Source organism: Myxocyprinus asiaticus, chromosome 5 (genome assembly GCF_019703515.2).
Source record: "Myxocyprinus asiaticus isolate MX2 ecotype Aquarium Trade chromosome 5, UBuf_Myxa_2, whole genome shotgun sequence".
NCBI lineage: Eukaryota > Metazoa > Chordata > Actinopteri > Cypriniformes > Catostomidae > Myxocyprinus > Myxocyprinus asiaticus.
Window position 1 is genome coordinate 7,822,541 of NC_059348.1, and position 72,089 is coordinate 7,894,629.

General features: G+C 42.3%; 1 protein-coding gene and 1 pseudogene across 2 annotated transcripts in view; both read left to right on the top strand.

Moving 5' to 3' along the window:
* Positions 1 to 1,132, top strand: part of LOC127440870 (zinc finger protein 239-like) — a 10,280-nt gene extending 9,148 nt beyond the window's left edge. The window contains exon 2 of one of the 2 annotated variants that reach the window (XM_051697913.1): positions 1 to 1,131. This exon is cut by the window's left edge and continues 1,204 nt beyond it. The gene's annotated coding sequence lies outside the window, so the exon portion shown is untranslated. The other variant, XM_051697914.1, reaches the window with a different exon arrangement.
* A 3,591-nt stretch (positions 1,133 to 4,723) lies between these two features.
* Positions 4,724 to 56,031, top strand: LOC127440555 (NACHT, LRR and PYD domains-containing protein 3-like; annotated as a pseudogene).
* The last annotated feature ends 16,058 nt before the right edge of the window (positions 56,032 to 72,089 follow it).

Sequence of the window (72,089 nt, forward strand, 5' to 3'; positions counted from 1 at the left end):
TGCAGCACCACTGGCTCCTAAACAGAAACATTTAGTAACCAAATAGATTCTAGTTGTCAAATTACAAAATTGCTCAATTTAGATTTAGCCAAAGAAATTAAAGGCAACTGATAATGATATATACAGTATTTACATTGTAAAATATATATATATATATATATATATATATATATATATATATATATATATTTGTAAAGAGAAAATACTGTATAATTTAACATTCATTTCACATTTTAATGTAATGAATGAATTTACACTACAGTACATTTTTTTCAGCAAATAATGCTAATTGAAATAAAAATATTTTACTATTTTTACTTATTAACCCTTGTGCTTTGTTCCTCATTGGCTACCACTCCTTGTGTTCCTGGGTCAAAATGAGCGACCCATTTAAATGGTATATGAATCTCACATAATCCATATATTATCATTAAATTGTCAAGTCAGGTCATTTTTATTTGAATAGTGCTATTCACAACACACATTATTTCAAAGCAGCTTTACAGAAAATCATGCATTAACAGAAAATGAAATGGGGTCCATCCTAAATCCAAGGTTCAGGCATTGGCATATGAAGTATCCAACGTTTTACAGTTGGAGTTGGCATCAGTTGGCACTGGCTGTAGTTTGTCATCACTCATCGACACGTAGCAGTGGAGTTCGACACCAAGCAGGAACGGAGCTGGATCTGGCCGGCTCTGGGATGTGAATCCCGAGGTTGAGACATGGAAAGAAACAGAATAATATTAGCATAGATGCCATTACATTTTTTGCAGCATTATAGATCACGATAGATGTTTCTGGTTAAGGCAGACCTAACTAAAGCAGCCTAATTGTGAGTTGATGGATAAATTAGGTGTATGCCTGGCTAAATAGATGAGTCTTTAGTCTATACTTAAACTGTGTGAGTGTGTTTGTGTCCTTAACAGTGTGAGGAGTTAATAATATTAAGGAGAGGTTCTGAGATTACAGGGAACACCTCTTTTAAGAGCTTAGTTGGTATTGGATCTAGCATACTGTACATGTTGTGGCTTTTGTTGTTTGTGACAAATTATGAAACACTATTCATAATTTTCCTCACAAACAACTTCAATCCTATATTGCATAAGCCTTCTCACGTTCTGTCTGTCATTTATTTTCACCACTTCTGGTGCTTTAAGTGGAAGGACTAGGTTTTTAGAATTATAATCAATCATTATAAACATCTAAATCACATTATATGTTTGATAATATATAATCCGTCCTCCAGTGCATCTGCTGTGAAGTGTAAGGTGACATTTTTCTAATTGCAGTGCATTAAAGAACTCGCGCTGGGGGATTAGTCAGTACAGGAGAAACTTCCAGGACTATTGGATTTATGGTTGCCCTGGATTTTGTTTCTTTTTTTTATTTTGAAGCAAATTTTGTTTGCTTCAGTGCCCTATGGACTGTCTTGGCTCCACTACCTAAGATATTTACACTCTTTTAGGAGATTAGTGATTATGTTTTGATTTTTGTTCATTTTTGCATTGTTTCAAAAAAAGAGTCTTTTTACGAGTCTTGCAAACCTAACAACACAACTTGCATATATTTCATATAGGGAGGACCGGCACTGTCTGAGTAACACGGAACATAAGAATTTAAGAAAAAGTGGATTTACCAAAATTTGCTTTTCTTCATATCACTCTGGTCACAGACGAGGGGGCGTTATTTTGATTTCTCATAAGGTTATCTTTGAAAATATTTGCAGACATTCAAATAAAGAGGGCATGGTTATTTTGTTTTTCTCCACTATTTATTTGAATAGGGAAAAAGTGGCATTCACCAGCCACTGTGGATGGTGGTCAAAAAAGCTAGTTTCAGACCCTGCTGAATATACTTGTGAAATCTTTTATCAAAAACGTTATAATATTTTTCATCAGAAATTGAGGGCTCGTCTAATAGCAAAAATCATCTACAGTATAAGGTAATGGAAATTTCATCTATGTCTCATCTATGTCTTTTGCTTATTTTTCTTACAATTGCAGTTTCTTTGATGTATTTTATTTTTTATGTATCTTTCGCATTTGCCAGGTGATTTTCTTTTAGTGAGGGAGGAATTATGGTAGTGATGGCATCAAAATTGTACTTGATTCATTTACGATTGTGCCCACATTGGAATAATTAAAAAAATGTTGCAAAGATGATTTGTTATTAATAGCAGATTTTTTTCTTTATAGCCATGCCAGGATATGAAGTGAAGAGGGAGGTTAAGGAGTTACTATATGCAGAATTAGTGGGACAATAGATATTAAGAGAACAGAGAGTGGTTGTGTGTGTTGCAACCCATTCTGCAGTATCCAAGGGTTCTAGGGCTTTGGAGACAGAACTCAAACCCGAGGAACCGATTGGCATAGATCCCGTTAACCAACCTACAATTAAAAAACAGTTGATGGCAATTCAACTGTAAGAGCTGGAAATTGATTTAAGCTGACAACAATACCAGGGTCAGCTGCTGCACATCTGAGCGGTTGAGCTCAAAGTGCAAAAGCTATCCGGTTAAAAAAGTTGGAGCTTGGGCTGAAGCATGGTCAGCCTCCAAATCCTCCTCCTCCAGTTTCCTGAGGAACTGCAACACCTGTGTTGGTGCCTGACAGTGTCTTCTCTCCCAACTCTGTTCCTGCAGCCCTTGGAATTTGATGTGAGTAGGCAAACTGCTTTATACCATTGTTTAGGGAAAGTCGATACACATTTTCCTGTTTTAGAGCATATTGCTGCCACACTACAGTGTCCAAAAGGTATCTGGCCTTTGCTTTTGTGATGCAAAGTCGTTGGGGATAGCCTATGAAGTGATTTCAGCACTATCGGAGTAGAGTTTGGATTATGATCAGGTAAAAATTTCTGCATTGCAAGCCAACAAGCACGATCCTGAAGCGTATCAACAAAAGATATTTGAAACATATGAAAATCACCAATATTTGTTGAGTTTTCTCATGAGAAAACTTCTTTTGAAAAGTGGTGGGTGGCCAGAAAAGTTATAACTTATGAGCAACTGAAAAATGTAATGTTGTTGGAAGAATTCAAGAATTGCGTTTCAAAGAAAATTGTGCTTTATTTGATTGAGCAAAAAGTTTTATCGCACTCTGATGCCACTGTCTTTGTTGATGAGTTTGTGCTTATATGCAAAGTTGCTTTTCCATCCCCTTGGCACAGTATTGGTGAAGGCAGTCACAGCTGTAAAGCCTCTTCATCTGTAAGTAAAAACAAACAGACTTCTGATTCCTCCACAGATTCACATGAATCCTTTTATTGCCATAAATTGGGACATCTTACTGCGTTCAAATGCAAGAATCTGAGAAAAACACTTTATAATTGCTTGTTGCCTTTGTGCACACACACACATACACACACACTCTGATATTATACTTGCTATTGATCCTGTCTTTTAGTGTGCTGTCACTTTGACTGAACCCAAACAAATTTATATTTTGAGGGACAAAGGGGCAACATAGTCGTTCATTCTGGCCGATGTTCTTCCGTTTTCTTAGTCTAGCTTTGGTTCAGATGTTTTAGTTCAGGGTATTGAATTTGGTGTAGTAAAGGTCCATTTACACATACTTGCACTCTAGTCTTGCAACTGGATTCATCAAAATAGCTGTTCAGACTCAGTAACCAATGAAAGGAATTTCCCGTATCCTAAGAAATGATTTGGCAGGAAGTAAAGTTTCCCAACTTCCTGTAGTCACCAATGTGTACTGTGTTAAAAACTCGTGCTGTGACTCGAGTATAAGCTAGGAAATTCGAAAATGTGTCACAGTCCTGTCATTCTGTCAGGTTGGGTTTTTGTCTGACGGGACCGTGACATCATCGTTCCCTGTCTGTCTTGTGTTTTGTGTACGTTCTTTGTTTGAGCGCATGAGTCCGGTTGTGAGTTACCGCCGTGCACTCGTCGGTCTTGTTTCATGTCCAGAGCATGGTGTCTGGATCCTGACTTCCTGTAATGGTTCGGTTTCAGTCTGTATCAGTATCCAGACACTCATGCTCCATGTTCTGTTTGTTTTGTTCTAATTGTGTTGACATTTCTGCATCATGTGTTTCAGGTGCTGTTGGCACGCAGAATCAGCGTTTCCATGGGAACACTGATTGTTTACATGGAAACGCTGATCATGCCAACTTTCAGCTGGCGAGCGGCACCTGTCCTTCTTTGTTCCTGCTTATTTTAATCCCCTCATGTGTCGTGTCCTTGGCTAGATTGTTGAATGTAGTCTGTAATAATTGTTGTATGTTATCATTATAGATTGTTGTTTGACGTGAAGTAACTTACCTCACTCTTTCTGCCTAGTTGGTCCTGTCCTGTGTATCTGTTTGGTTGCCCTGTCCCTGCCCGTGTCAGGAGTGTGGTTGCCTTTCAGTTTGCTGTATGCTTGTTCTCTGCGCTCACAAATCGATTCCTCGTCTCTGCCCGTGTGTCGGGAGAGTGATTGCCTTCCAGTCTGCTGGGCATTGTTCTCTGCACCTCACTATGCTTCAATGGGGGATCCCTACGAATCTGCTCCTGACTTCCAAAATGCACACACTCGCCTACAAATACACTATGCGTGCATGCATCCTCAAACTCCTTCCTGCAACTGCAGCCGGTGCAGGGATCATCAGTTTTTGCCAGCACAGTGGAAGTGAAAATTTATTGTTAATAAATTCTCTGAACTGTTCCTCTGTTCTTGGGTCTCATTGTCTCACTCTTGCTCTCTGACAGAACAATCCAGCCATGATTGACCCAGCAGAGGAATCTACTCTTCGCGCCACCCTGTCTCAGCAGGCAGCTTTATTAAGACGTCAGCAGGATCAAATCTCCGCTAATAACTGGGCTCTGGAGATTATGGCATCGCAGCTTGCTGAGCTCACCTCTGGCATCCAACAACTCCACCAGTTTCCTGATACCTGCCTCACCCAGAAAGCGCCCTCAGCAGCTCCGGTGATTCCCCAAGTTTCTGCACGCTCCAAGCCCTGCCCCAATCCTCCAGCCCCATTCTCAGATGAGGCGGACTGTTGTTGCACCTTCCTTGCACAATGTACCTTGTACTTTTCATTGCAGCTCTCTTCTTTCCTGTTGGAGACAATAAAGTTGGCATATATCATCACGGTCCTCACCGGAAGGGTCACTGATTGGGGAACCAACATGTGAGTCAAAGGATGTCCCTGCATATTCGATCCGGCCCTGCTGCAGTGTGGGTCAGCCAGTCATGCTGTTTCCACATTGGTGGATTCCGGCCCCCAAGGGAATGTTATGGACGTTGACGTGGCTTCCAAGTGGCAAGTTCCGATGGTCCAGTTGGACGAACCTATTACCGCCTGGAGGAGGCGGAGGAGCCGGGCAACTGCTCTTCAGTCGCTAACAGCGTCCATGGCCACAGAGGCTGTTCCCCTGTCAGAGCCCCTGTATGGGGCTCCATACAGGTTAAGAACATCATGAGGGTGAGTAAATGATGAAAGATTTTTTTTTTTTGTTTTTTTTTTTTGGGTGAACTATCCCTTTAAGAGCATGAAATACCTGCTGCACCTTTAAATATTGTTTGTCTCTTTTCAGACTCCTCCTCCTCAGGTGACAGGTGAAACTATTAAAACAGGATCCATTTTGTGACAAGGGCAGAAAATTACATGAGGAGAGAAAAATACAATAAGTATCACAGTTTGTGCTCCACTGAATCTCTGAATTGTCTGAAACATTAAATGAATTCGTTGTGAAGTATTTTGAAGGTGATATTCTAGTCAGTAAAGAGGAAGTGAACATCAACAGCTCTAGACTGGTGAGTACTGATCTACTGCAAAACAAAACTCACAAGACAGCATTAATTAATCTTTAAAATTATCAGCTACAGTAAGACATCTAACAGCAGTTAGTATTTAAGTATACTGAAGTATGAATCACAGCAGCACAAACAGATACTGAGACTTTATCTGCTTTTATCTGAATAGTGAGTATGTGTGTTCAGTTCCTTTGGCTCTAGAAGGATATTACTTTTATTACTCTATCATTTTTATGATCAAACTTACTGCTTTTTCCTCTTGCCTGTAAACTTTGTTTTATTTTCTTCTGATTTTTTTTCTTTGTCTTTATGCTGGTGTTTGACACATCTGTAAAGCTGACAGTCTGTAATTTAATCTCCTAGTCATTGATTCATTTCTCATTCACTTTGTGCATTGATTTGCATGTAAATTTAAACCTTCAGTTGCAGCAGGTTAAAAGTCTTTCCAGCGTTGGTGGCATTCAGATCAGATTGGTTTGTAATGGTCATGTGCTCAAACACATCTTCATTAAATAAGTGTGACAATTTCACAAAATCACCAAAAATAAAATGTTTACTGTGTGTAACTACCATATTTTTCCTTTTAAAATGAATACATTAAAATATTTGTATCATTATTTTTTATATAAATATTCATAATGCAACATGTTACCTTTCATAAAAGTTGTAAAGTGTGCAAGAATTAGTCTAGTTCAGCTGGTAAACAGTATTTCAGAAGACTCATGTTAGGACTGTGTGCGCAACTTTGGATAAACTACAGGAATATCAAACAGTGTGCTTCCTTTTTCCCTGTTCTGAACAAAGAATATTCTCAAAATTGAAAGAATCCTGTTAAACTATGTTCATCTTTAATGTAAAATTAGATATAGTCTGTTTCTGATCACCATGAATGAAAAGAATAAAATCTCTCTTATTATTACTCTGAAACACTGAACAAGAATAGAGAAGAGAGAAATATAGAGAAGAGTGACTCTGAGAAACTGATGAGAGGAAAAGAGTGTTTGACTCTGTGAGAGTTTGTAGTTTCTGAAACTGTTTCATTGCTGTTGTGTTTTAGTTTGACTCATGGAGAATCTCCTGAATCCAGCTGTGTGTCCATGAAGAGTGATCAGTCCTCCACTTCAGTTCAGCAGAGTGTTGTGCTGATGTGAGGTGAGGACAGTCTCATGGTTTATCAGTCTGTATTCTCTGAGCTGCTGATGTGCACATATTCACCTGTACTCTCAGTGTGCTGTACTTTATACTACTGACAAATACACACATTCACACATGTGTTTACTGCTGTGTGTTTAGTGTTTAAATATCTATTTACAAGATATTTCAATGTTTCATGAATTAAAGTAATCTGAACTGAAGCATATTGATTCTGTTTTCCAGATTACCCAGCATGCTCTGAGAGAGAGAGAAGGACGATGATGGTCAGATCAGAGTCAGAGATGGGCTTCTGAAGATCACACTGCACGTCCTGAGGAAGATGAAGCAGACAGACCTCGCTAACACACTACACACCAGTAAGAGCTCGCAGTCATGTGACCATTACATCACTTTATTTACTGAAACAGTTTATTTACTGATTATTTGTGAAAACATATTTAAAGTTTAATGATAATCAGCAGCAAATACTCATGAAGGCTTTTGTGTTCATCTTATGATGATCAGAAGACATAATCTCTACAAAATATTTAGAAAAATGATTACACCCTATTAACATTTTAGCATAAAATAAATTCAGTAAGACTTCATACGTGTTATTAATATTCACTTGTGCTGTTGTATTCCTGCGGATTGAATCCAGTGGAATTATTAACTTCCAGCCCTCTACGGTCATGTTGGAGAAAGAATTGCCATTGGCTAGTAATTTGTAGTTTTTACTCACCAGACTTTTGATGACATGTAAGAATAATGCAACTGAAAAAGATATTAAGCAAACCGAGAAAAGGGCCCTCTTCATATATATGACTTCAAGCAATATAGTATGAAATATTGTACATTTTATTTTACTTTATTTTTCACCTTATCATTTTAATCACACTTTAGCTTTTTACATTTTTTTAAATTTCACATTCTATCAATTTATATTATGTCATGAAGTTGCATTTTTAATAATGATACAAGCTGTTATTTTTAACTAAATATTCACAACGTTGTTTACTAATAATAATAATAATGAGGGTTGACACAATTATGCAAATAATTGCAATTATGACAATTTCTAACATAAATGACATATTCTCTTCCTTTGCACAACAGAAATTTCTCCTTTGTATGTGAAAAAACACAAATCCAGACTAAGGGAAAAATTCCAGCAAATTAATGAAGGATCCTCAAATCAAGGACCCTCAACACTTGTGAATGAGATCTACACAGAGCTGTACATCACAGAGGGAGGGAGTGGAGAGGTCAATAATGAACATGAGGTGAGACAGATTGAGACAACATCCAGGAGACCAGAGACACAGGAAACACCAATCAAATGCAATGACATCTTTAAAACCTTACCTGGACAAGACAAACCCATCAGAACTGTGCTGACTAAAGGAGTTGCTGGAATTGGAAAAACAGTCTCTGTGCAGAAGTTCATTCTGGACTGGGCTGAAGGAAAAGCAAATCAGGATGTTAACTTCATATTTCCACTTCCTTGCAGAGAGCTCAATTTGATAAAGCTGAAAAATATCATTCTGATGGATCTTCTTCATCAGTTTTTCACAGATACAAAAGAACTGAGATCAACAGACTTTGATGAATATAAAGTAATTTTCATTTTTGATGGTCTGGATGAGTGTCGACTTCCTCTAGATTTCCAGAACAATGATATTTTGTGTAATGTGACAGAATCAGCCTCAGTGGATGTGCTGCTGACCAACCTCATCAAGGGGAATCTGCTTCCTTCTGCTCTGATCTGGATAACCTCTCGACAGCAGCAGCCATTCAGATTCCTCCTGAGTGTGTTGATCAGCTCGCAGATGTACGAGGATTCAATGACCTTCAGAAGGACGAGTATTTCAGGAAGAGAATAAATGATGAGAGTCTGGCCAATAGAATAATCGCACATGAAATCATCCAGAAGCCTGTATATCATGTGTCATATACCAGTCTTCTGTTGGATTTCAGCCACTGTTCTAGAGAGACTGTTGGGTGAAGCAGAGAGTGCAGAGATCCCCAAGACTCTCACTCAAATGTTCCCACACTTCCTGATCTTTCAGACCAAACTGAAGACACACAAGTATGATGGGAAATGTGAGGTGGATCTTCAGCAGGCTAGAAAGACAATTCTTTCACTGGGAAAGCTGGCTTTTCAACAGCTGGAAAAAGGGAGCCTGATCTTCTATGAGGAGGACCTGAGAGAGTGTGGCATTTATGTCAGAGAAGTGACAGTGTACTCAGGAGTTTGTACCCAAATCTTCAGAGAGGAGTTTGGACTGTACCTGGGGAAGGTGTTCAGCTTTGTGCATCTGAGCATTCAGGAGTTTCTCGCTGCTTTATTCAAGTTTCTGAACAAGTCAAGAATGAGTGATTTCCTGAAGAGTGAAGTGGACAAGGCCTTGCAGATTGAGAACGGACACCTGGAACTTTTCCTCCGATTCCTTCTGGCTCTCTCACCGGAGTCCAATCAGACAATCTTACGAGATCTACTGACACAGACAGGAAGCAGCTCTGACAGCAAACAGGAAATAGTTTAGTACATTAAGATGAAGATCAGGAAGAATCCTTCTCCAGAGAAATCCATCAATCTGTTCCACTGTCTGAATGAACTGAATGATCATTCTCTAGTGCAGGAAGTACAAACATACCTGAACAGAAGAGATAACAATTGTCTTTCTGGAGTCAGTCTCTCCCCTGCTCAGTGGTCAGCTCTGGTGTTTGTGTTGCTGAACTCAGAACAGCAGCTGGATCAGTTTATACTGAATAAATATAATCCATCAGATGAATGTCTTCTGCGGCTGCTACCAGTGATCAAAGCATCCAGAAAAGCTCAGTGAGTAATTTACCTCTATTTTAATCACAATTTGATGTAACACTTACATCATATTCACATGTAACTGACAATAGCAGAGATTAGTTCATCAACACTCGTCACATGTTTTTACTGTCCCTTCATTAAAAGAGATATCACATTATTTATATAATGTACATTATAATGTATTATTTATAAATATAAGTACATCTGGAATTTCATGCTGAATAATTATGTATTTTTTTTTAATCAATTATTTTCACTCTTCCCTATATCTAAACTCATAATTCCATATGTCACCAATGTTGAATAGCAGATAATAACTATTATTACTTAATTTATTAAATCATATGAAAAATCATCTGGTATTATATTTTGCTCTCCTGTTCACTGTTTGCACAGTTACACCAGAGAACTGACTGTATGAGTGGAAAAGTCAACTTCTACTCACCTCACTGAGCTGCTGTCATGTTTCATCTTAATGCTGATGAACCTTCATTCCCACCAGCTGATTCTCATTGCACATCCATTTGCTCTTGTTTTGTTTCTATCTGAGGGGTGTGAGTTTCTGACAGCTGTACTGAGACACCTTCAGTAAAATTGATAGTTTAACACACTGTTATCTTGTAATTTCTCTCTCAGTCTGTGGAACTGTAATCTGACAGAGAAAAGTTGTTCAGCACTGGCCTCAGTTCTCAGCTCAAGCTCCTCAAGTCTGAGAGAACTGAACCTGAATGACAATAAACTGCAGGATTCTGGAGTGAAGCTGCTCTTTGCTGGACTGAAGAATACAAACTGTATGTGATATTGGTCCACAATGCATATTTAGGGTGCATCAAAATTATCCACACGACTCCAGTCGACAAATAAAGTTCTTCTGAAACAAGACAATTGATTATTTTTAGAAACAAAACAATACTTATATACTTTTTAACTACAGATATTCGCTTCCGCACATCAAAATCAAATCAAATCCCTTTATTGTCACTCAACCATATACACAAGTGCAACAGTGGGTTAGAGTCTTGGGTGCAGTTCCAAGCAACATAGCAGTATGACAATTATAATAAACATCTGATTTACACAACACAGTTTACACATCTTGTTACACTATACAATATACACCTAATAATATACAATTTACAGTATACACAATAAGAAGACTGTATACAAAAAATAAATAATATACAATATATATTTTTCACGTGTATATTTTTACACAAAGTAAAAAGACTGTATACAGTAAAAATACACTGTATTTTTACACTCAGTGTGGATGGACCACTGAGTTCCTCAGTGATGTGAAAATCTAGCTTTGCACTCGTTAATTGTTTCCAATTACAAATGCATGGTGGCAGTAACTTCACACTTATGATGAGATCACATCCCTGAGGCACGCCATCAAACCTGCGTGTGTATAATCTGCACTCGTGTTGCTGTTTACCAGAAGAGAGGGGCTGAAACAGTCTTTTCAATGTTACAATATCTTTATTTTTATGTTACCAACATTTCAAATAACCACAGAAATAATGGAATAAGAGTTTAAAGCCATTGCCGTGTGAACTGGCTGTTTTGAGGCGGCAAAATAATAATAATAATTATTATTATATTTTTTTTAACATCAAACTAAGAATGTATTAGGTAACAAGTTAGTCCATTTAAGCCTTCTCACAGTTCATCCATCAGTTATTTTCACCACTTCTGGTGCAACAAGTGGAATGGCTAGTTTCTAAGAACCACTATGACAAACTGTGTTAAGAATGTGGTATCATGATACTTTTACTGGTAAAGTATCATAGCCAATCGTCGAGATAGTTGAGGATGCGGATGCCCACTTCCCTTAGCGGGGCAAGGGCTGCCTCTGTGACTTTCATGAAGATGCGAGGCAACAGGGACAGACCAAAGGGGAGGACCTTGTACTGGTATGCCCAGCCATCGAAAGCAAACCGCAGGAAGGGCTTGTGTCGAGGTAAAACCGAGATGTGGAAATATGCATCCTTCAGGTCTACGGCCACAAACCAATCTTGGTGCCGAACGCTTGCTAAAATGCGTTTCTGCGTCAGCATCTTGAACGGGAGTCTGTGCAAGGCCCGGTTCAGTACTCGCAGGTACAAGATTGGCCGCAACCCACCCCCTTTCTTCGGTACGATGAAGTAGGGGCTGTAGAACCCCTTCTTCATCTCGGCTGGAGGGACAGGCTCTATCACGTCCTTCCGCAGAAGGCTCGCGATCTCCGCACGCAGGGCAGCGGTGTTCTCGCCCTTCACTGAGGTGAAACAGATGCCGTTGAACCTGGGTGGACGCCTGGCGAACTGGATTGCATAGCCGAGTCGGACGGTCCTGGTCAGCCATCACGACGGGTTGGAGAGCGCCTCCAAACTCCGGGCGAGGGGGACCAAGGGGACAGTCGCTTCGGATGTACCAGCGGGTGGGGCCTCGCGGCGTGGTGGAGCCTGACCTGGCTCCAGATACCCACCATAGGACCGGTCAGGGATGGGGAAGGAGGGAAATCGTCCTCGTAGTCCGTCAAAACCGCCCTGGCATGGGTGTGTTTGTGCCACAGCTGGGCGCGCAGGGGTGGGGGGCCTGCCTCCGGGGCCCGTCTATGAACGCCGTCTCCGCGTGGGCAGCACCCAAGCACGTGAGACAGCGATCGTGGCCGTTGGAAGCGGAGAGATAATGACTGCAAGCAGGAATTAAACACAAACGGAAAGAAGCTCTCCGTAAGTGCCACCCTTTTAGAAGGAAAATATACCCTTTTAATGGAAGAATATACTCTTATAGGCTGCTGAAGCGAGGAGGATAAACTGCTGGAATGCGCAGTAAATCCAACAGCTTTTCAAGGTGAATGGATCGGCAGAGTAATTCAGCACGCTGAACACAATCGCTCGGCTCCAAAGAGAAAATCTGAATGATCGAGCCAGCTCCTTTTATAACCATATGTCCAGGGGAGTGGCATGCAAATTCCACTCGCCAATTCCCATTGGCCTTTTCTCAAAGATCAGAGGTGTTTGGGGCTCCCAAGGGCGACTACCTAGTGTCACTGTATCGACACAACGTGAACTGAGTTTAAATGTATTTGGCTAAGGTGTATGTAAACTTCTGACTTCAACTGTCTATACGTATAAAGTTTGAATAGCAATACAGAAGATTTCTCCAAAACCAAACTTTTCAAGACATTGGAAAATGAATTCATGCTGTCAAACACTTTATATAAATCCAAAAAGTGAAGGAAACAATCATTACTGATCAAATTAGAATAATCTAAAGATGTCTAAAATGAAATGTATGTTATTAGATATATGTATTTTATTATTAAATCCAGATTGTGTCTCATCTATTATTGAATCAAGTACATTTTTAATTCTCTTGGAAAATATGTGGGCAAAAACTTTATAATCATTTTTTAACAAACTTATTGAGCGCCAACTGTCAATAAAGAGCGAATCTTTATTCTGTTTAGGGTTGAGGGATTTTATTCCTTGATACATACTAGGAGGAAGTTCATTATTTTTAATGCTCTCAATAAAAACCTTTAACAAAAATGGGGCAAGAATGGCTGAAAGTTGTTGGTAAAATTCTGCAACAATGCCATCATTACCAGTTGACATATTACATTTATGGTACTTTATGGCATCAGCTACTTCTAAGTTTATAAACATATTATATTTTCCCCAAAATAGCTTGTAAGGGGCCGTTTAGTGGCTACGTGGGTCGTTGGGGCGGTCCTTGGCACCCCGAGGGGGAAGTGATGCAATAAAGTGGGCATTTGGCCCTATAGGGTTTTCGTGGTCAGCGCCCACCTGCGGTTTATTTGAATGGAGAGGGAGCCCACTGCAATAAGCCAGAGTTGGGACGTGGTGGCGCCACCCAGCGGTCGCCTGCAGGAATGCATGTAAATGCTTTCAGTTTTTGAACGCTCGTAGCGAGGCCACCGTGGGGCGCAGACGCTCAGGGACGCTTCTGGTCGTCTTCGGGGGACCCACCGGTCGATGCGGAGCAGCGCTGCGTGTCGGCAAAAATCATCTAGGGGGCGTCGCGCAGCGTCCACGAACCAGCGTCCACGGAGCTACTGAATAAGCGCTCTGAGGACCTCCCGTCCTTACTACTTCCCTACTCTAAGTCAGCCAATTAAGCACTTAACGAAGTCATTCAGACTTCAAACTTTGCACACTGTCTAAGGGGCCTGTTAGAAGCTCTAGATTTCAAATTGGAGTCATTTGGAGCTTTCTGAAGGTTGTCCACGATACACCTATAGAAATGAATTGAATAAATTGCTTGTGGGAATCGCCCTGGCAGCGTGCCCAGAGGTCCCAGAGACCCCAAATTTCACACGCTGACACATCGCGTGCCCCTTATCGACATACTAAGGGGACTAAAGCCTAGGCTGAAAAACAATATTTGTCATTATTTTCAATAGATCTCCCTGCTTGTCATAGGAATCAATGAGACAGCCTGCTCTGTAGGCCCACATGCATCAGTACATTCATCAGAAGCTTTAATACTTAGCAAGCACCTGCGGCCTCCAAATTCTAGATCCTGATTTGGGGGCCCCTGACAGTCGAGGATTTCAAATTTCAAGCTCCTGTGGCCTTTGGAACCCCCTTTTCTATATGGCCCACTTGACCATTAAACCAATGCAGTTCCATAGGTGTTTCGTGGACCACCTTAAATTAGGTGCTAAGACCTGGGGGCTTCGAATGCTTCATCATAGGTCCCTTAGAAACAACATATTGAAAAGCTGTGTCCCTCAGAGTTTGGGAAGTACTTTAAAAAAAATCAAGAAAAATATTAAAGGAAAATAACTGTCACTTTTCATTCACAAGTCAGCCAATTAAGCACTTAACGAAGTCATTCAGACTTCAAACTTTGTACACTGTCTAAGGGGCCCCCGAGAAGATATAGATTTCAAATTGGAGTCATTTGGAGCTTTCTGAGGGGTGTCCACGAAACACCTATAGAAATGGATGGTATAAATTGCACATGGGATGTGCCCTGGCAATGTGCCCAGAGGTCCCAGAGACCCCAAATTTCACATAGTGACCCCTCGTGGGACTCTTGAAGACATACTAAGAGTGCTAAGGATTTCGGTGAAGTATTGGTCGAACATCAGAAAACGGCTTTAAAGGACTCTGGGCGGGCACAGCAGGCCCCCACCGTGTGCCCCATGATGAAATATATTTAAAAAATGTAACAAAAAATAATTGGTGTCAGGAACGCATAAAAACACACTTAGAGGGGGCGTGTGGGACGCCTGGGCACTGCCCAGCACGAATTAGGGCGATGTATGGCATCAGGGGCCACACTGGGGGCAAAGGCATGCCAAAGTGGTATTTAGTGGGTAAGGGGACAGACAGTGGTTCTGTGGACAACAGGAAGCCCATATAGAAGAATAGTGGGTAAGGGGTCACAGGAAGTGAGTTCGTGGACAACAGGAAGCCCCTTTACAAGAATAGTGGGTAAGGGGTCACAGGAAGTGAGTTCATGGACAACAGGAAGCCCCTTTACAAGACTAGTGTGTAAGGTGGTTAAAAAGGGGCTCTGTGGATGCTGTTTACATTACTAAATGCCCCGTGGGCAGTAGGGGGTCAGTGGACCGACCCCAAAGTGACCATGACAACGCAAGAGTGCCCCTAGAGGTGTCCATACGGCGAGATAAGGGGGAAACCAAACATTACCCCAAAGTAATGGGGAAGTGCCACCTGGCCTACAAGCTAGTGGGCAAGTGGGCGTCCATGTAAGGGGTACGATCCATCGCACCAACTATGGGTCCAATGGCAATTTAAATGAATAGGGCTTGATCCCACGAACCGCCTACATTCCCTTACCAAAGTACTTACACCTGGAGTAATAAAGATGGCACGAGGCCATCTCTAACCAGAAGCCGCATAGACTTCTGGTTAGAGTCTGGAAATATTTTAAAGAACACTATTTCAGTGAAAATATTCTTGCTACTCCCCTAACAGACCACAAGGCAATTTACATAGATATTAAATGTTCCTTTTCTGTGGTACCACATCGTAGTTCTTACTAGAATATGAATATCTCTCACCTGAGGCATAAGGCAGTTAAATTAGAAATTTTAAACTTAATATTGTAACGTTCAGTGTCTAGGAGTGGAAGAGAGGAGACGCAGGAGTAGATTCATTCAACCCTTTAATTATAATCGTTGGAGTAGAACATTCGCTGGAGTGGAAACAACCTATTAAACGTAACACTTCTTAGACACAAAGTAGCACTTCAAGGACTAACAAAGGAGTAGGTAAAACTAGAGGATATTTATACAAAAGGAACTAATGAGTGAATGGAATACAGGTGAGGATAATAAGAAACAGATGGAAGTGATGAGGGCAGTGCACTTTGGGAAATGAAGTCTGGGGGAAAACTTCAAAATAAGAGTCCTTGAAGAAAATATCCTCTTAGTGGGATTTGGCACCAATGGCGGGTATTGGGAACTATTGAAATTTTATTAATATTTTTTTAGTCTTGAGAGACAGCAGGGTAAATGAAAAGCAATCCATCAACTCAGTATTTCTGGTCTTGTTACTGATGATTATCACACTATTTCTCACTTTTGGTATAACTTTTATGCTAACTATATGTCTAGCTATAGTGCTGATGTCGCTGCTACTTTCTTGAACCCTCTTAAAAATATAACTCCAATTAGTATGTTTCACAAACACACTATTTGTCCACATTCCCACTATATTACAGGAGTTTGTCCCTGGGGGTGCACGGACCGCGGGGTTGTGTCCCGGAGGGGGCGGGGCTGACCATGAACACACTATTTGTCCACCTTCCCGCTATATTACAAGACTTTGTCCCTGGGGGACCACAGGCCCCTGGAGTGTGTCCAGTAGGGGACGGGGCTGACCATAACTACTTGTCCATTTACCCACTAAATTGAACCACTTTCTCACTGTTGTCTGAGGACCCTCTGTGTGTGTCTGGGAGGCAGTGGGTCTGTCCATGGACAAATGATTTGTCCCCTTTGACCACGTTAAAATATGTATGACTTGCAAGTGGGTGTAGTAGCAATTTAATTCACTTGTGATGCGACAGTGGTAGATCTAATCAATGACAATTACGAAACAGCCTAAAGAGAGGAGGTGACACTCTGACACGCTGTCACCACCAACATACTAAATGTCCATTTCCAATTTATTGTATTGGTCTATTACCCCTGTGTCCACCAACATACTAAATGTCCATTTTCAATTTATTATAATGGTCTATTATCCCTGTGTCCACCAACATACTAAAGGTCCATTTTCAATTTATTGTATTGGTCTATTGTGTCCACCAACATATTAAATGTCCATTTCAAATTTATTGTATTGGTCTATTGTGTCCACCAACGTACTAAATGTCCATTTTCAATTTATTATAATGGTCTATTACCCTTCCACCAACATACTAAATGTCCATTTCCAATTTATTGTATTGGTCTATTACTCCTGTGTTCACCAACATATTAAATGTCCATTTCCAATATATTGTATTGGTCTATTGTGTCCACCAACATACTAAATGTCCATTTTCAATTTATTATAATGGTCTATTACCCCTGTGTCCACCAACATACTAAATGTTCATTTCCAATTTATTGTATTGGTCTATTACCCTTGTGTCCACTAACATACTAAATGTCCATTTCAAATTAATTGTATTGATGTATTCACTCTAAGTCCATCAACATACTAAAGGTCTATTTCCAATTTATTATATTGGTCTATTACCCCTGTGTCCACCAACATACTAAAGGTCCATTTCCAATTTATTGTATTGGTCTATTGTGTCCACCAACATACTAAATGTCCATTTTCAATTTATTATAATGGACTATTACCCTACGTCCAACAACATACTAAATGTCCATTTCCAATTTATTGTATTGGTCTATTACCCTTGTGTCCACTAACATACTAAATGTCCATTTCCAATTTATTGTATTGGTCTATTGTGTCCACCAACATATTTAATGTCCATTTCCAATTTATTGTATTAATGAATTTAATCTAAGTCCACCAACATACTAAATGTCCATTTCCAATGTATTGTATTGATGTATTTAATCTAAGTCCACCAACATACTAAATGTCCATTTCCAATGTATTGTATTGATGTATTTAATCTAAGTCAACCAACATACTAAATGTCCATTTCCAATTTATTGTATTGATGTATTTAATCTAAGTCCACCAACATACTAAATGTCCATTTCCAATGTATTGTATTGATGTATTTAATATAAGTCCATCAACATATTAAAGGTCCATTTCCAATTTATTATATTGGTCTATTACCCCTGTGTCCACCAACACATTAAATGTCAATTTCCAATTTATTGTATTGATGTATTTAATCTAAGTCCACCAACATACTAAATGTCCATTTCCAATTTATTGTATTAATGTATTTAATTTAAGTCCACCAACATACTAAAGGTCCATTTCCAATTTATTATATTGGTCTATTACCCCTGTGTCCACCAACATACTAAAGGTCCATTTCCAATTTATTGTATTGGTCTATTGTGTCCACCAACATACTAAATGTCCATTTTCAATTTATTATAATGGACTATTACCCTACGTCCAACAACATACTAAATGTCCATTTCCAATTTATTGTATTGGTCTATTACCCTTGTGTCCACTAACATACTAAATGTCTATTTCCAATTTATTGTATTGGTCTATTGTGTCCACCAACATATTTAATGTCCATTTCCAATTTATTGTATTAATGAATTTAATCTAAGTCCACCAACATACTAAATGTCCATTTCCAATGTATTGTATTGATGTATTTAATCTAAGTCCACCAACATACTAAATGTCCATTTCCAATGTATTGTATTGATGTATTTAATCTAAGTCCACCAACATACTAAATGTCCATTTCCAATGTATTGTATTGATGTATTTAATCTAAGTCAACCAACATACTAAATGTCCATTTCCAATTTATTGTATTGATGTATTTAATCTAAGTCCACCAACATACTAAATGTCCATTTCCAATGTATTGTATTGATGTATTTAATATAAGTCCATCAACATATTAAAGGTCCATTTCCAATTTATTATATTGGTCTATTACCCCTGTGTCCACCAACACATTAAATGTCCATTTCCAATTTATTGTATTGATGTATTTAATCTAAGTCCACCAACATACTAAAGGTCCATTTCCAATATATTTTATTGGTGTATTCAGTCTAAGTCAAGCAACATACTAAATGCCCATTTCCAATTTATTGTATTAATGTATTTAATCTAAGTCCATCAACATATTAAAGGTCCATTTCCAATATATTTTATTGGTGTATTCAGTCTAAGTCAACCAACATACTAAATGTCTATTTCCAATTTATTGTATTAAATGACTGTCCACGAAGCATGTATTTGCCACCATTCAAATAAATTGTACGTGGGCACTTCTTACAAGACGGCACAAAAGTGCCCACGTGCAATTTATTTGAATGGTGGAAAATACATGGTTCGTGGACGGTCATTTGTATGACTTTTCTCGCTATTTGCATGCAAAATTATCAATAAATCATCAAGTATTTCACTAAAAATAATCAATGGATCCCATTTATGCAACTTACATCTCAAAATATTGTATATTTTGCTTAAAAATGACTGTCCACGAACCATGTATTTGCCACCATTCAAATAAATGTTACGTGGGCACTTCCTACAAGACGGCACAAAAGTGCCCACATGCAATTTATTTGAATGGTGAGAAATACATTGTTCGTGGACGGTCATTTGTATGGCTTTTCTAGCTATATGCATGCAAAATTATCAATAAATCATCAAGAATATCACTCAAAATCATCAATGGAACCCATTTATGCAACTTACATCTCAAAATATTGTATATTTCGCAAAACAATGACTGTCCACGAACCCTGTATTTGAATTACATTAGATAAGCTGCAGATGGTACCTTCCTTTTGGACTTAGACATTTTTTGAGGAAAAATTGCCACACATTTTATTTATATGACTTTAGTAGCAAGCATATGAAACATTATCAATAAAACACCCTGTATAGCACTCAACATACTCATTGGAACCCACTTATGCAACTTCTAACTCTTTAAAATGTATAATTAGCTAAAGAATGGCTGTCCATGAACCATGTATTTGCCACCATTCAAATAAATTGTACGTGGGCACTTCCTACAAGACGGCACAAAAGTGCCCAAGTGCAATTTATTTGAATGGTGGAAAATATATGGTTCATGGACGGTCATTTATATGGCTTTTCTTGCTATTTTTATGCAAAATTATCAATAAATCATCAAGAATATCACTCAAAGTCATCAATGGATCCCATTTATGCAACTTACATCTCAAAATATTGTATAATTCGCTAAAAAATGACTGTCCACGAACCATGTATTTGCCACCATTCAAATAAATTGTACGTGGGCACTTCCTAGAAGACGGCACAAAAGTGCCCACGTGCAATTTATTTGAATGGTGTAAAATACATGGTTCGTGGACGGTCATTTGTCTGGCTTTTCTAGCTATATGAATGCAAAATTATCAATAAATCATCAAGAATATCACTCAAAGTCATCAATGGAACCCATTTATGCAACTTACATCTCAAAATATTGTATAATTCGCTAAAAAATGACTGTCCACGAACCATGTATTTGCCACCATTCAAATAAATTGTACGTGGGCACTTCCTAGAAGACGGCACAAAAGTGCCCACGTGCAATTTATTTGAATGGTGGCAAATACATGGTTCGTGGACGGTCATTTGTATGGCTGTTCTAGCTATATGCATGCAAAATTATCAGTAAATCATCAAGAATATCATTCAAAATCATCAATGGAACCCATTTATGCAACTTACATCTCAAAATATTGTATAATTCGCTAAAAAATGACTGTCCACGAACCATGTATTTTCCACCATTCAAATAAATTGTACGTGGGCACTTTTGTGCCGTCTTGTAGGAAGTGCCCACGTACAATTTATTTGAATGGTGAGAAATACATGGTTCGTGGATGGTCATTTATATGGCTTTTCTTGCTATTTTTATGCACAATTATCAATAAATCATCAAGAATATCACTCAAAATAATAAATGGAACCAATTTATGCAACTTACATCTCAAAATATTGTATATTTAGCTATAGTGGATCAGATTTTAAAAAGTGCATCCCCGTGGGGGGCCTGGGTAGCTCAGTAAGACGCTAACTACCACCCCTGGAGTTTGCAAGTTTGAATCCAGGGCGTGCTGAGTGACTCCAGCCAGGTCTCCTAAGCAACCAAATTGGCCCAGTTGCTAGGGAGGGTAGAGTCACATGGGGCAACCTCCTGGTCGCCATAATGTGGTTCACTCTCAGAGGGGCACGTGGTGAGATGTGCGTGGATTCCGCAGTGGATGGTGTGAAGCCTCCACACACGCTACTCCACGGTAACGCACTCAACAAGTCATGCGATAAGATGTGCGGGTTGACGCGGAGGCAACTGAGATTTGTCCTAATTTTTTAAATTTCTTTTTTTATTTAGAACAATGCAAAAAGTACAAACAAGAGTACATACAGCAAAAAACATGTCAGGGGCTTACAGGGAAAATTACATGAAAAAGAAAAACATTTAATAAATAAAAAATAAAAATAAAGAAAGAAAAAAATACATTAAATAAAAAATGTTGGCAAAGTAAACAGTTGTATAGTTCATATTGCTTTCAGATTTCTACTTTTAGAGATAGTTTCCAGATATGTTTTAATGTCAATTTTAAATTGTTCAAATACAGGTATTTTTTCAATCCAGTTTACTTTATGTATATAATAACGAGCCATAATAATGATTAAATCACATATAAATACTAGATTTTTATCTTTATCAATTGAGAAACACTTTAACATCACATCACTTTCTTCAAAATTAACAACAATATGCTTCTTTTTTAAAATAATTTCCTACCTCTCTCCAAAAGACTTGTACCTTAGGACACTCCCAAATTAAATAATTAATAGTCTCAGGGGCACTTTTACAAAATATTCAATTATCTTCCACTCTAACTTTAAAGCGTTTTACCACAAGTGTCTTGACTGGGTATACTCGATGTACAATTTTATATGAAACCTCCTTTACTTTGTTTGTAATACAATACTTGTGAGGAGTCAACCATATTGTACTCCAGTCATACTGTTTTTTAAACATAAAATTCCATTTAGCTGTAACAGCAAGGATATCTTTTGTTTGAAAAAATTATTACACCCATATCTCTTCAACTGATTCTAATAAACAACTATTGTCATACCCTAAAAGTCTCAAAATGTCCCTGGGAATTGCATACAATACCCTTAAGTACTGGCTAGGTTCAACTGGAAAGCTATACATATTGATAAATTCGGTATAACTATATAAGATACCCTCATTTTTAATCAGTTGCTTAACCCAAATAATTCCCTTTTCAAACCAATTACCAAAAAAAAAAGTGTTTTGTTTCTGACTCTTATATATCTATTATTCAAAATTGTGCATTTATGGGGCGAGAAATTATGATTGTACATTAGTGTCCAAAAAAGTCAAACCTGTTTATGGAAACTTTAAAGTTTTATGGGAATCTTATTAATATCAAAATCACATTTCAATAAAAACTCTATACCACCTACTTTTTAAAATATAAGATTTGTTACTAACTAAAAAGAAATGTCCTTTTTTTTCAGGACACTGTATTTTAAAGATAATTTTGTAAAAATACAAATAACTTTACAGATCTTTATTGTAAAGGGTTTAAACAATGTTTTCCATGCTTGTTCAATGAACCATAAACAATTAATGAACATGCACCTGTGGAACGGTCGTTAAGGCACTAACAGCTAACAGACGGTAGGCAATTAAGGTCACAGCTATAAAAACTTAGGACACTAAAGAGACCTTTCTAATGACTCTGAAAAACACCAAAAGAAAGATGCCCAGGGTCCCTGCACATCTGCGTTAACATGCCTAAGACATGCTGCATGGAGGCATGAGGACTGCAGATGTGGCCAGGGCAATAAATTGCAATGTCCGTACTGTGAGATGCCTAAGACAGCACTACAGGGAGACAGGAAGGACAGCTGATCATCCTCGCAGTGGCAGACCACATGTAACAACACCTGCACAGGATCAGTACATCCGAATATCACACCTGCGGAACAGGTACAGGATGGCAACAACAACTGCCCGAGTTACACCAGGAATGCACAATCCCTCCATCAGTGCTCAGACTGTCCGCAATAGGCTGAGATAGACTGGACTGAGGACTTGTAGGCCTGTTGTAAGGCAGGTCCTTACCAGACATCACCAGCAACAACGTCGCCTATGGGCACAAACCCACCTTCGCTGGACCAGACACGACTGGCAAAAAGTGCTCTTCACTGACGAGTCACGGTTTTGTCTCACCAGGGGTGATGGTTGGACTCGCATTTATCATCAAAGGAACGAGCGTTACACCGAGGCTGGAGCGTAATCTGGAGCGGAATCGATTTGGAGGTGGAGGGTCCGTCATGGTCTGGGGCAGTGTGTCACAGCATCATCGGACTGAGCTTGTTGTCATTGCAGGCAATCTCAATGCTGTGCGTTACAGGGAAGACATCCTCCTCCCTCATGTGGTACCCTTCCTGCAGGCTCATCCTGACATGACCCTCCAGCAGGACAGTGCCACCAGCCGTACTGCTCATTCTGTGTGTGATTTCATGCAAGACAGGAATGTCAGTGTTCTGCCGTGGCCAGCGAAGAGCCCGGATCTCAATTCCATTGAGCACGTCTGGGACAAATTGGATTGGAGGATGAGGGCTAGGGCCATTCCCCCCAGAAATGTCTGGGAACTAAAAGATTTTTGTCCAGTTATGAAACTATGCAGTGTCTGATCCGGATTTTGTTTCTCCTCCTTCATTTCATTCAGTTCTTGATTTTCCTCTTTCACATCTATCAGATCAAAAATGAAAATACAAAAAGGACAATATTAATGAAATAAAACTCATCCCAAATTCTATAGCAGAAATATACAAGTGTCAAGAATCTATTTTAATGTGATGTTTTGAAATGTAATCTGCTTCAAGGTTTAAGGAATTCAATGTTATGTGCATTTTGTTTTATTTCTAAAGTCATTTGCTTTGCAGTTTTTCTAAGATTGATTACATTGTTATTTACTGTATAACGCTCAAGGGCTGCGCTCTTTATTTTTAAAAGTAATTTAGATGTACACTCACCGAGCACTTTATTAGGAACACCTCCACTTATTCATGTGATTACCTATTCAGCCAATCATGTGGCAGCAGTGCAATGCATAAAATCATGTAGATACGGGTCAGGAGCTTCAGTTAATATTCACATCAACCATCAGAATGGGGAAAAAATGTGATCTCAGTGATTTCGACTGTGACATGATTGGTGGTGCCAGACGGGCAGGTTTGAGTATTTCTGTAACTGCTGATCGCCTGGGATTTTAACGCACAACAGTCTCTAGAGTGTATTCAGAATGGTGCCAAAAACAAAAAAACATCCAGTGTGCAGCAGTTCTGCAGCTGGAAATGCCTTGTTGATGAGAAAGGGTCAACAGAGAATGGCCAGACTGGTTCAAGCTGACAGAAAGGCCACGGTACACGCTGTACAATTGTAGTGATCAGAATAGTATCTCAGAATGCATAACATGTCGAACCTTGAGACGGATGTGCTTCAACACAGACGACCACATTGGGCACTTTATTAGGAACACAGTGTTCCTAATAAGTGCTCGGTGAGTGTATATAAATCATCATATACATAAAGACTGTACATCAATCCCCCTGCACACACTACTGTTGGGCCTCAAGTACTCAGATATGAGACAAAGGCAGGCCTACATACAGTCATAAAGCCTGAATAACAACTGCGCCAAAATCAAACAAAGTGAGTCCAAAACAGACTACAGATCCCATGAAGCCTTGCTCAATTTACACCTATGTTTGAAATTCTGAAGGATCGAACTCTCAACTCCTATTGTATGAGGTGCATGACAGAACACGTCCCTCAACCATGACATCATCAGGAGTATAAAAATATTGGAGATCTTTCTGGGTGTTGCTTCCAGCGACAGTATTTGCCACGTCTAGTTGCAGTTCTGCTGCTCCCAGGTGTAGCCTTGTTGCCCAAGGAAGTAACGTACGTACCTGAAACTTTGGCCATACAATCTCCATCTCGGTGGACGAGCTGAGTTAATGGATCCGAAGGAGACCACTGAGCAATCCGCGTCTCACCCATTTGCCTGCAGAAGTGAAGAAAGAAGATTTCTCTTTCTTCTTCAACCGAGTCGACTTCACTGTTTTCTCTGCTGACCCACCGAGAATCAGCTGCTCTACCGCCCGCCGACAGAGCGAGGAAACGGCCTCCCGTCATCACCCGAGCTTCGAGGAAACGAGTCGGAGTCAAACGACGGACGAACACACATTCTACCTGCATCCTCACATAGATAGATTATTATAGTGTGTTATCCTTGTGTATCAAGGTTATTGCTTGTACAGTTTACCGACCGCCGAGTCCACTCATTGCTGCTAATAATACTCAAGGTATTACCAGGGGTGTTTCTAGACTCTGGCGGCCCCAGGCAGAAGGGACCTGGTGACCCCCCCCCTCCCCCCCCAGAAACAAACACCCCATAAGGCACATTAATCATTCATCCATGCACATAGATGATTATACAAACAAATCTTTTATTTTCCACAAAATGTAAAATGCTTCCTTTCTCAATGGAAATAATATAAATAAAATATAAAATATAAATAAATAAAGGCAAACTTTGCATACATAATATAAATAACTCCAAATACACAAACAATACAAAAATATTTGCTTACAAAACCGTAGTGCACTTTTTTTTAGAACTGCTGCTTGGCTTCAGCAAATGCAACCAATATGTCTTCCATGTCTAAAGACTTTCGAATACCATGTTCGATTAATATCAGTGCCAGTCCTGTGAGCCTCTCCTGGCACATGGTTGACCTCAAGTAGGTTTTTATCAGCTTGAGGCAACAGAGACAGGAAGTGTCAGGAGGAGATGCAGTGCAATGCTTAGATTACTGTACAGATCCAGAAGCTTCTCACTGTATATGTAATTTAGCATGTCAATTGGGCAGGTGAAGGCATGGTCAGGAAAAGTATGGACAGCAGAATTGATTTCTAGTGCTAAATCATCTGCTTCAATGTCATACAGTGTTTGCTCCAAGTTCTTGCACCTTCCATGAACTTTTCCACTATTTATTGTCTGTCTCATGTTATCCATTGAAAACATCTTGGTTACTGATGTAACCTCTGTTTCCTGATGGAGGGAACGAGACGTTGTGTCGATGTAGTGACACTAGGGGTTCGATCTTGAGAGCCCCAATCACCTTTGCTTAAAATAGAAAAGGCCAATGAAATTTGGCGAGTGGAATTTGCATGCCACTCTCCACCCCAGACATACGGGTATAAAAGGAGATGGCATGCATCACTCATTCAGATTTATGCTGAGGAGCCGATAGAGAGTCCCGGCCATGTCAGCGGCCAGTTCAGCACCACGGCAGGAGGGACACAACACCTCGTTCCCTCCATCAGGGAACAGAGGTTACATCAGTAAACAAGACGTTCCCTGTCTGTCACACACTCGACGTTGTGTCGATGTAGTGACACTAGGGGTTCCTATAGGAAACGCCGCAGGTGCTGAACCGTGTCACGAGGCATGGAAGAGTGGACACGGGCAAGCTGCTGCTTGCCTCGCAGCTAGCGCTCAACCATGTCGTGACCTTCCAGCGAGTTAGGTAAGGCGTCTCCGTAGTCCCGTTAAGGGGGAGAGGGCACTTACCCAAGTAGGCTACCGGCGGTGCCTTCCTTAATTTGCTGTTAAGCAATCTCCCGCTGAGCACTTTCTAGAATAGCGCTGGGAAGTGCTCTTCCTTCTCCAGGAAGGAGAGCACTACGGAGACCACATCCTGCCGGAGGGAGGTTAACATGTGGAGCATACCTCACATGGACTTACCAATGGGGAAGTACACATATGGAATGATACCACAGGAGGACCCTATCTACAGAGAGGGTACGCAGCACAGTGGCCAAGACAGAGAAAGCTCTGATGAGGGGAAACACAGGTTTCACCTAAGGGGGAAACCGAACAGTGGAAACTCATCATACGGGATTACCAAAGGGGAATCACCATGCATGGAGCACTGAGCCCAAGCACATGGGCTCACCTGAAAAGCGGAATACCACGAGTACTGGGCCTGGTGGCATTACTCCTCCGCTGAATTCATCACCGAGTTCGGACAAAAAGCGCACATTATCACCTTTGATAAAAGGGGAAAGGCGCAATGCAAGCGGTACACCCAACCGGCCGCCCAGTCTACCTGCTGTTACTGCGTAACACTCGGGTCGAAACCGGGTCTATACGTAGGTTATAAAACCTTGCAAAGTTATGCATATGTCTGCTAGAAAGGCCCCCCTTGCCAGTGCCCAGGAGGAAGCAACACCTCTAGTGGAGTGCGCCTGGACTCCCAAAGGGCACAGCAAATCCTGAGACTGGTATGCGAGAGAAATGGCATCCACAATCCAATGGGCCAACCTCTGATTGGAGACAGCTTTCCCCTTCTGCTGTCCTCCAAAACAGACAAACAGTTGCTCCGAGCATCTAAAGCTCTGCGTGCGGTCCAGATAGATGCACAAGGCGCAAACTGGACACAGCAACGACAAGGCCGGGTCTTCCTCCTCTGAAGGGTGCGCTTGCAGTTTCACCACCTGGTCCCGAAAAGGAGTGGTGGGAACTTTGGGCACATAACCGGGCCGGGGTCTCAAGATCACATGAGAGTGTGCCGGCCAGAAGTCCAGGCATTCGCTGGTAACAGAGAGCACCTGCAGGTCCCCCACCCTCTTGATTAAAGTGAGCGCCAGGTCGCGCTGTGCCGCGGCAGGTGTTTAATTGCTTTGGTCTGCTTTCTCACTGTCGAGAACTGATGGGCGAAATCCTCGACGGTGTCGCCAAAAAGCCCCCTTGGGAGATGGGCGCATCAAGAAAGCAGACTTTCTCGGCGTCACGCATCTCTGCAAGGTTGAGCCACAGATGCCGCTCTTGGAGCACAAGTGTGGACATTGTCCGCCCCAGGGTGTGTGCCGTGACAGTCCTACCCTCGTGCAGGTCTTTTAGTGCCTTGGCCTGGTGGACCTGCAGGATGGCCATGGCGTGCAGGGTGGAAGCGGCCTGACCCGTGGCCTTGTAAGCCTTCTTCATTAAAGAGGAAGAGAACTTACAGGCCTTGGAAGGGAGCCTTGGTCGGTCACGCCAGGTGGCTGTGCCCTGCGGGCATAAATGCACCGCTACGGCGTGCTCTACCTGGGGAAGCTCGACATATCCCTTAGCCGCTCTGCCATCGAGGGTAGTCAGAGAGGACGAGTCCGCGAAGCGTGTACGGGCAGTAAAAGGTGCCTTCCACGACTTCGTTAGCTCCTCGTGCACTTACGGGAAGAAAGGCACTGGGGCGAGGAGCGGCTGTGAGTCGCGCTCCAAGCCCAGAAACCAATCATCCAGCCGTGAACGCTCAGGGCAGGGTGGAGGGTTCAACTTCAGCCCGATGTTCGCAGCCGCTCGGGCAAGCAAGGCTGCCATCTCAGCGTCTGCCACATCCTGTGCTCTACCACCCGTGGGCGGGAGCTCAGAAGATTCATCCGCTTCCGATAGCAGAAGCCCACCCTCCGATGCCGCGACCGAAAGCTCATCCTCATCGCAAGCCGCACATGACACATTAAACACGCCCTGAGGCAAGCCGCCTGCATCGCTCGACAGCTCGTCCGGACAGAACGAGCGTGCTGGGGGATGGGTGGTCCGCGGGGGCTGAGCCGGCGGAAACGTTCCCATGTCCACATCCAGATCGCCCACGGTGGCTCCTTCATGAAGAAGGAAGTGAGCCACGACCGCAACGTTCTCATGGGCATGTTATCGCAATGAGAACATAACCCTTCCATGAAAGCCGCCTCGGCGTGCTGGCGCCCCACACACTTGAGGCAGATTTCATGGGTATCCTGAGGGTAGAGATAATGGCCACATCCAGTAGCACAAACGTGGAAGGACATCTTTAAAAAGACGGCAAGCGTTTGCGCAAGCTCTTTTAGAAGGAAATATACTCTTTCTAATATACTCTTTTAGCACCTGCAGACTCAGGCTGCCGAAGCGCCCAGGGGAAACACAGCACTCAACTGTGTGAGGGTGACCGCTGATATGCTGCGTAAGAATCCAGCAGCATAGCAAAGGGTGAGAGGACGAACACACAAGAATTCGGCTACGAAGACAAAATCTGAATGAGTGATGCACGCCATCTCCTTTTATACCTGTATGTCCGGGGCGGAGAGTGGCATGCAAATTCCACTCGCCAATTTTCATTGGCCTTTTCTATTTTAAGCAAAGGTGATTGGGACTCTCAAGATCAAACCCCTAGTGTCACTACATCGACACAACGTCGATTGAGTGACAGACAGGGAACAGAAAACCATAGAGACAATAGACATCCTCCATTTTTGAGAATCTGTCACTCAGGCTTCTGAGGGCTGTGTCTATGCAAGTGTAAAAAAGGAAAAAGGGAATCTGGATAAATAATTTTCATATCCGTTCCGGTGTGGAACTTCAATAAATTGCCCTTGAAGGTCTCTGCGTTGTTCTGTCTTTTCTGAGCACTGAAGTAAATCAATTATTGTTAATTCACACATTTAATTCCGTTATTCATTTTATCTGACTTCAATTTTATATTAATCTGACTCCAATTTTAAGTTGACCTCTAATTTATATTTAAGCTCTAATTAATTTCTGATCATTCTTTTAATTTAAAATTTTTAGGTTATTGATTACTCTAAATCCTCTTCTATTCATTGTCCTTTTGATCTTTGGAGACTTACGCCGGCCGTTATTAAATTACGTAAACCTCCCGAAAATGGATAGCCAGTTCCGTTCTTAGTCAGGGATTGTAGGGTTAACTAATATCGTCTGGTTTGGCTTTTCTCATAACCAGACGATATTGCCGCTTAGTCACGTACATACAACTTGCTAAGACGGGCGGTGAGCAGTGACAGAGTCTTTAAATGGCTTTCTCCTACCCGGTTGTCCTGAGTGGTTTCTCCTATATTAAAGCTCCAGTATGGTCTACCCTGGTCTATTGAAATTCGAATCCTACCCGGCTGTCCTAGGTGGTTGTCCTACCTGGTTGTCCTAGGTGGTTGTCCTGAGTGGTTTAAATTCAAACTGAGAGTCTTTAAATGGCTTCCTCCTATATTAAAGCTCCAGTAATGATTTCAGAGGAATTCAGAATAAATCAAATAATAACCATTTATTTGTCAGGTAGGATATAAAACATTGTTGCAGAAATTCAAATCAAAGCCAATTTCACATGATCAGAATAAACAAGCATTACTAAAAATAAAAGACAAGTCAAAGAAACATACCTGACAAAACTACATGCAGCGGTACAGCATGGGAGATCTGTATACAGATTCCCAGAACTTCATGCCAACTTTCCTTAAATATCCAGACAGAATAAACATTGTGTACCAAATGGTATTATCCTTTGAACAATGAGGATTTGGGGGTGAATGGGTTCTTGACTTCCTGGGGTTTAACCTTGTTAACATACAGGAGATAATTTCAATTGTAGGTCAAGGAGGGGGAGCCACCTCCAGAATTATGCAGTATTTGGCAAAGACCTTATAACTTTGTTACCATTAGTTTTATCAACATGGGAAAGAGACCACTATACCAGTCGCACAGAGACCTCTTAAACGATATCAAACACATACAGTTGCATTCTTTGTTTTCATGTTATTTGTTATATTTTTTACATATAAGTCTTATGTCTTTGTGTTGGTCCAGAGCTGGAGAAGGGGAGAGAGAAGGGGGGGCAGCAAGGTGATTTGCAATTTATCACACTGTGGTGATATTCAGGTGTAGATTTCAGCAAAAGGCGATTTGCACTTGATCACACGTGGTGATATTCAGGTGTAGATTTCAGCTTTTGTGAGAGAGTTCTATTACGTTGATTCTCGCAGAGTTCTTTGACTTTTAGATGGAAATGGTGCCTTTTGGTTGTAGACATTGTGGTGCCAGCCTTACAGTTTCCTCCGCTTGGCCCCCGGGGACAATTCCAGAAGAGTCCCTGTGGGGTCATTGTGTCCTTTTTGTTTTATTTTTTATCTCAGTCGCTGAAGTGTGTGCAGTTGTAATGTGCTAAGAGCCAGAGCAACTTCAGTTGACCTTCTCATGGATCGGATGAGGTACCGGAAGTAACAGCACTGGGCCAATGTAAAAGTGAAGATTAGAGCACAGCCCACCGCACATCCACAGATTATCCAGTCCCACCAGGTGTAGGTGTATTGTGCAGAGCGGGTGGATGAGCTGGACAAGATTTTTGCAGTCTTTCAGGCTAGGTTAGCCTCCACCTGTGCTTGAGCAAGGTGGTACTCAGTTTGTTGGATGATTCTTTGTGCCAGTTCCACTGTGTCGACCACAGCTTGGGTGCTTTGCTCATAGAAGGTGTCATCCCATCATGGCGAAGCGTCTGCGTCCAGTGGTATTCTCCCCAGAATGTTTATCTGTCCCATGGAAAAGTCCTCTGTTACCTCTAGACAAAAAGAGTGGTTGGCAGAGCAGGACAATCCCCCAATCGCCTTTTGGTTGTAGACATTCTGGTGCCAGCCTTACACAAGGTTCTGTATACACAGCACAGCCATTGGCAAGAAGAACATAGCTTATGTTAACATATTATACACTTGTAAAAACAAATTTACAGAGATATACTAGCTATGGTTTATGCATCACACGTTTTAGACAGAGTAAGCTAGTAAGCTGTTGTTAGCATTGAACTGACAAATGACAACCAACTTTTCTGATGTGTGGTGGGACAAATTAAACCCCTTGACATTACTACTTCATTCAATGTAACAGATTCTCACTTACCACTGTCTCGTTTTTTCTTTTCCTCTTCCTCATGCTTTCATTTCCTTTTAATATGCCCAGATAGGTAAATCCGCTTCATGGTGCGTCATTTAATTGCCGCTCTGAAACTACAAAACTTTTGACAACAAGCTCGTAGCATGGGGGCCCATTTAGGGGGGTTCTGGACATGTTATTGCAGTGTCTTGTACCATCAAAGAATTTAAGGGGGTTCCATGTTGTCGTTGCTGTGGTCCAATGTAATCAGCCGTCCTTGAGGGAGCCCCCTTCCAGCTCAGGGCCCCAGGCACTTGCCTGGTTTGCCAACCCCGTTGCGATGTCTCTGGGTATTACTGTAACGTACTGTTACCATGAAAGAGATTTGCTGTGTGGTTGTCCAACCACACGTTGAATTGTTTGTGCATATCCGCCATCGCGGGTGAGACCGGCACACTGAGGGCTGACTGATTTTAAAACAGTTGTGCTCAAAAGTTTGCATACCCTTGGAGAATTGGTAATATATTTACCATTTTTAAAGAAAACATGAGTGAGCAGGCAAATCACATTTCTTTTATTTCTTATGGGATTCATATTCAACTGTAGGTTATAACAGAATGGCACAATCATAAAACAAAACATGGCAACAAAGAAAAAAATGAAATGACCCCTGTTCAAAAGTCTGCATACCCTTAGTTCATAATACTGTGTATTGCCCCCTTTAGCATCAATGACAGTGTGCAGTCTTTTGTAATAGTTGTCTATGAGGCCCCAAATTCATGCAGGTGGTATAGCTGCCCATTCGTCTTGGCAAAATTCCTCCAGGTCATGCAAAGTCTTTGGTCGTCTTGCATGAATCACACGTTTGAAATCTCCCCAGAGTGGCTCGATGATATTAAGGTCAGGAGACTTTGATAGCCACTCCAGAACCTTCACCTTTTTCTGCTGTAACCACTGGAGGGTCAACTTGGCCTTGTGCATAGGGTCATTGTCATGCTGGAAAGTCCAAGAGTGTCCCATGTGCAGCTTTCGTACAGAAAAATCAAATTGTCTGCCAGTATTTTCTGATAACATGCTGCATTCATCTTGCCATCAAGTTTCACAAGATTCCCTGTGCCTTTAGAGCTCACACACCCCCAAAACATCAGTGAGCCACCACCATGCTTCACAGTGGGGATGGTATTCTTTTAACTATAGGCCTTGTTGACACCTCTCCAATCATAGCACTTATGGTTGTGACCATAAAGCTCTATTTTGGTCTCATCACTCCACAGAAGCTGTGAGGTGTGTCAAGGTGTTTTCGGGCATAAAAAAAAAAAATCTAGGATATAAAAACAGGCCTATGAGAAACATAAACTTAATATATTATAGGGATGGGGAGCTCCGGTTTGAGTGGCGCCATGTGAGGATCAGGGTTGGGATGTTTACTTTTAAAATGTATTCCACTACAGATTACAGAATACCTGCTGTAAAATGGAATTTGTAATGTATTCCATTAGATTACTCAATGTCAGTAACATATTCTAAATATTTTGGATTACTTCTTCAGCACTGGTAGATTTTTTCACTTGTTTTGACTATAAAAACTCTGCCAGAACAGTAAGACAAAATACACATGTTAAAAATGCATTCTCTGAAAAACATAAATATCTTATGCAGTGTTGTTTCTAAAACAAGATAAATCTAATTTATCTTGTTTTAAGGATTTTTTAAATATATTTTTACTGGAAAACAACACAAAAATTATTATCAAGAATACGATTTTTGCCCTAATATCAAAGGTCTCACTAGAAAAGAAGAAATTATGATCCAACCTGAATTTTCTTGATAAAAAAAAAATATGATTATGCCTGGTAACATGTGTATGTAAAATTGCTAGAAATAGCATTTTAGCTTAGCATAAATCTGACAAATTACACAAGGTTTATTTATATTTTGCTGCTCCAAACTTCAAACTTACTGTCTGAGCCTGTCTGCTTATATGAATGTAACACATCATAAGAAAGTGTTTCACCGCTGTTCAAATGCACTTTGGATCGCATTATATGTATACATGTTTTCCATCTGAAAGGACTAAATATTAAATGAAACAAATGACAATAAAATGCAAAGTAATCTCTTCAGTAAACAAAATACTTTTTGAATGTAACTGTATTCTAATTACCAATGTAGTGGAATACAGTTACTTATATTTTGTATTTTAAATACATAATCCCGTTACATGTATTCCATTACTCCCCAACCCTGGTGAGGATGCAATCTTGCCTTCCTCTTCACTAAATTTCCTTATATGACAGATTTAGATCTTCTGAAGCTTATAAAAGTCACTCAGTTGACCACTAACCTAATACGGTAAATCCAAAGAAGTCGAGGGTACGATGCATAGAAGAAAACATGCGCAGAGCCAGATGCTATTGCTAGCACCATCATGTTGAAGAATGTGAAGGTGCAGAACGCTGTGGCAGTAACATCTGGTGACCCCCTAAAGCTTTGGAGCTAAGGAGTCAGATAGAACAGCTTCGGTCGGAGTTCAGGGGCTGTGCCGAGCAAGCTAAGTTAAAAGTGGAGGCTCTGCAGGGCCGAATGGTTGAGCCCGAAGCATAGCTAACAGGCAATCACACTCTATTGCCTTTCTTGAGCAACAGGTGTCCAAGCTCAAAAAAGATGTGGCAACATTGAAGTAAATCCAAATAAAGACCTGGGTAGCGTTGCACAAGCTTTCTGTAAAATATGTGTATAATGAGCTTTAAGTTCACCACAGCTTCTCCAGCAACCTAAGGATGAATGATTACACTTAGAGGTTATTTCTGGTGTCATGAAATATCTCATATTAACTTTCCAAGTGTATTCTTGCCAAAATGGAGATTGCGTGGTTTTTAAAATTTCTTTTAAACTTTGTTTCGTTTCCAATCTCCTTCTGTTATTTTATTTTCCAACTCAAATTCCCATTTTATTTTAATATTATGTAAACCCTTATCCTTGATTTCTTTCAATATTTTATTTATTTGTCTTATCAAATTATCTACTTTGTTAATTTTACTAACTTTAATCATAAAGCACAACAGAGGGTGAATATCATCTAAGGTTTTTACTTTAATTTCATATTTTAAATAACTTCTTATTTAAAGATATTTGTAAAATAGTTCCCTATCTGTCACTCACTCGACATTGTGTCGATGTAGTGGCACTAGGGGTCACTCTTGGGAGCCCGAGACACCTCTGGTCTTTGATAAAAGGCCAATGAAAATTGGCGAGTGGTATTTGCATGCCACTCCCCCGGACATACGGGTATAAAAAGAGCTTGCGTGAAACCACTCATTCAGATTTTCTCTTCGGAGCCGAATGATCGATGTTTACTGAGCTGACTTTTCATTCACCTCTGCTGGATCTGACGGCGCATTTCAGCAGCTTCTCCCTCCTCTGCACTGGTGCACTGCAGAGAATGCCCCTGGGCGCTTCGGCAGAAAAAAGAGAGTATATTTTCCTAAAAGAGTATATTTCTCTAAAAGAGCAGCACACACGGAATGTCTTTTTAAAGACGCATCTTTTTAAAGATGCCTTTCCGTTTGTGTGTTATTCCTGGTTGCAGTCGTTACCTCTCAACTTCAGATGGTCACGATCGCTGTTTTTCGTGTCTGGGCGCGACCCATGCGGAGACAGCGTTCGTGGATGGTTCATGTACTCACTGTAAGAACATGACCATGGTAACGTTGCGGTCGCGGCTTGCTTTTGAAAGCAAGCCACCCCAGTGGCTCCCCACCTCAGTCCTTCTATCTACGGGTATGAGGCCAGCGCGGCTAGCACTGGGGGCGATTTGGGGACCCCAATGGGACCGCCTCCGCCGGGTATCCCCCCGCGGACCCCCCATTCCCCAGCACGCTCGTCTGCCCGATCGGGCTTCCAGATGAGTCCGCCGGCTCATCTCACGGCGAGTTCGACCTCTTGTTCGGAGCCCGCGAAGCTGATGAGCTCTCGAGCGCAGCATCAGAGAGTGGGCTTGTCCAGTCAGACGCAGAAGCCTCAGCTGGGCTCCCCCCTTCGGGGACGATTGCCCAGTCACAGGCTGATGCGGAAATGACGGACATGCTTTCCTGGGCGGCCGTGAGCATCGGGCTAGAGTGGAACCCTCCGCTCTCCCCCAAACCCTCGTGGCTCGATGATTGGTTCCTGGGCTCGCGGCACCGCTCAAAGCAGCCACGCCCCACTCCAGTGCCTTTCTTCCTGGAAGTGCACGAGGAGCTGACAAAATCGTGGGAGGCACCTTTTACTGCCCGGTCCCGATTTCTCAGTTCCCCCGCCCTCACTACCCTCGATGGTGGGGCAGCCAGGGGCTATACGGCGATTCTCCCGGTGGATAAGGCCCTCGCAAACTCAACTGCCAGAGTGCTAAGGAGGAAAGTCATTCAGGGATCACAGTGTGTGAACACGACTGGGAGTCAAGAGCACACGTCTTCACCTCAAGGGAGGGAAAAGGCACTATGCGCAAGCGGTACACCCGGCCAGCTGACCCGGACCTTACCTGCTCGTGCATGCCAATAGACGGGATGAGGCCGGCTCAACCTGGAGATTGTAGAACCTCGCAAAGGTGTTGGATGTTGCCCAGCCTGCTGCTCTGCAGATGTCTGCCAAAGAGGCGCCACTGGCCAGAGCCCAGGAGGCTGCCACACTCCTGGTAGAATGGGCTCACAACCCCACAGGGGGTGGCACGTCCTGAGCCTGAAATGCCATCGCGATGGCATCAGTGACCCAGTGAGCGCTTCCTTTCCGCTGTCCACCAAAGCAGACAAAGAGCTGCTCAGAGCTTCTAAGGCTCTGTGTGCGATCCAAATAGATGCGTAAAGCGCACACCAGACACAGCAATGCCAAGGCTGGGTCTGCCTCCTCCTGAGGCAGCACTTGCAGGTTCACCACCTGATCCCTAAAAGGGGTCGTGGGAACCTTAGGCACATAGCCCGGTCGGGGTTTCAGTATCACGTGAGAGTAACCCGGACCAAACTCCAGGCAAGATTCGCTGACAGAGAATGCCTGCAGGTCCCCTACCCTTTTGATGGAAGTGAGCGCAGTCAGGAGGGCAGTCTTCAAAGAGAGTGCCTTCAGCTCAGCTGACTCCAAGGGCTCAAAGGGAGCTCCCTGTAGACCCCGAAGGACTACAGAGAGGTCCCACGAGGGGACAAGGCGTGGTTTGGAGGGATTCAACCTCCTAGTGCCTCTCAGGAACCTGATGATCAAGTCGTGCTTACCCTAGTACTTACCATCTACTGCATCGTGATGAGCCGAAATAGCAGCTACATACACCTTCAAGGTGGAGGGGGACAGCCGCCCCTCCAGCCTCTCCTGCAGGAAGGAAAGCACTGATCCGACTGCACATCTCTGGAGGTCTTTGCGTCGGGAAGAACACCATTTAGCAAACAGACGCCACTTCAAGGCATACAGGCGCATCGTAGAGGGAGCCCTAGCCTGAGTGATCGTGTCTACCACTGCTGGTTGTAGGCCACTTATGTCTTCCACGTCCCGTCCAGGGGCCAGACGTGGAGATTCCAGAGGTCTGGTCATGGGTGCCAGATGGTGCCCCGTCCCTGAGAAAGAAGGTCCTTCCTCAGGGGAATTCGTCAGGGGGGCTGTCGCAAGGAGTGTGAGATCCGAGAACCACGTCTGGGTGGGCCAGTAGGTTGCTACTAGGATGACCTGCTTCTCGTCCTTCCTGACCTTGCACAGTGTCTGTAGAACCCTTTCTTCATCTCGGCTGGAGGGACAGGCTCTATCGCGCCCTTGCGAAGAATGGTAGTGATCTCCGCATGCAAGGTAGCAGCCTTCTCGCCCTTCACCGAGGTGAAGCGGACGGCGCTGAACCTGGGTGGGCGCCTGGTGAACTGAATCGCGTAGCCGAGTCGGACGGTCCGGGTCAGCCATTGTGACAGGTTGGAAAGCGCGAGTCAAAAGCCCAAACTCCGGGCGAGGGGGACCAAGGGAATGATCGCGTCAGACGTACCGGCGGGTGGGGCCGCATGGCAGGGTGGAGCTCGAGGTACCACGTCGAGGGGATTCGAACCCCCTGGCCATGCTGAGTCCAGGGACATCGAAGCACTTACCTGGCTCCTGCCGCCCACCATAAGATTGGCCGATGAGGGGGGAGGAGGATTCTCGTCCCTGTAGTCCACCGGACCCAATCTCGTGTGGCCATGTTTGTGCCACAGCTGGGCACACAGGGGTGGGGGGACCACAGCTGGAGCACCATACCTGCAAAAATGGGACGGTGGATGGTGGTCGTGGCGACGGCCGTGTGCACCGGACATGTGACCAAGGGAACAAGAAAACCGCTCTTTTGTTGAATTTTTGTGTACCACAGCCTCTTGGACATGCGGTGAGATTAAATGAAAATGAAACAAAAGATTCTCCTCCCAGCCCTCCACCGGGGGATGGAGTGGTCTGCTCACCATCTCCAGAGAAGTGGGTCTCCATGCCCCTGGGTCGCCCGTCTCAGGGGTGCTTCGAAGCCTTCCTCGGGTTCTTGGCGGCCGGCCGTGAGATGGGTGGCGTCTGCTTCCTGTGCTGGGCTCCATGCCGGGGCTGGGCCACGGGGGCGGGCTGCGGTGGAGCTGGTGTTGTAGTTGTAGGAGGACGCCCTTGGCGATGAGCCGATGGGGTGTGGGGTCTTGAGCCGCGCCGGGGCAGGATTTGCTGTATGGCCTCCCTCTGCTGCTTCACCGCCGAGAACTGCTGGGCAAAGTCCTCGACGGTGTCGCCGAATAGGCCAACCTGGGAGATGGGGGCATCAAGGAACTGTGCTTTGTCAGCCTCGTGCATCTCAACCAAGCTGAGCCAAAGGTGGTGCTCCTGGACCACCAGGGTGGCCATCGCCTGCCCGAGAGACCGCGTCGTGACCTTCGTCACCCAGAGAGCGAGGTCAGTCGCCGAGCGCTGTTCCTGCATCAGTCCACTACCCTCGTGCAGTTCTTTTAGCGCCTTGGCTTGCTGTACTTGCAGGAGAGCCAAGGTGTGCAGGGCGGAGGCGGCTTGTCCAGCAGCACCATAGGCTTTAGCTGTCAGGGACGATGTAAACCTTCAGGTCCTGAGTGACAGATAGGGAACGTAAACAACACAGGAGAGTGCAAGCACTGGGGAATAACTCCCATGACACTGCAAAGCAACGCAAATGTGCTTTCCAGGTGCTGCAACTGCGGAACCTTTCAGGCCGTGCCTCTAAATCTCCCACGACACTGCAACCATGTTTCCTGTTTCCTCTTATAAAAGCCTAGGTGCATAGCTCATAAATATATACCCACTGCAAACCGCAATTCGGCAAGGTTCTTTACTCTGCGCCACCCGCCATTCAAACGCTGTGCGGGTTCTCGTGTTTGGACGCAGTGTGAGCCTATGCAATTTGGCCACAGGTTCTCCTGTTCTGAATCGCAGTGTGGGTCCTCCCATTCGAATGCTATGCAGGCTCTCCCTTTCGAATTGCAGTGTGGGCTCTCCCGTTCGAATGCAGTGTGTGCCTCAGCACATTGGTTGCAGGCTCTCCCGTTCGAATCGCAGGGTGGGCTCTCCCATTCGAATGCAGGGTGAGATTTCACGTAATTCACTCTGTGGGCTCTCCCGTCCGAAACGCTGTATGAGCTCTCCCGTTCGAGTGCAGTGGTGGTGCAGTAATCTTAGGAGCCTTTAGCATTTCCCGTCAGCCTTCGCATTGGTATTTCTTTTGCTCACGATTAAAATGAGCCCTACACATAATAAATAGAGCCTGATATAACCTCCAAAATTACCTTGTGCTTTCCTTACAGTCGTGTGTAAATGTAGTAAAACCATGTGTGCCTCAATTGATTCTGCCGGCCACATTTGATACTGTGCCACAGCGCCCAACCACGCTCGATACTGCCACAGCAGCTCCTGCCTATGCTCAATACCACCACAGCAGTACTCCTTTCGATTTTGATACTGCAACAGTAGTGCCCTGACATGACAAATGTAATAAAGTTATGTTTTCATTTTGCTTCCTTTACAGGTACGTACACAGAGTTATTTCTATTCTCTCCACAGGCACTTTCAAAGTCTAAGTTCCATACTTTTATAACAGTGCATCTACAGCAATGGAAACACAGCAGCGCTCCCACAGGAGCTCCTTCACTATGCCCCCAGATATTCAATTCACTACCGCAGCAGTAGTTTAAACTCCGCTCCCACAGGAGCTCCCCCCCCCCCTTTTTTTACTATTCTATCTCCTCTACTTCACTGCCACTGCACTGCCTTAACTCTGCTCTTGCAGGAGGCTCAGTTTGCTCTACTGCCGCAGCAGTGTTTTAGCATGCTTCCGCTAAAGCTCTTTGTCTTTTCTTCACAGCAGCTGTAACGTGCATTACAGCTGCAGTCACCATCTCTTCCTGTTCATTTCAAGCACCATATTTCCCTGTCTCTGGGTAGACCATCAAATGAGGCTACTGCTGCAAGTGAGTTGATCTGACAGTATACCTGTGGTACAACTCCCTGTTGTCGTACACATGTCCTTTAATCTAAACCTTCCACCCAGATCGGGCCCTTACGTGAGGCTTCCTCCATAAACTGGCTGATTAGATGTAATATATCAATGGTACAGCCCCTATAGCTGCATAAATGTCCTTCATCTGAACCTTCCACCCAAAGCAGGCCCTTGCGTGAGGCTGCCTCCGTCAGCCGGCTGCTTCAATGCAGTTTACCAAAATCTAGTTCATGTAGACCACCCTCTTAGACAACTCCACACCCTATCTATGGGTTCAATACTAAAAGCCATCTCTCCCAGAACACTCCAAACTTACTGGACAGCTTGGAGTTCCTTCAAAAAAACTTCCACAGAGCATACAACTTAGTTTTTCTAGCTTTTACCCTGCTCTCCATATCCTCTGTCATATCCCACCTCCATAATACCAAATCAATTCAGCCAAGAATAATGAAAGTTTACCTCAGCGGCATACATTTCTTCTTTAAACTCATCCACGGCCAACAATGCCCTTCCATTACAAAACCCCAGATAGCTCTCCTTATCAAGGGTTTACATAAAATGAATCCCAACCTTCCGGACACCAGACAACCACTAACCATCGACATCCTAACAAAATACCTTACTGTCTGTTACTCTTTGCTCCGGTCTATTTTCCCCCAACAAAACAAGAACCCCAGATTCCATGTTCAGTTTGGCTTTCTTCTGCTTCCTCAGAGTCTCAGAACTCACCATCAACTCTACCTTCAACCCAGCCATCCACCCCACCTTCTCCGACCTTCAATTCTTAAACCATGACACAATCCGTTTCTACATTAAACAGAGTAAAACTGATCAATTGAAACACGGCCATTCAGTTTTCATTTTCAATCTGCCAACCCCCATTCAGCCATACCAGCCCCTGGCCTTTTTTCTACTCCAGAGAAACTCCCAAATCACCTCTCCGCTCGACCCTCTATTTGTTGATGACAAAAACCTCCCTGCATCTAGACATTGGTTTCAAAAGAATCTAAAAATTATCCTCAACAGAGCCGGCATTCCTACCAAACATTTCTCTTCCCATTCCTTCCGCATAGGGGGCACTACTTCAGCCGCCCAGAAAGGTCTATCTGAGCACCAAATTAAAATGCTCGGTTGGTGGTCATCCCACACCTTTCGAAACATACATTCGATCCAACCTCCATCACATCAGACAAGCACACCGAACACTCACATCTTTTTAGGCTCAGGCCATGCCTCCCTACTATTACACACCTCGATGCTAACCTAGCCCCGCTGGGCTCGTATCCATCTGGAGCTACCACGCCTGGTGTGGACTCTCCCATTCGAATCACCGTGTGGGCCCTCCTGACCAGATGCAACACGGGCTCTCCCATTTGAATTGCAGTGTGGGCTCCCCCGTTCGATCGCAGAGTGAGCTTTCCCATTTATATATCAGGGGCTCTCCCTTTCGTAGCGCAGCGGGAGCTCTCCTGTTCGAATCGCAATGTGAGCCCTTCGTTCAGGCGCTGTGGGGGCTATCCCCTTCTGAATCGCAGAGTGACCTTCATGTTCTCGACCATGAGGGATCTCCCATTCGGATCGCAGTGTGGGCTCTCCTATCTGAACAGTGGGCTGGAGGTACCAGGATTTGTTTGTCCACAAAGCGCAGCGGGATCCCGTTCTCCTTATGCAATCCAGGCCCTTGCGTCGGAAGGATTGTAGCTCTGCATCTTATCTATATACCGTAGGCTCCCTCCTTCTGATACTGGGAGGTTTTGCTTCAGATATCGTTCAGCCTCTCCACTGGGGACGAGGACCTCCTTCCCCGTCTGTGACATTTGAGAGCTCATGCACTTTTGACTTATGGGCTCCATGTCATGGATGCTGTGGCAGGTCATACTCCAGCTACTTTAAACACTCCAATCCAAACGCTGCTCCTGCAGGAGCATTTTCAGAGTGTCACTGCTGCAGCAGTGCTCGCTCATGACTCTTGGTCGATAAACGCAGCAGCGAGATGCGTCCCAGCACTAAGCTTCCGAAATCCTAATGCAGCCCCTTGTGCTTCCTGCCTTTCACACTGCTGCAGCAGTACCTCAGTCACAGCTTTTGCCGCAAACGCATCGCTGGGACATGCTTTCCAAATGTAGCTCCAGCCGGAGCCCCTTTCAAAATTATACTGCCGCAGCAGTACCCAACTCACAGCTCCACATGGTGGAAATAGTAGGGAGATGTCGGTCCAGCCTAAGCAGCAGCAATGCCTGCTAACGACTCCAGGTCAATAAACACAGCGGTGAGATGTATTAGCCTTTCAAACTGATGCATCCCCAGTTGACATTGCCACTGCAGTACTCGCTCCCATATACAAACAGAAAAAAATGCAGGAGCGTAATGTGTCCCAGTATTAAAAAACTCTATACAGCTCCCCCGCAAATGGAAACTCCCACAATAACTACCGCCAATGCACAACAGTTGCCCCACTCACAGCTCCCGCAGAAACTAGGCAACCACCATCCTTCATCATATATCTTCATCCCTATCAATTCACTCTTTTGGGGGGGTTCTTCATATTACCAAGCCTAATGACCATCTACATCAATTCAACCTCTAAGCATCCAACTTGCTGTCCTAAAATCCTCTTGCAACTTTTTGGGGGAGACTTCAGAGCTTGAGTTGAAGCTGCTTCATTGATCCCCTCCTTTGTGGACAGCAAGCCAAATAAGTTTAACCTTAATAGCTTAAAGATTATCTGGGCAAAAGAACTTATGAAATGAAGTCCCTAAACATAAGTTTGGGAGGACCGAGTCCATCTAATCTTTCAATTAACAGCCAGAGTATATAAGCAGCTGTTTACCTCTCTTCGGTCTCAGCTGTTTACAGCATCCCTCCACCTCCCCAACTCCACCTTTGGGGAGCATGGGAATTTTTTGTGCAAATCTTCTGTAAATTTGCACTTTCGTTTGGGCATTGTTTCCACTCAAGTTGTCATTTGTTTCTACTGTCAAGCAACTGTTTGATGCCGAACACAACAGCGCTTCGCACGTTCACGGAGAGATTGACAGGCAGGAATTTGGCCAATAGTTGCTCCAAGCCTCTTATAATTGACCAATTGGTGTGCGAGAAGGCGGGACTTAGAAAGAGGGGTTAAAGCAATGCAAATATGCGCGCACACACAATGAAGTATTAGACCAGATGCACATCATAATGCAACTAAAGCCGAATCCCGGACATTTTCGCAAATTTAGAAATCCCGGCCGGACGCTTTTTTATAACATCCAGGGAAGAAATGTTATGCCTGTTCATCCTACCAGGGACTAAATCGGTTCAAGGATAAAAACGAAAAACGAAAATGAATGAAATTTTTAGCAGAACGTAACTGAAAACTACAACATAGTGATTTTCAGTTGTTCCAGAGTGAAAACATTATTTTTAAATGTTGGAAACTGGTTATAACCGGTTAATTTTGTTCTGATAATTTTTTCATGAAACTAAAAGCTAAAGGGTTCATCACAGTAAATTTTTGGAGTTACACCACTTCATGTTGCCAGAAAAAATGAAATGTGCTTTGATGCTGCAGGAAACTGCTGCATCACACACTTATTTGCCTAATTGCCCATAGTGGATGTCACATTCTGTGAATGAAGACCTTTTTAACAACTATGTATAATTACTACATATACATGAACAGCAAATTCATATACAAGGAAAACATTATTAGATGTAAAAAGTACTTTTCTCAGTTGTTTCCAAGTCTTCACTGAATTATTGTTATTGATATGATGCATTAATACAGATTTGATGCTGCTGGGTTTTGACTCAGAAACAGATTGTTCATTAAAATATTAATGAACACTTAACTATTAATGAACTGTATGTTTGTTACGATTTCTATTGTGATAAATCGCTCATTTTTTGTTTATTTTGAGGCAAGTGGCATATTTTGAGCCTGTTTTTCCAGACCAGATTGCTTGCTTCTATTGTGAGATCTGGCAATGCTGAAATTTGTATTTTGCGCAGAGTACTGTAATTTAAAAAAGAACTTTATTTTATTTTGTTCTAACCGGTTACCATTTGGAAAGGAGTCTGTGGAACTTCTGAACCGGAATGGGAAAAAAATAGAGTTTTTTCTCAGAACGAACGAAATGAAAACATTTTGTTTTTAGTCCCTGCGTCCTACAGCTTTGTCTTTCACTTGATTATTCTGTATTTTTTATACCTTAATATGTGGTATTAATATTGGCATCTAATGGACAAAGTACTTTCTTCTTTTCTTGACTTGACCCACTAATACATTTACTTACCTTTCATAATTATAATTTTTTAATTATAAATAATACAAAGAATGCAGATTAAAGTATAAATCTGTATACGGTATATATAAATCTATATACAGTATATATATATATATATATATATATATATATATATATATATATATATATATATACACACACTACCAGTCAAAAGTTTTGAAACACTTATTCTTTATTATAATTTTTTTTCTTCACATTTTAGAATACTAGTAAAGTCATCAAAACTATGGAATAACATAAATGGAACTATGGGAATTATGTTGTGACTAGACAAAATTCAAAATAAATCAAAACTGTGTTATATTTTAGCATCTTCAAAGTAGTCACCCTTTGCCTAGAATTTGCAGACATGTACTCTTGACATTTTCTCAACCAACTTCTTGAGGTATCACCCTGGGATGCTTTTTAAACAGTACTGAAGGAGTTCTCATCTATGCTGGGCACTTATTGGCTTCTTTTCTTTATTATTTGGTCCAAGTCATCAATTTCAAAAACTTTTATATATTTTTTTTATTTCATTTTAGTTTTGTAATGAAAAAAATTAATATTGTGGCACAATTATATTTTTGTCTACAAAACTAATTTCAAACAATTAAGCATACGCCTTCAGATCAAAAGATTTTTAAGATCATGAGAAACATTTCAGTGAAGTGTTTCAAAACTTCTGACTGGTAGTGTATGTATGTATGTATGTTATATATATATATATATATATATATATATATATATATATATATATATATATACTGTATATATACATTTTTTTATTTAATAGGACAAATCAGCTTTAATTATAAAGAATCACAAACACAAGCTCTTATTACAGACTCATGAGAGGACAGAAGTGGATACTGATTTTCACTGTGTGTGAGAGAGAGAGAGAGAGTGTGAGTGTGTGTGTGTGAGAGAGAGAGAGAGAGAGAGAGCGAGAGAGAGTGTGTGTTTGTTTGTGAGTGTGTTTGTGTGTGTGTGTGTGTGTGTGAGTGAGTGTGTGTATGAGTGTGTGTGTGTGTGTGTGTGTCCAGGTATTGCCTACGTTGTGGGGAACAAATGTCCCAACAAGGATAGTAAAACCTGAAATTTTTGATGTTGTGGGGACGATCAGTCTGTCCCCATGAGGAAACCAGCTTATAAATCATACTAAATGATGTTTTTTGAAAATGTAAAAATGCAGAAATGTTTCTGTGAGGGTTAGGTTTAGGGGTAGGGTTAGGGGATAGAATATAAAGTTTGTACAATATAAAAACCATTATGTTTATGGAGAGTCCTCATAAAATATGAAAACCCAACATGTGTGTTTGTGTGTGTGTGTGAGAGAGAGAGAATGTGTGAGTGTGTGTGTGTTTGTGAGTGTGTGTTTGTGTGTGTGTGTCTGTGAGTGTGTGTGTGTGTGTGTGTGGGCAGGTTTAAGTGGTTTACGAGGACTTTTTCTAGGTTACAAACTGGTAATTACAAGGGTATTATACTATAAATGTGGTTTATGAGGACATTTCTAGTGTCCCCATAATTCAAATGTTGTTGTATGATGTTTTATTGAAAATGTAAAAATGCTGAAAATTTTTTGTGAGGGTTAGGTTTAGGGGTAGGGTTAGGGGATAGAATCTATAGTTCGTACAGTATAAAAATCATTATGTCTATGGAGAGTCCTCATAATGATAGCTGCACCAACTGTGAGTGTGTATTTGTGTGTGTGTGTGTGTGTGTGTGTGATCAACATTTGACTGTAGACAGATTTTTAAAAACATGAAAAAGTCACTTTTTTGTTGTTGTTGTTTAGAACAGCACCAAAACATGTGACTTTCTATATTTAATATATTCATTTTTATATTTGAGTTCATTGTGTAGCATTAATGTAACTGTGGGCTACAAATCATCTCTAGACTTACAGTATTCACAGGAACTTACTAGTTAAAGTTTTTCACAATGACATGCTGTGATGGTATTGTGGTACAGTGATGCTAATAGCATGATATTTTAATATATACCATGATATTTACATGTTATTTTCATGATACTGTAAGGTACATGTCCACAAAAACATGGCATTTATGATAGTTTATGCATTCATGCACTGTTAGTGTTTTGATACTCTTGGTTTGAAAATGTCTTTACCTGCAGTTCAGAGTCGTTCACAAGCTGCACACGCAGATGATTAACTTACTGAAGAACTTCTCTGAACAATTCTGAGAGAATCACGAAACAATTAAGACTGTTAACCTGTTTAAGCAATTCATTTAAAGAACCGGCTCAAAAGATTCATTCGGGCATCACTAGTTCTGATTTTAATTCTATTTTACTCTGTAGTAGGAAAAAGGTTTCATATTCAACACCAGAGTTTATTATCTGTAAATGATTATATGATACTTATCAATACTTATCATCAATACTTATCACTTTATAATTGTCTTTCTCATTTATAATCAGACAAATTAGTTACACATATAACTAATGACTTCATTTTTCCTGTTGAATGTATGAACAGTATGTGCAGAGCTGTGAGTGTGAGGAGTTTTTCTTCTTCTCTCTACAGTCTGTATCAATGCAGTATTGGAGATGAAGGTTGTGCTGCTCTGGCTTCAGCTCTGAGATCAAACCCTTCACACCTGAAAGAACTCAATCTGAATGATAATAAACAAGGAGATTCAGGAGTGAAGCTGCACTCTGATTTACTGGAGGATCCAAACTGTAAACTGGAGAAACTTCAGTGAGTGATGTTGTTATTTTATTATTAGTTAATATGATATAAAATATTGTGTAATAATTATAAAGACTCTAATTTCAAATATCAACTAGTAATGAGATTTCATACATTAGAGTTTATAGCATTTCTGTAGACCCTTAAAACATAAAAGTATAGTGATTTCAGTTAAATGTTTGTGTCTATTGTTTTGTTTGTATATTAATATTATTTTCTCATCGACTGTTTCTCACTGTCCTGTTTCATGGTTATTCAAATGCCATTGAACTCATTCTTTCAATCATCAGGTGTGTTTGAACTGACAAGAATGACATTGACTTAACTTAAATACTCACTCCAGTGCACATAGTACCTGTTTAAACTGGATTGCAGGTGGTTTGTGAATAAGATGCAGTTTGCTCAATTACACCAGAGAACTGACTGTATGAGTGGAAAAGTCAACTTCTACCTCACTGAGCTACTGTCATGTTTCATCTTAATGTTGATGAACCTTCATTCCCACCAGCTGATTCTCATTGCACATCCATTTGCTCTTGTTTTGTTGATATCTGAGGGATGTGAGTTTCAGAGTGATGCTGACAGCTGTACTGAGATACCTTCACTAAAACATATAGTTTAACACACTGTTATCTTGTCATTTCTTTCTCAGTCTGAGTTACTGTAATCTGACAGAGTAAAGTTGTTCATCACTGGCCTCAGTTCTCAGTTCAAACTCCTCAAGTCTGAGAGATCTGAACCTGAGTGACAATAAACTACAGGATTCAGGAGTGAAGCTGCTCTCTGCTGGACTGAAAAATACAAACTGTAAATTGGAGACACTACAGTAAGAATATCCTCTGTGAGTGAGTGAGTGTGTGTGTGTGTAATTAGATTTCATACTTTAGAGTTTACAGATATTATGCTGAATCTTAAAATGTAAAATTATTAGCGATTTCAGTAAAATGTTATGTGTGTGTGTGTCCATTTGTGTAACTTTTATGTCTACTCGGGAACTTGTTAATTCCACTTCCCACCACAAGAGTTCTGCATCACCTGAGTTTTGAGGTCTGTTTCCTGTACAGCTGTGTCTCATTATCTGCTCATTTGGGACTCTATTTAAGGACGCCTTGTTTGTTGTATTATTGCAAATATTGTCTTTCCATTCGATTGCAGTTCCGAGCATTTACTATATGCCTGATTTATTCCGTGTCTGAGCCTTGCCTTGTACTCCAGTGTCAACAGTTGCTACTCTTTTTGGATTATCTGCATCGTTTGTTTGTCTACTTGTTTTGAACCTTGCCTGCAATATCTACGCTGTTTTGCCTGCTCTTTTAATAAACGACACTGCATATGGATCTACCTGAGTCTTCCAATTCTGTACCATTACAGAATACTTCACCTACCTCAGATCCAGCGGAGTCAAGAACACACTCCACGCTCACGTCTCAGGCCACCATTTTAGCCGAGCATCAACACCAGATCAACCATCTATCCGCAGCAATGGACGAAGTATTGAGTCATCTTCACCAGCGAAGCCCCATGGCTCCAGCGGCTTCTGAGTCTGTTCCAGTGAGTGCGCCTGCTTCCTTCCCTATCACTGTTAACACGTGTCTTGCACTGCCGGAGAAGTTTGATGGATCACTGTGTTGATGTCGGGGTTTTCTGCTTCAGTGCTCATTGTATGTTGCTCAGCAACCACTAGCGTTCGCTAATGAGGAAGCTAAAGTAGCGCTAATCATTTCTTTACTTCAAGGAAAAGCACTTGATTGGGCACACGCTGTTTGGGATAGTGATGTTTCTGTTCACTCATAATTGGAAAATATTTTGTCATGCTTTAAAGCTGTATTTGAACACCCTGAGAGAGGAATAAGCGTGGAGGACCGGCTGTTGAATTTTAAACAAGGTAATGCTACAGCCTCAGATTTTGCATTGACTTTCCGCACCCTAGCAACACAGTCTGGTAGGCAGATGGCCCATTGAAAACCATTTATCGGCGTGGCTTGTCGCACACTCTCCAAACTGAGTTAGCCAGTTGGAACGAGCAGTTAACTCTGGAACAATTTATTCAGCTTTCCGTCAAGATTGATAATCTCATCCGTACACGTACTCTGGTGACGTTATCTACGGATTTCACTCCTGCAATGCCTAGTGACGCTCTTGGTGTAGAGCCAATGCAGATTTCACGCACCCGGCTCATGCCGGACGAGAGTCGACGCCGGCTGCGTAAAGGTCTATGTATCTACTGCGGTGATGCGGGCCATTACCTATTTGCATGCACCAGACTTCCTCCTAAGTCCTCCCGCAGCACGCCGGTGAGTCAAATCAATAACAGTAGTTTCCTGGTGTCTGCTATTCTATCTTTTGAAACACGTCATGTTTCTGTGCAGGCATTAATTGACTCAGGATCTGCTGGTAACTTTATTGATGCTGCTTTAGTGGAAAAATTATCCATCGATACTGCACCTTGTGTTCCACCTCTGTGTATTACAGCGTTAGATGGATGGCCACTGGGGACGGGTGCTGTACAAGAGGTCACCAAACCCGTGAATATTCAGATTGGAGCTCTGCATCATGAGGAGATCCAACTATTTATCACAGAGTCACCTACAAATCCATTAGTTCTGGGTTTCATCTGGCTAACTCATCATGACCCCATCATCTCTTGGAAGGAGGGTTCGATTTTGAAATGGATTTCACTTTGCCATAATACCTGCATCACATCCATACGCCCCCTCATCTGTTGTTCTTCTAAGATGCAATCATCCGAGAAGATTTTTCCTGATTCTGTGCCTTCAGTTTATCATGACCTGCATACTGTGTGTGGCGGGGTGAGCAAGAGACAGACACAGTGGGTGTGGCATCAAGCCTCGAAGAGGTATTTATTGGAAATAATAATAAAAGTAAAATGTCCATAAAGGGGATAATAAAGTGTCCAGGGGGAATCGTGTTCATAACAAAGGGGGAATCTGGCATTCTCACGGTGAGATGGGGCTCCGTGAAGGTTGGGGTAGTGTCCATGGAATGGCCCAGGCATGAGCAGGGTCCATCGGCCTCACACGCTCCCCTCCAGGTTCCATGGTGTGAGGGGCGGCAGTGTCCTTGGTGGCCTGTCTTCCCAGGCCCGTGGCAGGTAAGAGGGGTAGGCGGCCCAGCCTCTAGCCCGTCGGCCACAACGTGTGCAGTTCTCCCCTGGCGACTCATCTAATCGGCCCCCGGGGGGTCCGAGGAGCGGGTCCAGTGGTGCATCAACTCATCCGAACCCTCCCAGCTCTGGTCCTGGGCGTGCGAGGATGCCAGTGTGTGTAAACATGGAGATTTGAAGCTGGCTCCCCAAGAAGAGGTGCGCTCTGCATTTTAAAGACAGTGGTGATGAAGCATTATTCACATCAGGTGTGCTTCATTCACCGCTGTCAGAACGAGGCTTTTCTCGCTCTCCTGCCCAACTCCCTGAAGGGCTGAAGGGCGGCCCTAAGAGGCGGGACGTCGATGACGAGCTGGAGGGGCAGATCATTCCGCCACATGTGTTTAGCAAAGTCAAAGCTTCAGCTCTTCCACCACATCATCCTCAGGACTGTGCTATTAACCTGCTACCAGGCACATTACCGCTCAAAAGGAGGATCTGTCCCTTATCAATTCCTGAGACTAAAGCCATGAAGGAATATTTGAAGGAGGCACTGAGGCTGGGTCACATACGGCCGTCTACTTCTCCTGCGGCCTCAGGTTTTTTCTTTGTGGAGAAGAAGGATGGGACACTATGCCCATGCATCGACTATCGATGCATGGGCATAGTATATAGTTCTATATAGTTCCCTCGGCCCTAGAACAGATATGTGAAGCATGCATTTTTTCTAAACTGGACTTACGCAGCGCCTACAATCTGATTTGTATCCGTGAGAGAGACGAGTGGAAGACAGTGTTCATCACCCACGCTGGACATTTTGAATATCAGGTTATGCCGTTCGGACTTTCCAATGTGCCGTCGGTATTCCAGTCATTCATGAATGAAATCTTCAAGGACATGATCAATAAGTGTGTGATTGTCTATACTGATGATATTCTGGTTTATTCCCCCTCATTGGAAGTCCATGTGCAACAGGTTCATCAGGTTCTGCAACGACTGGCTGATAATCACCTCTTCGTGAAGGCTGAGAAGTGTGAGATTCATGCCTCTACCATTTAATTTCTGGTTTATGTGTTAAGCATCGATGGTGCTTGTATGGATTCTTCTAAGGTCAGGGCGGTGACGGAGTGGCCCACACCCATTGTGGTTAGGGAGTTACAATGATTTCTGGGGTTTGTCAACTTCTACAGACATTTTATTAGAAACTTTAGCATGGTGGCTACACCCCTGACATCTCTCCTTCATGGTAAGCCACACAGTCTTACTTGGAATTTCGTAGCAGCTCAAGCTTTTGAGAAGTTAAAGTCACAATTTTCAAGTGCACCCATTCTCAAGCATCCTGACCCTAACTGTCCTTTTGTGTTAGAAGTCGACGCTTCCGACTCTGGAGTAGGAGCAATTCTGTCGCAGCGCCATGGTTCCCCTCCTAAGTTGTTCCCTTGTGCTTTCTTCTCCAGAAAACTGACTCCGTCAGAAAGGAACTATGATGTGGGGAATTGGGAACTACTGGCCATGAAGGTGGCATTCGAAGAATGGAGACACTGGTTAGAGGGGGCATGGCATCCATTCATTGTTCTCACTGACCATCGCAATATTGAGTATATTCAGGGGGCTAAAAGACTCAACCCACATTAAGCCAGGTGGGCTCTGTTTTTCTCTCGTTTTAACTTTTCTGTTACCTATCGCCCAGGTTCTAAGAACACCAGGGCAACACCTTATTTTGGCTCCATCCCTGGCAGTCACTCCAGTGCGATGGGACATCATGAGAGAAATTCAACAGGCACAGGCGGCTGAGCCATCTCCAGCTCAATGTCCGGTGGGGAAGACATTCGTCCCAGCAGTTCTGAGAAGTCACGTTATGGAATGGGTTCACAGTTCCTTGTGGTCAGGACATCCTGGAGAGAATCGAACCCAGCAGCTCATCAAGAACAAATTCTGGTGGCCATCACTCTCTTCTGATGTTTCTACTTTTGTTAAGAACTGTTCAGTGTGTGCTCAGTCTAAGCCATAATGACAATTACCTGCCGGGCTTCTCCAACCTCTGCCTGTTCCTCATCGTCCATGGTCCCATCTGGGTGTGGATTTCTTGACTGACCTGCTGCCCTCTCAAGGTAACACTACTATCCTGGTTGTAATTTGTTGGTTTTCTAAAGCCTGCCACAATATTCCCCTCAGAAAGCTCCCTACAACCCTGGAAACTGCTGAGGCTCTATTCCAGTACGTGTTTTGGTTCTTTGGCCTTCCGGAGGACATTGTCTCCGATCGGGGGCCTCGGTTCATCTCCCAGGTTTGGAAGGATTTCTTTGACCTCCTTTAAATCAATGTCAGTCTCACCTCGGGCTATCATCTGCAATCTAATGGGCAGGTAGAGCGGCTGAATCAGGAGGTGGGTCGCTACTTGCGAACATACTGTAGCAACAACCAGCAGGATTGGAGTCGTTTTTTGCCATGGGCCGAATACGCCCAGAACTCACTTGTAAAGCTCTCTACAGGACTTACACCTTTGTTCTTGGTTATCAACCCCCTCTCTTTCCTTGGACTGGAGAGCCGTCGGATCTTCCTGCAATAGATTCTTGGATGCAACGGAGTAATCAGGTATGGGACAGTGCCCATGTACTCCTGCAAAGAGCCAATGCCGTCAGAAGATCCAGGTGGACCGCCGTCGTCGGAAATTTCCTGTTCTTCACCCTGATCAGAGAGTTTGCCTGTCGACTCGGGACCTCAGGCTCCACCTTCCCTGCAAGAAACTTAGCCCCAGGTATGTGGGTCCTTTCAAAGTTGTTAGACAAATTAATGAGGTTACGTAAAAGCTCCAGCTTCCTGCTCATTATCGTATTTCTCCCAACATTCATGTCTCGTTGCTGAAACCGGCTGGCCTTGGCCGTCTTCAAACTTCTGACAAAGGCTCCCCTCCACCGCCACTGGAAATTGATGGCCAGATGGCTAAACATCAGATTTACACAACACAATTTAAAATATAATATACACATAATTACACACAACACAATATACAAATAATAACATACAATGTACAGTATACAATACACACAATAGAATACACATTATACAATAAAAAATAGTATATATATGTTGGGCCTCATGTATTCAGATAGAAGACAAAGGCAGGCCTAACAGTCATAAAAAAAACATTCCTCAAGCCCCCTCCTTTTAAGTCAGATGTTGTACTGATAAAAATCGCGCCAAAATCAAACAAAGGGAGTCCAAAACAGACTACAGATCCATGAAGCCTTGCCTTCTAAAGGATCGAGCTCTCAACTCCTATTGGATGAGGCACACAACAGAACGTCCCTCAAACATGACATCATCAGGACTTCAAATAATTCTGAAATGCTTCCAAAGTGGCTTCCGGCGACTTCGTTCACCGAATACGGACGTAGCTTTTTGCTGCTCTCCGGTGTAACCTCGTGGCATAAGGAAGTAATGTCCGACTTGAAACTGTAGCCATACAATCTCCATCTCGCTGGACGAGTTGAGATTACTCTGTGTTCAACCAAACACTCTAACGGATCCGAAGGAGACCGCCGAGCAATTCGCATCTTCATCCGTTGGCCTACAGAAGTGAAGAGATTAAAGATTTCTCTTCCATCTTCAAGTCGACATTTCTGAGTTCTCCGCCAGCCCGCCGAGAATCAACAGCCGTACCGCCCTCTGAGAATCAACAGCCGTACCGGCCGCCGACAGCGCGAGAAAACGGCTCTAGTCATCACACGAGCCTCAAGAAACCGGGTCAAATTTAAAGGACGGAGGAAAACACATTCTACCTGTGTCCTCATGCGATTCAAGTAAGAGGTTTATGTCTGGGCAGAGATAGAATATTATAGCGTGTTATCCTTGTGTTTCAAGGTTTTTGCTTGTACAGTTTACGGACCGCCATGTCCGCTCATTATTAATACTCAGGGTATTAATTATCACGAATTTGTTTTGCTGTATTGTAGTCCAACCAAATTGGACTGTTGTGCATTTTCGCCATCGCGGGTGAGACAGCAACTGAGTTCATCCATTAAAGAGTCAAATAACAAGGGACTTTTACGAGCCCCGCATCTCTGAGTGATGAACACGGCTGCTTTATCTCCAGCTATCGCGAAATCAGCTTTCGGGCTGTCACTTAATCATCTCTCTCTCTCTCTCTCTCTCTCTCTCTCTCTTACTAACCACACTGACACACACACACACACACTGTCACACACACACCTTGTGTTATAGGATTATTTTTATTTCCATATCTAATCATATCACTGTTTAGTTTGTAGTTGTAAGTCGGAAGTTTATTGACTGCATTGTATTAATTATTAATTGATATTACTGCATAAATAAACTTTGTTTATATTACAAAGAGAAGTGTTTTGGTTTGTTTTGCATATGCCTGTGTCGTGCTGACGGGATGTCAGTGCTCGGATTCAAACCTTCATTCATTGTTTCTTTATTCGAAAATCGATATTCTTCGGATGTCGATTTTCCTAAGAAAACAATCTAATATTGAGACTGTTTTAATATTCGGTTATTAGTCCCTGATTTCAGGGTGGTGCCCTGTCAATGTTAATCCTTATTAATATTCTATTGATTTTTGATAATTGATAATTATCTTTGATTGAATTAGAATGATCAATAAGCTAGTGTTAATTTTAATGTTTCATCGATGTTAACAATTGATGTGTTGATTTTAAAGGATTAAAAAAAAAGCTAACATTGATTCTCATCAATGTTCTATTGATTTTAATAATTAATAATTATCTTTGATAATTATTAATTATTGCTAATAACCAAACTTGCTCCTAAACGTAGCACACTACATTTACTGGAGTCCTATATGAGGTTTTAATGAGTTAGATCCAATTAATTAATTTAAATATTGATTAATAACTACAGAAATAATTATTTCTTATAGTAACACTGATCTAAACAACCAGTAAAGCCCTACATATAGTATATATAAAATGTACAGTAGGTTGTATTGCACTGTATTGACATTCAGGCTGCCAGTTGATAGTCAGTTGCCTGTGTGTTGTTAAGAGAGAATATAATTTATGACAGTCCAGTGTGAGATAATAAGATTAATAAAGTGCAGTGCTGATGTATATCGATCGTGAGAGATCAAGAGTTCAAAAGTCTGATTGCTTGGGGGAAGAAGCTGTCATGAAGTCGGCTGGTGCAGGTCCTGATGCTGCGATACCGCCTGCCTGATGATAGCAGTGAGAGCAGCCCATGGCTCGGGTGGCTGGAGCCTCTGATGATCCTCCGAGCTTTTTTCACACACTGCCTGGTATATATGTCCTGGAGGGAGGGAAGCTCATCTCCGATGATGTGTCTGGCAGTTCGCACCACCCTTTGCAGGGCTTTGCGGTTGTGGGCAGTGCTATTGCCTTACCAGGCGGAGATGCAACCAGTCAGGATGCTCTCTACAGTGCTGGTGTATAACTGTGTGAGGATGTGGCGGTTCATTCCAAACTTCCTCAGCCGTCTCAGGAAGAAGAGGCGCTGATGAGCCTTCTTCACAATGGCCTCAGTTATGTGGACACAGAGGAACTTGAAGCTGCTGACTCTCTCCACTGGTGCTCCATTGATGGTGATGGGGCTGTGTTCTCTTTCTCTTCTCCTGAAGCCACTACAAGCTCCTTTGTCTTGCTGACATTGAGGGAGAGGTTGTGCTCCTGACACCAGATGACACCAGTTTCATCAAACCCTTCACACCTGAAAGAACTCAATCTGAACTATAATATACCAGGAGATTCAGGAGTGAAGCTGCTCTCTGATCTACTGGAGGATCCGCACTGTAAACTGGAGAAACTACAGTGAGTTATTGATTTATAATTTATTTAATACACATCATTAAAACCCTTCTGAGATCTGCTGATGATCCATTACCTGCAGCACAGCTCATTCACCACCAGCACATCACTGACACTCACACTAACGCATCTTATACATTCATACACAGATGATCTAACAAAGTTTGTCAAATAAGTGTATATATTGTAATTTCTTGTGAGAGGTGGTCAACAGTTAATTAAAATGTGTGGTTGCTGTTGGACTGCATTGTCTCTTAAGGGATTTGTAAAGTATCTATTAATAAAACAGTAAAGCAAGAATGATTGCTAAAGTCAGGACATTTTGAACAAAGTTTCATCTTTTTCTCCCACAAAGTGCAAATATCCATCACATTGTGTAGTCCAAACTGTGGTGGTCAGGATGGACCCCGTAACTGTAAGCAATTATCTCATAGCGCAAAACCTTCTTTTTCAGAACCATATTTTAAGGCCTCTTCAAACCAATCGCGAAACAAATATTCATCAGTCTGAAAGAAAACCAAATCATCACAGATCTCCATGGAAATCTAATGAGCTTATTATTGAATCGTTAAAGGAATAGTTCAACTAAAAAGAATTCTCTCATCATTTACTCAAACTTATGTTGTCTCAAACTTGTATTGCTTTTTCTTTTGTGGCACACAAAGATATTTTGATGGAGATATGATATGAATATATCCACACAATGCAAGTGAATGGGACAAGCTCTTTCAAGCTACAATAAGGACAAAAAAAGCAACATAAAGGTAATCCATACAACTCCAGTGGTTTAATCCATGTCTTCTGAAGAGATCTGATCGGTTTTGGGTGAGAACAGACCAAAATGCAAGCAATTGTTCACTATAAATCTTGACATCAGCAGCCTTTTCTCCTCTGGTGAGCCTTCTTGGCACACTTTTGGACATGGCTGTCTTCCACATTTTCAGGCATGCTGTATTTACTGTAAACGTCTGCCCGGGGCTTCATAATACTGCATGAAGCTGTGAACTGACATAACAAATATATGAGTTAATGTTCATTTTACTTTTTTTAAAATATACTTTTTTAAGTACTCTTCACTGAATTACAGTGAATTTGGCTTTTTAGTTACTGATTAACAGAAAAAAAGACTCTTTGACACAATTCTACCAATAAATATACATTTATAAATATTAAACACATAAAAATGCATAAGTATCATTGGTGCAACCAACTGGTTTTACAATTCACTAAATGGAGATCCATGTACAGTCAAGTTGTTTCAAGTGATTGCAGTATAAATACACCTGTATCTGTGAAAATCCACTTACAGGTGAGTCAGAATCTTGGGAAAAACACCATGAAGACAAAATAACACACCAAGCAACTCCAAAAAAAAGATTACTGATAAGCATAAATCAGGTCCAGCAGTGGACGGGCAAAGTTGACCTATCCACAAAGTTTAAGGCTATAGTTGATGCCAAATGTATATATACTGAACACTGACTTAAAAGGGGTAAACGCTTATGCAAACAAGTATTGTGTTTAATAATTGTACTGAATTTACTCTTATGAGAAAATGTGTTTTGACATTGACATGGAAGGTTGAATTCCAGTTGAAAGTGATCATCCCTATTCCCTACTCACTTGGAAGGACAGATCTCTTAATGTGGGCACTCTGAAGGGAGCATGAAAGTATTGTAAGAATGTACCCTTTGCTAATAGTCTTGTAAAAGTGCTCTTCATGACAAAAAATAATTTTCGTACTTTCGTTTGGAACGACCCTTCGAGTGGCGTCCCCTTCCTGCAGTGACCTTCAGGGGCGCAAAAGTGACGTTTGGAAAACACCCAAAGTCTTCATTGATCAGCATCTAAAAAGCAAAATAAATTCACTCTAATTCAATGTTGTAAAACAATAAAACAACTTTCATGGGGGTTGAACACCTTTTACAGACACTGTATTTAAAACAGTTTGACTTGTGTCATGTGACCGTCACCACTTAAAAGGAATAATTCACCAAACAATTAAATTTCTGTCATGATTTTCTCATCCATACAAAAAGATAAATGAAAAGAATGTATTTTCTATACAATGGCAGTATAATGAGACTTACTTTAAAACTTAGTTTGCTTCCACAAATTTACTATAAAATTGCTTACAGTTTTTGTTGATCGCTTTGGTACTATTATCACAAGTATGTGGTAAAACCTCACAACTGTTAGTACAAAACTCAAAGCAGATCATCAAAAAGGCTGTTTTTTCAAACATGTAATCACATGTTCAATTGACTAAGTACATCACACAAAATTACACAGTAACTTTTTCACCACACCTAATCAGTGTGTCATCAAAGAAATACCTTTCATATGAAGTAATTGTCTTTCACAATGCAATGCTCACAATACTTTTGATATGCTTCTCTTCTGATTTGTGTAAATACATTTGACCAACACTTAATCCAACTGCTCTTAATGGTTAATCACTGAACCATTTGGTAAACCTATAGATTTGAAATTGGTTTGTCAGCTATATACAGTATATGGATTTCGAGAACTACACAAATAAAATGTGTGTTTGTGAACATCTAAATTACATGTAACCACACATAATGTATACTCGTTATTGCTAATCGATTTCACATAGTGGTAACCACAATTGGTTACCATATAAAAGGGGGGGTGTAAACACTGGCAATTTCTTTCAACATGGAACAGGATAGACAGCAAGGAATAGGAAGAGCTCGTGGACAAGGGATCCGTCAGAGAGGTGGGCATGGGCACCAACAGAGAGGTCAGAGAGGTGGGCATGGGGCCCATCGAAGGGTTGGTCATCAGAGAGAGGGAGGCAGAACTGCTGTCTCTAATGAAGTCCGGGCCATCATCGTTGATCATGTAGTGAATCGAAGCCTTACTATGGCAGAGGCTGCCAGATTAGTTGATCCAAATCTGAAAAGATCAACTGTCAATTCAATCATCCGAACTTTTCACCAAGAAAACCGGTAAGTCTGGAGTATATATACTATGCTTTGCCATTACATTTACAGTAAATTGAAATGCATGTAAATTCATAAAACGTTACAGTATTCTTACAGTATGATCTATTGACAGTATACTCTGTTCTATGCTTAGAATTGACAGAAAACCCCATAGTGGTGGCCGTGGCCGTGTGCTGACCAACTAGCAGGAGTGGGCAGTGGTGGAAATGGTGAGGGCCAGGAATGATATACGGCTGTCAGAAATAAAGCAGGCAATTGAGGAGAACAATGACACCTTTGCCAATGTGGCATTCATCAGCCTACCAACAGTAGCCCACCTTTTGAAGAGGCACCAGATATCAGTGAAACACATTTACCTGGTGCCTTTTGAGAGAAACAATGACCGGGTGAAACAACTGTGGGCTGAGTATGTTCAGGTACAGCACTATATACTGTATTACTGTTACTATTTGATGCATCGCCTACTTCATATGTACATTGGAACTACACTGTAAAAAGAACTAACCGAAATATATTTTTTAGAGGGTGATGGTGCTTGATGCTGATGTGAACCATCACAAGTACATTTTTGTTGAAGAAGTGGGCTTTAACCTGGCCAAAACTCGTCGTTGTGGATGGAACCTCATTGGCCAACGGGCCACTGTCCAAGTGCCTGTACAACGTGGAGGAAACATCTCCATGTGCTCAGCTATCTCTGAAGATAGTGTGGTAGGACATAGGCCATTACTTGGCTCCTACAATGCTGGACATCTCATTGAGTTTCTCAGTGAAATTGAGCCGGCCTGTCAAGGTGAATTGGTCACCAATGTAATTGTGTGGGACAATGTCAGGTTCCACCATGCCTAGGTGGTTCAAGCATGGTTTCAGGCCCATCCCCGATTCATAACCCCCTACCTGCCCCCATACTCTCCTTTCCTCAAACCTATAGAGGATATATTTTCAGCATGGAGGTGGAAGGTCTATAATCGCCAACCCCTTGAGCGCACCACCCTCCTTCAGGCCATGGATGAGGCATGTAATGACATGAGTGTAGACCAGTGTCAAGCATGGATACGCCATGCCAAAAGGTTTTTCCCAAGGTGCATGAACAATGATGACATTCATTGTGATGTGGATGAGAATCTATGGCCAAATGCTCAAGACAGGCTTGATCCAAATTAATGTAATGTGTGCTAAATGTTATGTTTTGTTTTCATTTAGTTAATTTGTTTTATTTAACTGTGTACATTTGATTATAGAGAGTATACCTATGTTACAATTATATCTGAAAAACACAATTTGCTCAAATGATTGTAGAGGATGTCTTCATTGATCACAACTTGATTACACATAGGATAGATATTATGGAAATGATAGATTCTGTACTTGTTGGATAATGTAAGCGTATTGCCTAGTGTGAAAACAGTGTATATCAGTCTTTTACAGTACTGTAGCATATTACTTTCAGCACTTCTAAGGGCAATTTGAAACATGTATCTTGCATTGTTATTGGATTCACTGGTAGTTAAAACAACTAAACTGAAAAGATACCATTATGTTGTGTTTTGGTGATTAAACCATATGTTCTCATGACATTACACGAGAAACATATATTTTGAATCAATGGTTGTGTGGTGAGAGATGTTTACAATCCAGATGAATGCACAATGGCAAGTTTTGAATGAAAGACTGGCTGTGTTACAAGTGTGATGAGTTTGGAGTTATGTACTAAGAGTTGTGAGGTTTTACCACATACTTAAGATAATAGTACCAAAGCGAACAACAAAAACAGTAAATATGGGATTGTTTTTCACAGCACTTGGGAAATGGTCAGCGAGCCGCATGGACACTGACACTCTTGGGTGCTTTATGTTTTAGTCTCAATATACTGCCATTGTATGGAAAAGACATTCATTAGATTTCTCCTTTTGTGTTCTGCTAAAGAAAGGCATTTGTGTTTGGAAAACATAAGGGTGAGTAAATCATGACAGAAATGTAATTTTTGGATGAACTCTTCCTTTAAAGGGACTGTACACTCAAAGTGAAAACTGTCATTTACTGACCCAAACAATTTTCTATTTTTCATGTAACAGAAAAGGAAATATTTTGCTGAATGTCCAAGCTGAATAAAAAAGCACAATCTGGACATTCAGCAAAATAACTCTAAATAATAACTTTAAATAATAATAATAATAAATTATGACTTCTGATGACATGTGGAGGGACACCAGTGATCACTGCTGCTCTTTCATAAGGAAGGTCACAGGTCGCTGACAGGTTCTGTGCAGATTTGAATCTGTGCAAAAGAAGAATAGTATTAAAGAAGAATTTGCTTTGATTAGATTTTGATTTGATTCAACTTGACCGTGGGTGGTAGGCCACTTAAGTCTTCCGCGTCCCGTCCAGGGGCCAGACATGGAGATTAAAGAGGTCTGGTCGTGGGTGCCAGATGGTGCCCCGTCCCTGAGAAAGAAGGTCCTTCCTCAGCGGAATTCGCCGGGGGGGGGGGGGGCTGTCGCGAGGAGCGTGAGGTCAGAGAACCATGTCTGGGTGGGCCAGTAGGGTGCTACCAGGATGACCTGCTCCTCGTCCTCCCTGACCCCGTTAAGGGAAGTGGGCATTCACATCCTTAACTATCTCGACGACTGGCTAATCCTAGCACACTCTCGGGATCTGTTGTGTGCGCACAGGGACCTGGTGCTCTCGTACCTCAGCCGACTAGGGCTTCGGGTCAACTGGGAAAAGAGCAAGCTCCTCCCGGTTCAGAGCATCTCTTTTCTTGGCTTGGAGATAGACTCAGTCTCGATGACGGCGCGCCTCACGAACGAATGCGCACAGTCGGTGCTGACCTGTTTGAAGGCATTCAGACAGAAGACAGCGGTTCCACTGAAACTGTTTCAGAGGCTCCTGGGGCATATGGCATCCTCAGCGGTGGCCACTCCGCTCGGGTTGATGCATATGAGACTGCTTCAGCACTGGCTCCAGACTCGAGTCCCGAGATGGGCATGGCGCCACGGGACACATCGCGTGGCCATCACGCCAGTCTGTTGCCGCCTCTTCAGCCCTTGGACCGACCTCACATTTCTATGGGCAGGTGTTCCCTTAGAGCAGGTCTCCAGGCGCGTCGTGGTTACAACAGATGCCTCCAAAATGGGCTGGGGCACTGTATGCAACGGGCATGCAGCCGCCGGCTCCTGGATGGGCCCACGGCTACGTTGGCACATCAACTGCCTCGAGTTGTTGGCAATTCTGCTTGCCGTGCGGAGGTTTCGGCCGTTGATCCAGGGCAAGCATGTGTCAGTTCAGACAGCCAACACGGCAACGGTGGCATATATCAACTGTCAAGATGGTTTATGCTCCCGTTGTATGTCACAAATCGCCCGCTGTCTTCTCCTCTGGAGTCAGCAGCACCTCAAGTCGCTGCGAGCCACTCACATCCCGGGCGACCTCAACATTGCAGTGGACACGTTGTCATGACAGGTTACCCTCAGGGAGGAGTGGAGACTCCACCCTCAGGTGGTCCAGCTGATTTGGAGTCAATTCGGGCAGGCACAGGTAGACCTGTTCGCTTCCCGAGAATCCTCCCACTGCCCCCTCTGGTACGCCCTGACTGAGGCACCTCTCAGTATAGACGCGCTGGCATACAGCTGGCCCCCTGGACTACGCAAATATGCATTTCCCCCAGTGAGCCTACTTGCACAGACCCTGTGCAAGGCAAGGGCTGCCTTTGCGACCTTCGTGAAGACACGAGGGGACAAGGACAGGCCGGGAGGACCTTGTACTGATATGCCCGACCCTCGAATGCAAACCGCAGGAAGGGTCTGTGTCAAGGTAGAATTGAGACGTGGAAGTATGCGTCCTTTAGGTCTACGGCCGCAAACCAATCTTGATGTCGGACGCTCGCTAGAATGCGTTTTTGCTTCAGTATCTTGAACGGGAGTCTGTGTAAAGCCCGGTTCAGTACTCACAGGTCCAAGATTGGCCTCAACCCACAACCTTTCTTCGGTTCAATGAAGTAGGGGCTGTAAAACCCCGTCTTCATCTCGGCCAGAGGGACAGGCTCTATCGCACCCTTCCATAGGAGGGTAGCGATTTCCGCACGCAAGGTAGCGGCATTCTCGCCCTTCACCGAGGTGAAGTGCACGCCGCTGAACTTGGGAGGACGCCTGGTGAACTGAATTGCGTAGCCGAGTCGGATGGTCCAGACCAGCCATCGCGACGGGTTGGAAAGCGTAAGCCACACGTCCAAAATCTGGGCGAGGGGGACCAAGGGGACAATCTCGTCAGATGTACCGGAGAGTGTGGCCTCGCGGCGGGGTGGAGCCTGAGGTGCCACGTCGTTCAGTGGCCGTGCTGAGTTCAGGGACATCGAAGCACTTACCTGGATCCTTGTGACCACCCCCGGAACAGCCTGGGACGGGGGAGGAAGATTACCCACCGGGGGGATCGCTGAATAGCCCTTGGCCGCCCCACCATCGAGGGTAGTGAGGGAGGGGAGCTGAAAGATTGGGACCGGGCAGTAAACGGTGCCTCCACACAACCTTGTCAGCTCCTCGTGCACTTCCGGGAAGAAAGGAGCTGGGGCGGGGCATGGCTGTGAGCGGCGCCGCGAGCCCAGGAACCAATCATCGAGCCGCAAGGGTTCAGGGGAGAGCTGAGGGTTCCACTCTAGCCCGACGCTCGCGGCTTCCCGGGAAAGCATGTCCGTCATCTCCGCATCAGCCTGTGACTGGGTGACCGCACCTGAGGGGGGGGGAGCCCAGCTGAGGTTTCCGCGTCCAACTGGATGAGCCCGCTCTCTGATGCTGCGCTCGAGAGCTCATCACCTTCGCGGGCTCCGAACAAGAGGTCGAACTCGCATTGAGACGAGCCAGTGGACTCATCCGGAAGCCCGATCGGGACAGACGAGTGTGCTGGGGAATGGGAGGTCCGTGGGGGGATACCCGGCGGAGGTGGTCCCATTGGGTTCCCCAAATCGCCCCCAGTGCTAGCCGTGCTGGCCTCATACCCATAGGTAGAAGGACCGGGGCGGGGAGCCACTGGGGTGGCTTGCTTTCTTACGAAGGCAAGCCGCAACCGCATCGTTGCCATGGACATGTTCTCGCAATGAGTACATGACCCATCCATGTGGGCAGCGCCCAGACATGAAAGACAGCGATCGTGACCATCAGAAGGTGAGAGATAACAACCGCAACCAGGAATAACACACAAATGGAAGGGCGTCTTTAAAAAGACGTTCTGTGTGTGCCGATCTTTTAGAGAAATATACTCTTTTATAGAATATACTCTTTTATTTCTGCCAAAGCAGCTAGGGGGATTCTCTGCAGTGCACCAGTGCAGAGGGGGGGAGAAGCCGCTGAAATGCGCTGTCAGATCCAGCAGAGGTGAATGAACAGCCGTGGGAATTTTGCTCAGTGAGCATCGACCGTTCGGCTACGAAGAGAAAATCTGAATGAGTGGTTGCATACCAGCTCCTTTTATACCCGTATGTTCGGGGAAGTGGCATGCAAATACCACTCGCCAATTTTCATTGGCCTTTTTTCAAAGACCAGAGGTGTTTCGGGCTCCCAAGAGTGACCCCTAGTGTCACTACATCGACACAACGTCGAGTGAGTGACAGATAGGGAACTTAAATACTCATTTTGTGAATAAAAGCTTTATATTCAATTATATAGAAAATTATATTGTATATATATATATATATATATATATATATATATATATATATATATATATATATGTAAATCCTAAGGACTTATGATGTTTTTTTGTTTTTGTTTTTTTGTTATTAACAATTTTTATTGACTCCATGCAGCAGATCACATAGACATAACAGAACATGCTAAATCAAACCACATGAAATCATAACTCCCCCACCCCACCCGACACAAACAAGCACTCCAGTGGTCAAAAGCCAACTGACACAGACACACAAATAGAAAATAAAACAGCAGAAAATATTTAGTGACATAAAAAATTAATAAATAAATATATAAAAAAAATAAAAAAAAATAAAAACACTAGTCCCTCTCCGCTGCCCCTCCCCGAGAGCCCTCCAAAAAGGCTAGACAGCCGCCCCACTTCCTCATGTATATACCCAGGTTGCCCAGCATTCTATATACCAACTCCTCAAATGCTGCCACCATGCCCATCTCAACGCCCCACTCATGAAATGAGGGTGCACCAGACAACCTTCATCCCCTGAGGATTACCCGAAAAAAGTTTTGAAACACTTACTCATTCTTTATTATATATATATATATATATATATATATATATATATATATATATATATATATATATTTTTTATTATTTATTTATTTATTTTTCTTTCTTTTTTTTCTCACATTTTAGAATAATAGTAAAGTCATCAAAACTATGGAATAACATAAATGGAACTATGGGAATTATGTTGTGACTAAACAAATCATAAATAAATCAAAACTGTGTTATATTTTAACATCTTCAAAGTAGTCACTCTTTGCCTAAAATTTGCAGACATGTACTCTTCACATTTTCTCAACCAACTTCTTGAGGTATCACCCTGGGATGCTTTTTATAGAGTATTGAAGGAGTTCCCATCTATGTTGGGCACTTATTGGCTGCTTTTCTTTATTATTCGGTGCAAGTCATCAATTTCAAAAATTATTATTATATTTTGTATTATTACATTTCAGTTTTGTAATGAAATAAATTAATATGGTGGCACAATTATATTTTTGTCTACAAACCTTATTTCAAACATTTAAGCACACGCCTTCAGATCAAAAGATTTTTAAGATCATGAGAAACATTTCAGTTGAGTGTTTCAAAACCTATGACCGGTAGTGTATTTTGAACTGTTTTTTTCTGTCATAAAATGGTATATGACTGTTTAACAATACAATAATCCAACAAACAGTCTGTAAATGTTTTAAATAGTTTCTATATCACACTGTCAAAAGCCGCTCAGTAGTTGTTTCTGCTGTTGTCACTGGATTTGAAAAGTTAGCATGCTAATCATATATATCAGTTATGGGATTTTAGAGATATTTATTTTCTCTGTACCTGCATGAACAACTAAAATGATTATAATCTCCATTGTGTCATTCTATATTTGGTAGAGTTGAAGGTTAATTCATGTTTGCTGGTTAGCAGATAATATTATGATTTCAGTTCTGTCTTGTGTGACATTCACACATAAGAGTCATATGAGCTTATAAACACTTCCTCTGCAAAGAATGGGCTCAAATATTACATACAGTATATCTTACAAAGTTCTTGTAAATGCATGAATCAATAATCTTGATGTGAGCAGTGAAATACACATTTGAATCTGTTGTATGAACAATGTGATGTTTGTGATACTCACTGTACTTTTCTATTCTTGTTGTTTTTGTTTCTCTCACAGTAAAATGGATCATGCTTTAGTTTCACTTTCAGCTGCTACATGAAGAGGAGGAGCAGCCTTACAGGAGCACAAACATAATACATTCACAAACAGAGACGCTGTCATGTATTCCCTGTGTTTGCATCGACTTTTATGTTGAAATTCTTGTTTAGTTCCCATGTTCCTGTTTCCTGTTAGTTTGTAGTCCTTTGTAGTTTCATTTTATGATTGGTTTTCCCCTGATTGTTTCCACAGGTGTTCCTCGTTCCCTTGTTTGCCCCTGTGTATTTAAGCCCTTGTTTTCCCTGTTTCCTTTGTCAGTCTTCACATGTATTGTCATGTTCTGTACCTGGTTCCCTGTGTTTTGTTTTCATTTTTATTCTGAGTTACTTTGTTCATCTTTTGTTTCCATTAAAAGCTGCACTTAGATCCTCCATCCTCGCCAGCCTCATTACAGAAAGACTGACCAAAAAATGGATCTACCAGCTGTAAGAATTCTGCTCCTTCAACAAGGGGACCGTCAAGTTAAGAATCACGTCCGTGAGTTTTTAGAGCTGGCAAATGTAGTGCACTATCCAGAACGCTCTGGTGGTTTTCTTCCGGGCCGATCTGAATAGTGCACTGAGGGAACTGATGCCTCCAGCTGATCCTCACTGGACGCTCGGTGAATATGTGGAGAAGGCTCTGAAATTTTGCGGTTCCCTTTATACAGTGGATTATGGCGGGAACCCCGGGCCAAAACCTGCGTCTTCGTCTCCCTTGTCCAAGCCTTCCACGGCCCCTGTCTCGAAGCCGTATGATCTGCCACTGATGTCGGTGAATAGGTCCATGAAGACCCTACCTCAAAAATTGTCTGCGCCCACGCCTGCTACAGTCAATGAGCCAGTGCCCACACCTGCCATGGCCAATGAGTTGCCAGCCTCGTCCATCCCAGAGCCAGCGTTGCCAACTTTGGCCATCCAGAGGAAGAGAAGAAAAGTTTCTGTTCCCAAGTCTCTGCCCATGCCCACGACCACAGAAGTCGTTTCCAAGTCTCTGCCCATGCCCACGACTACGGAGGTCGTTCCCGAGTCTCCTCCCGTGCCCACGACCACGGAGGTCGTTCCCGAGTCTCCTCCCGTGCCCACGACCACGGAGGTCGTTCCCGAGTCTCCTCCCGTGCCCACGACCACGGAGGTCGTTCCCGAGTCTCCTCCCGTGCCCACGACCACGGAGGTCGTTCCCGAGTCTCCTCCCGTGCCCACGACCACGGAGGTCGTTCCCGAGTCTCCTCCCATGTTCGCGACCATGGAGGTCGTTTCCCATTCATCCAGGACTCTTTGTCTCGGGCCTGCCACGGCTCCGCCTTCCACGGCTTCGCCCCTGGAGCCTGCCACAGCTCCGCCTTCCACGGCTCCACCCCCAGAGTCTTCCACGGCTCTGCCCGCTCCCCCAGAGACTACTCCTCCAGCAGCTCCGCCTGCTCCCCCAGAGACTCCTCCTACAGCGGCTCCACCTCCTGACCCAGTCCCTGCCTTGAGGTCATCTCCTTGGTCTCCTGGCCATCCGCCTGATCTGCTCTGGTCTCCTTGGTCTCCTGGCTGTCCACCTGATCTGATCTGTTAACCTTAAAGGATAGTTCACCCAAAAATTTTAATTGTAGGGGGTTTTGGGGAATGATTAGGTACAGATGAATAAGATTAATAATCCATGTGCAGAGTTTATTCACAAATAAGGGCAATCTAATATCACACAAGCAACTCCAGCTATTTAATCAAGTTCAAATGTGCCTTCACAGTATCAAATTAGCCAGATAGGAATTAGCTTGAGTCTAAGATGTGGCACACATAATTTTATCTCACATTTGTTTTTAAGAACAGAGCTCAGGAGGAGACTACAACCTCTGCGTAATACTGTACACAACTTCTGCAAATAAAATGAGTTTAAATATTATAATAAATAAAAGATGCCAAACCTGTTTATATTCAAGCAAACTGCTTGCTCTGATGTGACTTGGATTCACAAAGACACTTTAGCCTTCTTCATTAAGTTGTTTGTGCAACCACAATCCTACATGAGTTTTTTAACTTAAGTGCTGATCGTCTTATCTGACATGGGGTTTAATACCCTCATCCCCTGGGAAGTCTCCTTTGTGTTCTCCACACTCAGAAAGCTGAATACACTGGAGCTTGGCGGTTACAGTAAAATGTATAAGGATGCTTCATTCTAACGGCATTATATAAAGTCAGGAAACCACTATCCATGTCCAGAAAAACACCCACTCCAGTGGGTAGGACAGTGACAGAGACTGAGAAGCTAAACAGAATCCAGTTGTGCTGGGCACAGAACTAGAACAGAACACAGAAGCCACCCGAGCCATGGGCTGCTCTCACTGCTATCATCAGGCAGGCAGTATCGCAGCACCAGGACCCGCACCAGCCGACTTCATGACAGCTTCTTCCCCCAAGCAATCAGACTTTTGAACTCTTGATCTTTCATGATCAAATACATCAGCACTGCACTTTATTAATCTTATTATCTCACACCGGACTGTCATAAATTATATTCTCTCTTAACAATGCACTGGCAACTTACTTTCAACCAACAGCCTGATTGTCAATACAGTACAATACAACCTACTGTATATTTTATATATACTATATATACTATTTTTATTGTATAATGTGTATTCTATATTGTGTGTATTGTATACTGTACATTGTATGTTATTATTTGTATATTGTGTTATGTGTAATTATGTGTATATTATATTTTAAATTGTGCTGTGTTAATCTGATGTTTATTGTAAATTGGTATATGTCTCATCACTGTCACAACTACTATGTTGCTCGGAACTGCACCCAAGAATTTCACACACTATTGCACTTGTGCATATGGTTGTGTGACAATAAAAGTGATTTGATTTGATTTGGTTCCTGCTGTAGTGTAAACTCCAGGACAGGTAATTCCTGCCTGAGCCCTACTGAAAACTGTATGACACTCCCACTGCACAAGAGTGGACAGAAGCAAAATCATCCTCCCAGTGGTGGACAGATGCTGTGAGAAGGAAGTAAAGCTGCAACAAGTAATCGAAAAATCGATAATTATCGATAATGGAAATCATAGACAACAAATTGTCTCAGAGATCAAAGTGTCCCGGTTTTTAAAGTGTTTTAGATGATTTCTCCTCATGCGAGCGCATACAATGAGCAACGATGCAATTTTTAGCGCGAGAGTGAATTTGATTTACAGATGATTGTACTGTATTAAACTGTGAATATAATGCTACAGGAAGTATCATTTATAATCCTGATATTTTATAGTCCTCTTGATAATGCCAAATGCAATGTCGAACAGTACTTTTTAAGTTTTACAAGTAAAGGAAAGGGATGTTTTGCATATGTCCTAAAAGTAATAATAATAATAATAATAATAAATTCAAACTTAACTTTTCATGATTCAGGCTTTGTTAAAAGTTTTGTGAGAGTATAGAATTGTGAAATCAGTACAGTAAATCGAACCAAATCTGTACGCACTTTATCATTTCTGTTTAAAAAATAATATTTTAATAAAATATAGGAAATAGTTTAGTTTTTATCCGATTAATTAATTAATCAAAATAATAATAATAATCACCATCGAAGGTTAATCGATGATCAAATAATTGTTAGTTGCAGCCCTAGAATGAAGCTTCACCCATCATAGAGTAAAGTTCTTCAGAATAAATCCCACTATCTTCTGTCAGACACACAGTTTTGTGCTCAGGGTTCAACCTCAGTCTGTGGTGTGCTGATACACAGTTCAACACACTATCATCTCCTGGAAGTTAAACAATGACACGCATATTTGACAAACTTTGTTAGATCATCTGTGTATGAATGTATAAGTATATGTGTTTGTGTGAGTGTCAGTGATGTGCTGGTGGTGAATGAGCTGTGCTGCATGTAATGGATCATCAGCAGATCTCAGAAGGGTTTGAACAGGAGCAGGTGAGAGAGTGTTACACAGAGGAATTGTCATACTGGATAAACTGTGCAACAATCAGCTCCACTAACATCATATTACTGTCTGAGTAAAAGACAGCACAGCATAAACTCATACCATTATATTTTCATTTTTGGGTGAACTATCCCATTAATGTTGATGGCTCTCACTAAATATCTCTCTCTATATTAATTCATACAGATTTATATTATATCCATATTTTTACTAAGTTCCCGGGTTCTAAGTTTATGGCTAAATTCAATTGGCCTGTCTTTGTGTCCTTATCATAAACAGAAGAACACTCAATTACCTCAATTAATTTCCGTATACACTAATAAAATACACCTAAATACAAGGTTATGAATGGCCTTGTGCTATTTCATATTTTCAGAAGTAGGCAAAATTTCATGTGTTTGCAAAAAATTAGAGAAAAAAGGGGAAAACGACTTTTTACTGCTGCCATGGTTAGCACGGCTTTAATGATTTCAACATTGATCAGACGAGAAGTGTGGCTAAAGCTCTACTGGGACGGAATTAGTTTTCCTTAAATATGTCTGTAAAGTACTGCAGACGTCTGTAATATTTGGGTGTTTTTACAGCATTTACACACTGTTGTCACACGGAACTGACCAATTAGAAAATACAGTATATACTGTGCTGATTATTTATGCAGAAAATAAGCAATACTTTGCTAATTAATTATGCAGGAAATATTACAGTTTTTTATGATCACTATGACAGTTTTTTCAATACTTTTAACAATTTTCCTAAACTCTTAACACAGTTAGCACAACATCCGTCTGTGTAGGCTATACAATTAACACATTTCTTGTTGCTTTGACGCAAAATGCATACAGTTAACATAAATTTAAAATGTTTGAACTTCTTTTACACACAAGCACAACCAAGACCAAAACAATGGATTTTTACTGCCAAATTTATAAATGCTTTCACACTGTATGTCAGAACAGATAACATCATGTTCTAAACCTAACTTATAGGCTAAAGTCAAAGAGAACAGCTGTTTATATTGTGAATTGAAACACAAATATATCCCCTGTATTTTATTCCATTGCTACTGAGAAACAGCTGATTGAAGTTATGCAAATAAATCACAGCTGATTCCCATCTAGGAAACACACTCAGGTGTTGAGGTTCTTTCAATCGCATGACCATATGGTATACAGTAAAAGAGGACCTCTTTGGGCTGATCTTGTGTGGAAAAGGAACAATATAGAGCAACACAAAGAAAGTAAGAAAAATGCCTGCACGAGGGAGAGTAAGACAAGTACCAGGACATGGGAGAGTATGACAAGTACCAGGACAAGGGAGAGTAAGACAAGTACCAGGACAAGGGAGAGGAAGACAAGTATCAGGACAAGGGAGAGGAGTGGGACAAGGGAAAGGGAGAGGAATGTCTGGACGAGGACAAGGTAGAGGGAGAGGAGTTAGAATGCGTGGTGGTGCTCAAAGTGCCAGAGCTAGGGTAACTGATGAAACAAGAGCTAATATCATAGACCACGTTATAAACCACGGGCTATCATACAGAGAGGCTGGTGAACGAGTACAGCCAAATCTCAGCCGGGACACAGTGGCATCCATTGTCTGGATTTTTCGAGAAACCAACAGGTAGGATATTGTATAAGGGCTTCTCCTACTGCAAAGTGTAAATAATTTTACCATGTATTACAGTGACTGTATGCCTCCGGTCTCTAATATGTAACTGTATTTTGTTTCTCTAAGGATTCAACATCTACCTCCCTCAGGGGGCAGAAGAAAGCT